Source organism: Fringilla coelebs (genome assembly GCF_963513975.1).
Source record: "Fringilla coelebs genome assembly, chromosome: 25".
Classification (NCBI taxonomy): Eukaryota; Metazoa; Chordata; class Aves; order Passeriformes; family Fringillidae; genus Fringilla; species Fringilla coelebs.
In genome coordinates, this window is record NC_140051.1 from 3,356,365 (window position 1) to 3,413,154 (window position 56,790).

The 56,790-nt window shown below is 45.5% G+C and overlaps 3 protein-coding genes across 3 annotated transcripts; 2 read left to right on the forward strand and 1 right to left on the reverse strand.

The window, feature by feature from the left end:
• Nucleotides 1-2,287: 2,287 nt before the first annotated feature.
• Nucleotides 2,288-22,005, forward strand: CRTAM (cytotoxic and regulatory T cell molecule; the record flags this gene model as incomplete). The annotated part of the gene is made up of 10 exons (XM_084221429.1): nucleotides 2,288-2,336; nucleotides 5,010-5,036; nucleotides 5,960-6,112; nucleotides 7,757-7,909; nucleotides 9,430-9,561; nucleotides 15,464-15,610; nucleotides 16,993-17,076; nucleotides 18,496-18,631; nucleotides 20,401-20,606; nucleotides 21,974-22,005. The coding sequence occupies 10 exons, from the start codon at nucleotides 2,288-2,290 to the stop codon at nucleotides 22,003-22,005; spliced, it is 1,119 nt and encodes a 372-aa protein (XP_084077555.1).
• Nucleotides 22,006-23,214: 1,209 nt separating this feature from the next.
• Nucleotides 23,215-38,293, forward strand: JHY (junctional cadherin complex regulator; the record flags this gene model as incomplete). Its single annotated transcript, XM_084221430.1, has 8 exons — nucleotides 23,215-23,549; nucleotides 25,963-26,446; nucleotides 30,725-30,835; nucleotides 32,750-33,297; nucleotides 33,964-34,219; nucleotides 36,496-36,576; nucleotides 37,242-37,364; nucleotides 38,102-38,293. 8 exons carry the CDS (start codon nucleotides 23,215-23,217, stop codon nucleotides 38,291-38,293), a joined length of 2,130 nt encoding a protein of 709 aa, XP_084077556.1.
• A 9,150-nt stretch (nucleotides 38,294-47,443) lies between these two features.
• On the reverse strand, nucleotides 47,444-49,471 carry BSX (brain specific homeobox; the record flags this gene model as incomplete). The annotated part of the gene is made up of 3 exons (XM_084221606.1): nucleotides 47,444-47,683; nucleotides 48,228-48,424; nucleotides 49,204-49,471. 3 exons carry the CDS (start codon nucleotides 49,469-49,471, stop codon nucleotides 47,444-47,446), a joined length of 705 nt encoding a protein of 234 aa, XP_084077732.1.
• Nucleotides 49,472-56,790: the final 7,319 nt, after the last annotated feature.

A 56,790-nucleotide genomic window follows, 5' to 3' on the forward strand; every position in this document is an offset into this window, starting at 1 on the left:
GACATCTGTATTTTTTTATTTTCGGGGTGGGGCAGGCAGGGGGAGGGTGGGTGGTTGTTTTTAATCTCAGTTTTGAGCGCTGCCAACTGTTCAAACCAGCACTGCGCTTTCATTTGCTTCTCACATTAAACAGAACTCTCGGAATTCAGACAGAAACATCTCGTAGGTGATTTAATAAAGATGCCGAGCGCCCTTCCTATCTCAGATTTCCTCCGGAGTTTTGAGCCGCATTTTTCTTTTTTTCCGGGGCTGAAATTCGCTCCCTTGACAGCAGATGGCACAAAATCCTCCCGACTCCGCTGCTCCCGGATGGGATTTTCCCTCTGAATTCAGATTTTCCACTCTCAGCTCTGGATGCGTGGAACTTTCAAACCAAATTTATTTTTCCAACACATCTTTCTTAATCTGGATTTTAATTTTTCTTTTTTTTTTTTTTTTTATTTTTCCACCCAGCTGCTTGAAATTCATGACCTGCAGCTCTGTTTTCCAATCAAATTGATTCGTGGTGATGATGAACACAAAAGCCACAGCTTTTATCAACCAAATAGGGATGCACCTGAAATTTCATGGAAATAGGTCCTAATAAATCAGGAATAAAACACACCCTGTGGTTATAATTAATTTGTCCACTTCACTCGAGCACACACAGGTTTTAAACCATCATTATCTTGTTAAATTCCGTTTATTTTGACTTTAATCGCTCACACCAAATCCTGGGCAGTTCCAAAATGAGGCCCAGAAGAGGATCTGCCAAAAATTCATTTTGGGAAATCACAAATCACGAGAAAAACTTGAATAAATGCGATGTCATCACACACCTGGGGGGACACCGGGCTGGAATCATCTCACCTGCAAGGGGAAACCCGAATTGTCCCCAGGGAGCTGCTGGTGTCCCCTTCCCTCCTCCACAAGCAGGGGCAGCAATTCCCTTTGCCCTGGGCTCCTCCTGCAGCACCTCCTGACCCAGCCAGCCAAAAACCTCCTGGGCAGCAGCACAGCGCCACAAAAGGGACTTTTTCTTTTAGTCCAGGATTTAAAATGGGTTTTTAAGCAGCCTTGCCACATCTACAAGTGTCATTTTTATAATCTGGGCAGTTAAAATGGGTTTTTAAGTAGCCTTGCCACTTCCACAAGTGTCATTTTTATAATCCAGGCATTTAAAATGGGTTTTTAAGTTGCCTTGCCATATCCAGAAGTGTCATTTTTTAATCCAGGATTTTAAATGGGTTTTAAGCTGCCTGGCCACATCCACAAGTGTCATTTTTATAGACTGGGCATCTTAAATGTGTTTTAAACTGCCTTGCCACTTCCACGAGTGTCATTTTTTAATCCAGGCATTTAAAATGGGTTTTCAAGCTGCCTTGCCACTTCCATGAGTGACATTTTATAATCCAGGCATCTAAAATGTGTTTTTAAGCAGCCTTGCTACTTCCACGAGTGTCATTTTTTAATCCAGGCATTTTAAAAGGGTTTTTAAGCAGCTTTGCCACTTCCACGAGTGTCATTTTTATAATCCAGGCATTCAAAATGGACAGATCAAAAAATTAAACTGGCTTTTTAAGCAGCCTTGCCACATTCCCAAGCACGTGCTGCCTTCCTGACCGCGGGGAATGAAATCCCGGAGCATCCCAGCCCCAGCAGCAGGGTGACCCCAACCCAAAGGGTGCCCCCAAACCCACAGGGTGACCCCAAACTCACAGGGCGACCCCAAACCCACAGGCTGACCCCAACCCAAAGGATGACCCCAAGCCTAAAGGGTGACCCCAAGCCCACAGGGTGACCCCAAACCCACAAGGTGACCCCAAACCCACAGTGTGACCCCAAATCCACATTTCCCCCACTTTTCCCCTTCTCCCTCCCAGCGCATCCCTCCCCGAGCTGAGCCGGGCTCCGGCTCGGGGACACGGCTGAAATTCCGAGTCCCCGGTGCCGCTGTCGCCCACCAGTTCCTGCCCAGGGACCGTGAGGTCACGGCGGGCTCGGCGCGGAGGAAACCGGGCTGGGGCAGGGGAAAGGAACGGGGCAGCGATGAAGTCACGGTGAAGGCGCTGAAAAGGGAGCGCGGACAGCGGCAGCCCCGCAGAGGGGAAGCTGAGCCTAACCAAGCTCAGCTCAGCCGAGCTCAGCTCAGCCCACCTCAGCTCAGCTCAGCTCAGCCAAGCCCAGCTCAACTCAGACAAGCTGAGCTCAACTCAGCCAAGCCCAGCTCAGCTTAGCCCAGCTCAGCTCAGCCAAGCTCAGCTCAGCCAAGCCCAGCCCAGCCCAGCCCAGCCCAGCTCAGCTCAGCATGAGCGTGCCCGGCGCGCTGCTCACCGTGCCGCTGCTCCTGCTGCAAGGTAAGCCCGGCTTTATCTCAGCCCAGCTCTCCTCCCCAGTCCTGCTGGGAAAACTGTTCCCAGAGCTCCAGCACAGGGCTGTCGGTGTCTGGGTGACAAGATTATGATGTCACCCTTTCCCCAGTTTTGTCACCCCATTCCCTGTCCTGGTGTCCTGGCTGATTGGATCTGCTTTTCTAGAGGAATCCCTTCGGGGGTGCTCTCCCAGATTTGCCCTGAACCAGGGCATCACCCCATTCCCAATTCTGCCACCCCATTTCGGGGTCAGTGAGCTCACTGAGTCCCAAAGCCAGGATCAGTGGGACCCAGTCACTCCTGGCAGCTTGGGGTGACAAAAACATTGAGGTAACCAAAGATTCTGCCTTCAATTTGGGGCAGGGGATCACTGCTTGCTTTGCTGGGGTCAGAAATCCAAATTTGCCCTTTTTGGTGCATTGTGTGAAGTCAGAGCAGCTTGGGGAGAACTTGTGAAGTCCTTTGGAAAAGAAAAGCACTTCAGATGCTCATCTCCTCACCCCTGCCCGAGGAGGGGACTGTTCAGAGCTGCTTTGTCTTTCAGACACAGGAGTGTGACAGGTCCATGTCTGAGTGTCACAGCCACCCCATCTCATGAGCTCGTTTTGGTGCTGAATCTGTGAGACTCTGACCCACAGAGCCACCCCAATGAATGAGTTTGGTACAGAAATATCTGTGAGGTTGTTACCCACAGAGCCACCCCAATTAATGACTTAGTTTGGGTGCAGTTATCTATGAGCCTGTAACTCACAGACCCATCCCATTTTTAATGAGTTTTGGTGGAGTTATCTGTGAGATTGTAACCCACAGCCACCTTATTTAATGATTTGGGTGCAGTTATCTGGGAGATTTTTACTCACAGAGCCACCCCAATTAATGAAGTCATTTTGGTGTCGTTATCTGGGAGATTGTAACCCACAATCATTTTATTTAATGATTTTGGTGCTGTTATCTGTGAGCCTGTAACCCACAGAGCCACCCCAATTAATGACTTCGTTTAGGTGCAGTTATCTATGAGCCTGTAACTCACAGACCCATCCCATTTTTAATTAGTTTGGTGCAGTTATCTGTGAGATTGTAACCCACAATCATTTTATTTAATGATTTTGGTGCAGTTATCTGTGAGATTGTAACCCACAATCATTTTATTTAATGATTTTGGTGCAGTTATCTATGAGACTGTAACCCACAGCCTCCTTATTTAATGGCTGTGGGTTGCAATCTCACGGATAGCTGCACCAGAACTCATTAGAAATGGGATGGGTCTGTGAGTTGCAGGCTCATAGATAACTGCACCTAAATTCAATCATTAATTGGGGTGGCTCTGTGGGTCAGAATCTCACAGATATTTCTGTACCAAACACAATAATTGGGGTGGCTCTGTGGGTTATAATCTCACAGATAACAGCACCAAAATCATGAAATAAAATGATTGTGGGTTACAATCTCACAATTAACTGCACCAAAATTATTAAATGGGATGATTGTAGGTTACAATCTCACAGATAACTGCACCAAAACAACTTCATTCATTGGGGTGGCTCTGTGAGTAAAAATCTAACAATTAACTCCACCAAAACTCATTAAATGGGGTGGCTGTGGGTACCAATCTCACAATTAACTGCACCAAAATTATGAATTGGGGTGGCTCTGTGGGGCACAATCTCACAGATAACTGCACCAAAATTATTAAATAAAATAATTGTGGGTTACAATCTCACAGATAACTGCACCAAAACTCATTAAAAATGGGATGGGTCTGTGAGTTACAGGCTCATAGATAACTGCACCTAAACTCACTCATTAATTGGGGTGGCTCTGTGGATTACAGGCTCACAGATAACGGCACCAAAATCATTAAATAAAATGATTGTGGGTTACAATCTCCCAGATAACTGCACCAAAATTATTAAATAAGGTGGCTGTGCGTTGCAATCTCCCAGATAACTGCACCAAAATATTAAATGGGATTACTGTGGGTTACAATCTCGCAGATAACTGCACTAAAATCATGAAATAAAATGATTGTGGGTCACAATCTCCCAGATAACTGCACCAAACTCCTGCAGGGGGGTGGCTGTGGGTCACAGTCTCACCCATAACTCTGCACCCCTGCTCTCAGCTCAAGCCTCAGTGCACGGAGCTCTCAGTCACTTCCTGGGGGCTCCACGAGCAGCAGCCAGGGCAGACCCACCCTGCTCGGTGCCTCTGCAATTCCAGCACCAAACACAAATTCCAGCACTGCCCTGGCTTGCCCAGGATCTGTCCCTTGGCGGCAGAGCCGTTCTTCCAGGCGGGATCCCCACGGGACAAAAGCCACCAGCCCCAAAAGGGGCTGCCTTGGGGACGTGTCCCCCAGCTCAGAGCAGAGCCCCTGTGCCGGGAAGTGCCTCCCTGTGAGTCATGCTGAGAATAAAACCATTCCCCGGTGGTCTCCCGTGGAAATTCCATTTCTGCCCGGGCTGGAACAGCCAGGACACCCCCAGCTCTTCTTGCGCAGCCTCGCCGCTGTCACCCCCAAAGGTGTGATGTCCCCACGCTGCTGGTGGTGACAGGAAACCAGCACGGGGACAGAAATACCCGAGGGGGCTGAGGAAAACCACACAGAGCCCCGGCTGCCTCTGAACAACTCTCACCTCCTGCCTCTGCTCCGCTCAGGGACGGCCACAATCCGCGTGGGGAGCTGTGAGAGGGAGACAGGGCTGGGTCTGGAGGGACAAAAATCAGCTCCAGCAAAATTCCAGGCATTTCTGAGCGATTTAAAATTGTTAAGAAAGGGAAAATCTCCCCCAAAGCCCAGAAAGATTCGTTTCCCCAAACTGCAGTGGGAACTGGCAGCTGATGGGTAGGTGGAAAATCAAATCAAAACAAAAGAGGAATGAAAACAAAACTCTCCTGCTGCCCATTTACTGCACTCCAAAGCAGCACCAGTGCCAGAATTCTCCAGGGCATTTTTGTCTGGAGAAGGCAATTCATACAAGTTGTCATCAAATATTTTCACCAAGTGTTTTATCTGCCTTACAATGGCTGGAGAGAAAAACCACATTTTACTGCCAGCCTGTGAAATGAGGAGAAGAGAGACTGAAATTTCATTTTAGTCACCTCTGCCAGGCCAGGTTTGGGTGGGTTTTTTTTCCAAAAGAAGTTTCATTTCTGAGTAAAAAAGCCTCATTTTTTAGAGGTGTTGGGAAATCATTCACTGCTCAGTCACACACTGACACAAAATCAGAGAATGCTCTGGGTTGGAAGGGACCTGAAATATTATTTAGTTATAATGATGGAATAAGTGAAAGTCGAATGTTTTTGTTTATATACAGCACAGGAAATGGGTCTGCCTCAGTTCTTTGTTGGCTAACAATGAAATACTTTCTGGTTTAAAACTGGTTTAATAATTAAATCAGGTCGTGCTGGCAGGTGGAGACCCCCCAAACCTTTGTCACACAGATGACAATGAAAATAATTTATTTATATCCCTGCAACCATATTGGCAATGGAGAAATATGAAAAAAAATTGCAAAAAAAAAGGAAAATTTACAAAATGATCAAAATATCCCTGCTTTGCTTCATGTCACAATTTCCAACTTGTTTTTCCCCCTGGTGCGTGGCAGGGGCGTTTCCAGGGGCTGCCAGTGACTCTGTGGCTTTGAAGGAAGGAGAAAATCTAAACCTGAACTGCACCTTCAGCACCCCCAGCGCCAGCAACTTCACCCTGCAGTGGCTGAACCCGCGGAATTTCACCATCTTCCTCAACGCCCAGCAGGGTGAGTGTGACACCAGGGGGTGGCACTGTCCTCAGGGCTGGGGACACCGGGCTGGCCCTGCTGCCACCCTGGGGGATGCCCAAAGGGCCAACAGGGGGGTGGGAGGTGGGTCCAGAGGGTCCTGGCCCTTCATAGTCACCAGAAACTGGAACTGGTGACTTTTGGGGCTACATAAAAACAGAGGGCAGGCAAAATTAAGAGAATAAAAAGCACTGGTTTTCTGTTTATTGAGGGGCTTTAGGGACATTTAGGGCAGACAAAACCCACCCAAAAATGGACAAAAGATCACAGCTTTTCACACTTTGATAAATTTGGTCCATTTGCATTTTGGGGGTGACTCTGCCAATTCCAGCTCCAGCTGATGAAGTCATTGACCCCAAGTTTGCTGCCCCCAACTCCCTTTTGTTTCCATCCCTGAGGCAGTGAGGTGTCCTTGATTGCCAGGCCTGGGGAGGAATTGTTGTGTCTGCCCAGAATGGGGAAGCAGCAGCTCCCACTGTGTGTGGAGTTTGGAGTTCTGCACTAAAGAACTGCAGGTTACAAATAGATGGAAAATAGAAAAGCTGAAATCCTGAGGCACCAACTCCTTTCCTTGGGGGGGTTGAGCTGCAGCCCCTCCCTGGGAGAAGAGAAGAGAAGAGAAGAGAAGAGAAGAGAAGAGAAGAGAAGAGAAGAGAAGAGAAGAGAAGAGAAGAGAAGAGAAGAGAAGAGAAGAGAAGAGAAGAGAAGAGAAGAGAAGAGAAGAGAAGAGAAGAGAAGAGAAGAGAAGAGAAGAGAAGAGAAGAGAAGAGAAGAGAAGAGAAGAGAAGAGAAGAGAAGAGAAGAGAAGAGAAGAGAAGAGAAGAGAAGAGAAGAGAAGAGAAGAGAAGAGAAGAGAAGAGAAGAGAAGAGAGGTGATGGATCATTTCCCCCAGCAGCAGAGCTCCCAGGGGCCAGCACAGAGCCCCCCTGGCTTTGGGGACAGGAGGGGACATTCCTGGCAGCCCTGACTCTCTCCCTCTCTCAGGAATTTGGTGCAGTGCATCAGGAGGAGATTTTGGGGAAGCTGCAATGATTTTGAAATGTGCTGGCCAAGCTGAAGTTCCCATTTCTGCTTCCCCCATCTCTCCATCCTTCTCTCTCCTCCTCTAGGTCCAAACTCAGGGTGAGGAGTCCTCGGCCTTCCCCCCCTGCAGCATTCAACATTCTTTGCCAAATCCTTTCAGTTTTAATTCTAACAACGCCTGGGATTCACCCAAATTGCTGGGATTTCCTTCCAGCTCACGGTTCTGTCAAAACCTCAGCTTAAAAAAAAAATTAGGATAAAAAGAGAAGTTTTGAGGTCTCTTTCCCCCTGATGTTTGTACAAACCCCCAGTTTCAGTTCAATTTAGGGGCAGAAAGTTGCATTTTCTGTGCTGCAATTGTGGGAAAAGTTCATGGACTTGTTGGGCTGACCCTGAGGGCTCCTGTAAATTGTGCAGCAGGAGGAAAGAATTAAAGATTAGAAAGCCAAGAGAGAGGAAGGAGAGGAGAGGTGCCCTAGGAGATGCTTTCATTTAAAAAACTGAAACTTTAAAATGGCAGAAGATAAAAACTCTCTTCATGCTGTGACTCCCTGTGCTGTACCAACCCCTGTGTGTGCTGGGTTTTCTGTTCCTGGCAGTTTTGAGAGACCAGAGGTACAAACTGCTCCGTTATTCCAAGGATCAATTATCCATCCAGCTCTCCAACCTGACTCAGCAGGATGAGGGAATTTACAGATGCTTGTACTACACCAGGGATGTCAAAACCAAGAGCCAGAAAGTTGAGATTTGGGGTAAGTTCCCTCCCCTGGGTTTGTTTTTTTTTCTAGAGGAGCAGAGCAGAGGCAGCTCCTCAAATCCACACCTGAATTTTTCCATCATTTTGCTTTTAGATGTGGCAGCAGCTCTCTGGCCACAGAGAGCAGGCACAGACTTGCCCAGAAAAATCCTGGGAAGATGTGGGAAACTTAGAGGAAAAAAATTCAAACAATTCTTACCTCTCTCTCTGTAACCATTGTTCATAGATATGGTCCTCTAAAATTCAAACAATTCAAAGAATTCAAACAATTCAAAGAATTCAAAGAATTCAAAGAATCCAAACAATTATCATGTCTCTTTCTGTAAGCATTATTTATAAATATTGTTCTCTGGAGTGTGTTTTTGATAGCCACCAATAGTGTGGGAGAGGTTTTCAATTTGAGACCAATCAGGGCTTAGATCCATCATTGTTTCTATAAGAACTATAGATTTCTAATAATAAAGTCTTAGGTTTTCCATTGTTTCTATAAGATCTGCAGATTTCTAATAATAAATTCATAGTTTTTCCATTGTTTCTATAAGAATTGTAGACTTCTAATAATAAAATCTTAGATTTTTGTTGTTTCTATAAAAACTGCAGATTTCTAATCATAAAATCTTAGATTTTCAATGTTTCTATAAAAACTGCAGATTTGTAATAATAAATTCATAGGTTTTTTATTGTTTCTATAAGATCTGTAGATTTCTAACCATAAAATCCTAGATTTTCATTGTTTCTATAAGATCTGTAGATTTCTAATAATAAAGTCTCAGGTTTTCCATTGTTTCTATAAGATCTGCAGATTTCTAACCATAAAATCTTAGATTATTCATTGTTTCTATAAAAATGCAGATTTCTAACAATAAAATCTTAGATTTTCCATTGTTTCCATAAAAACTGCAGATTTCTAACCATAAAATATTAGATTTTCATTGTTTCTATAAGATCTGTAGATTTCCAGTCATAAAATCTTAGATTTCCATTGTTTCTATAAGAATGCAGATTTCTAATGATAAAATCTTAGATTTTCATTGTTTCCTATAAGATCTGTAGATTTCTAATAATAAAGTCTCAGGTTTTCCATTGTTTCTATAAGATCTGCAGATTTCTAACCATAAAATCTTAGATTTTCCATTGTTTCCATAAAAACTGCAGATTTCTAATAATAAAACCCTTAGATTTTCCATTGTTTCTATAAGATCTGTAGATTTCTAATCATAAAGTCTCAGGTGTTCCATTGTTTCTATAAGAACTGTCATAATAAATGATTTCTAACAATTTAATCCTAATGAAAGATTTCATAATAATTCTTTCTAATAATAATATTTCTAATAATAAAATTATTTCTAATAATAAAGCATCTTTCATTCCTCCTGAACCATGGAGCCAATGCTCATTATTACCCAGCTGGGGGGCCTGCTACCACCCCCTCCAATAATGCTGATGAAAAGAAGAAATAATGATGAAAAGGAGTAAAAAATATCCCTAAACTGATCCTAAATCTCCCTGCTGCAGCTTCACCTTCCCCCCCAGAGCTGGAAATCTCCCAGGATGAAGGAAGAGGCATCAAACTCTCCTGCCACAGCCAGGGGGGCAGACCCCAGCCCCAGATTTCCTGGATGTTGGATAACGGGATTGAGCTCCCAGGTGAGAGCCCAGAGAATCTTTGAGCACTAAAATTGGGGTTTGTCAGGTTTGGGGGGGTTTAAAGGTGCTGGGGGGGAAATGTCAGCTGGTCTGAATTCATCCCTGGGGCAGGTCTGGGGAGCAGTCAGCGTGGAATTGCGCTGGGATAAAATAAAGACAAAATCCTGGAATGTCAGCACTGAGCTGTGCTGGGGTAAAATGAGCCCTGGAACCTCAGCTCTGAATTTAATGGGATAAAATAAAGCCAAAATGCTGGAATTTCAGCACTGGGATAAAATGAACCCAAAATCCTGGAATTTCAGCACTGGGATAAAATGAACACAGAATCTTGGAACCTCAGCACTGAATTCCACTGGGATAAAATAAACCCAAACCCCTGGAATTTCAGCATTAAATTCCACAGGGATAAAATCAATCCAAACCCCTGGAACCTCAGCACTGAATTCCACAGGGATAAAATAAACACAAACTCCTGGAATTTCAGCACAGGGATAAAATGAACCCAAAATTTGGAACCTCTGCACAAAATTCCACTGGGATAAAATCAACCCAAAATCCTGGAACCTCTGCACTGAATTCCACTGGGGTAAAATAAACCCAAACCCCTGGAACCTCAGCTCTAAATTTCAGGGGAATAAAATAAACCCAACCCCCTGGAATTTCAGCATTAAATTTCACTGGGATAAAAGAAACCCAAAATCCTGGAATTTCAGCACTGAACTCCACTTATTTGAGATAATTCCACTTTATTTGGGTTAAAAGAACCCCAAATCCTGGAGCCACAATTTTCAAAGCCCCAGCAGCCTTTCATTTTTTTTTAACCTGTTTGCTGCACAAATAACTGCCATTCTAGCAGTGCTATAAATAAGATTATTCTGCAAATCACTGCTCTATCAGCTCCAGTGCACATCTGTATCAAAATGTGAGAAGAACACTCAGGGATGCAAATGTTGTTTTATTTCACACATCAACAAGCTCTTACTTGTGTTTTGCATCATCAAGAAATGTATTTAAAGCTGAAGCTGTAACCTCCCCTGGCCCAGGATGGTTTATTTTTAAATAAGAGCTCAAGAAAACAGCAGAGAATTATTGTGTGTTCTGCCTTGAGTACAGATGGAAATTAGAGTTAATAATGAGAATAAATCAGGTTGGCAGATAAAACCTGGGGGGTTTTAATGTAAAAGAAAGTGTTCATGGCGGAAAAGGAGATTTTGAAATGCTGCCTGTGTTTGGGAAGAGCTGGGCTGGGTGTGAGGGCCTGGCAATACCAGCTGGGAAATCATAAAACCCCTCAATGTGTCTCTATTCTGATATTTGACCCCCCTGATTTTCTTATCTCTGTCTCTCACTGTGTTTCTCTAAACCCAGGGGTTCCCCAAGCCTGATAAAGGGAATTATTTGTGCCATCCCAGAGCACAGTTCAGGCACTAAACACCTCCTGCAAGCCAGAGCTGCATTTCCCCAACATTTGAACAAAAACCTCTGCTCACCTTGAGCTCCTCTGTGTTCACAGGGGTCCCAGGGTGAGGGAAAAAGTTGACTCCATGTTCAGAAGGCTGATTTGTTATTTTAGGATATATATTATATTAAAACTATACTAAAAGAAAGGATTTCATCAGCAGGCTGGCTGAGGATAGAAAAGGAATGAATAACAAAGGTTATCAGAAACCCCTCAATGTGTCTATATTCTGATGTTTTATCCCCCTGATTTTCTTATCTCTGTCTCTCACTGTGTTTTTCTAAACCCAGGGGGTTTCCCCAAGCCTGATAAAGGGAATTATTTGTGCCATCCCAGCGCACAGTTCAGGCACTAAACACCTCCTGCAAGGCAGAGCTGCATTTCTCCAACATTTGAACAAAAACCTCTGCTCACCTTGAGCTCCTCTGTGCTCACAGGGGTCCCAGGGTGAGGGAAGAGAGGAGAATTTTGACTCCATGTTTTAGAAAGCTGATTTATTATTTTAGGATATATATTATATTAAAACTATACTGAAAGAAAGGATTCCATCAGAAGGCAGCTGAGAATAGAAAAGGAATGAATAACAAAGGCTCAGACTGACTGAGACAGTCTGGACAGCCGGACTGGGATTGGCCATTAATTAGAAAAAACCACATGAGCCCAATCCCTTCAGAGCAGCCCCATTTCCACAAAGAGATGAGAGACACAAATTGAATTGTTTGAAATATAAAAATTCATTGCCCTAATCCAGTATTTCTCCATTTTCTGTGGTTTTCTCCATTTTTTGAAGGCTTGGAGTAACTCTCCTTCCTCCCCCTTTCCATTCCCAGCTTTAATCACTTCCTGCAAATATTTACACTAATCAGAAAATAGCTGATAAATCTTAATTACTGACAACACCAGGGCTCAGCAGGGGCCACCCAGCTGTCATTACTGAGCTGCTGCTGACAAAGATGATTCCTGAAATCCTTCTGGAGCTCTTACCTGGCCCTGCTGGGGATGGAAAAGAGGGCTGAGAAACGCTGATCTGGAAAGGTTCATTTGGAAATTGGGAATTTCTTTCATTTCAGGGGAACAGAGCATTATAAACAGAAATATTTGTGTCCTTCAGGCCAATATCTGAAACACCTTCCCCTCCACCTGTTCAAACACATCTGTGTTTATATTAAATACAATTTTATTTTTCTATATCCATATTTTTCCATATCAGGACTAACCTGGACTAATCAGTAAAACTGGAAATCCCATCAGACTCCCCCAAATTCCTTGTGGCAAGGCAAGGAACCCTCTCTGTAAATTCCAACAGCTGGAAAAGGGGAAGAGTCCCACCTGTGCTGTGGGACAGCACGATTTCAGGGTGAGAGAAATGCTTTATTTTATTATATTATATTTTATTTTATTTTATTCTCTTTTTTTCCCTCCCAACGGGCGTGCAGGTGACACCAGGCACCAGCTGGGAGCTGATGGGAAGGGATGGAGCACCAGGAGCACCCTGAGGATCCTCAGCTACAGCCCCAAAGCCACAGCCAGCTGCATCATCTGGCACCCTGCGCTCGGGCCACGCAGCCTGGTGGCATCTTTCCCCTTCCAGGACCTCCCCAGCCCAGGTACTGCAGCTCTGCCTCTCCAATTTCCCTGCCCTGAGCTGGTGAAAATGTTCCAGACACACACACAAGTGTGGGTCTGCTTGAAAATGAGGAAATTGGGGCAAAAAAAGGGTTTGGGGCTGTTCCTCGGGGCAGAGCTGAGCAGCAGGACCTGCCCCAAGCTCCCCCCAGCCAAGTGAGTCGTTTGATTCCTCATTTCAGAGCAGCAAAAACATCCTGAGGGCAGGAAAGCTGAGGGTGGGGCTGGAAGGGAGACCCTTGATCAGCCAGAAAACCCAATAAAAAATCCAGGGCATGGAGCAGGGCAGGAAACCCAATAAACAATGCAGAATGTGGGGCAGGGCAGGAAAAAACCCCAATAAACAATGCAGAGTGTGGGGCAGGATGGAAAATAAACCCAATAAACAATGCAGAGTGTGGGGCAGGATGGAAAAAAACCCAATAAACAATGCAGAGTGTGGGGCAGGATGGAAAAAAACCCAATAAACAATGCAGAGTGTGGGGCAGGATGGAAAAAACCTCAATAAACAATGCAGAGTGTGGGGCAGGGCAGAAAAAAACCCAATAAACAATGCAGAGTGTGGGGCAGGATGGAAAAAACTCAATAAACAATGCAGAGTGTGGGGCAGGGCAGAAAAAATCCCAATAAACAATGCAGAGTGTGGGGCAGGGCAGGAAAAAACCCCAATAAACAATGCAGAGTGTGGGGCAGGATGGAAAAAACCCCAATAAACAATGCAGAGTGTGGGGCAGGATGGAAAAAACCCCAATAAACAATGCAGAGTGTGGGGCAGGATGGAAAAAATCCCAATAAACAATGCAGAGTGTGGGGCAGGGCAGGAAAAAACCCCAATAAACAATGCAGAGTGTGGGGCAGGGCAGAAAAAAACCCCAATAAACAATGCAGAGTGTGGGGCAGGGTGGAAAATAAACCAAATAAACAATGCAGAGTGTGGGGCAGGGCAGAAAAAAACCCAATAAACAATGCAGAGTGTGGGGCAGGGCAGGAAAAAACCCCAATAAACAATGCAGGGTGTGGGGCAGGGCAGGGCAGTTTTTCAAGGATCTGCTCGGTGGCAAAGCCTCCTCTGATTTTTGTCCTTTTTTGGGGGGCTTTCTTCAGGCTGCAAACAAGCAACCAGACCAGAGGATGCAGAAGTTCCCAGCCCTTCAGAGAATCCAGAAGTTTCCAGTTCTTCAGAGAATCCAGCAGGCACCAGCTCTTCTGCATCCCCAGAGAATCCAGAACTTTCCAGCCCTTCTGCATCCTCAAAAGATCCAGAACTTTCCAGCCCTTCTGCATCTCCAGAGAATCCAACAGTTTCCAACCCTTCTGAATCTCCAAAAGATCCAGAAGTTTCCAGCCCTTCTGTATCTCCACAAGATCCAGAACTTTCCAGCCCTTCTGCATCCCCAGAGAATCCAGAAATTTGCAACTCCTCTGCCTCCCCAGAGAATCCAGAAGTTTCCAGCCCCTCTGCATCCCCAGGGATTCCAGAAGTTTCCAGCCCCTCTGCATCCCCAGGGAATTCAGCAGTTCCCAGCTCAGCCCCAGCCCAGCCAAACCTCACAGATGTCACCTTGCACGGTGAGTTTGGTCTCAGCCACCTGAGGTTTATCCAGGCTGAAATGGCAATTACAGAAATTGTGATTTTCTGAAATGGCAATTACAGAAAATGTGATTTCTGTAAATCTGGAATTTAGGAAATGGGGATTACAGAATATGTGATTTCTGTAAATCTGGAATTTTTGAAATGGCAATTACAGAAAATGGGATTTCTGTAAATCTGGAATTTCTGAAATGGCAGTTACAGAAATTGTGATTTCTGTAAATCTGGAATGTCTGAAATGGCAATTACAGAAAATGGGATTTCTGTAAATCTGGAATTTCTGAAATAGCAATTACAGAAAATGTGATTTCTGTAAATCTGAAATTTCGGAAATGGCAATTACAGAAATTGTGATCTCTGTAAATCTGGAATTTCTGAAATGACAATTACAGAAATTGTGATTTCTGTAAATCTGGAATTTCTGAAATAGCAATTACAGAAATTGTGATTTCTGTTAATCTGGAATTTAGGAAATGGCAATTACAGAAAATGTGATTTCTGTAAATCTGGAATTTCTGAAATGACGATTACAGAAACACTGTGGGGCACAGATCCCAGAGGAGTGTGGGGCACAGCACGCAGCATTTCCTGCTTGCTCCCTCCTTTTCCCAGCCAGAATCTTCCTCTCCTTGGAGGAAGGAGGGCAGGAGCAGGGTGGGATGCTCGGATGGGCTGCACTAGATGGCACTGTGCAACAACTCTTCACAGAACCACAGAATCACAAAATCACAAAATCACAGCATCACCAGGTTGGAGGAGACCCTAAAAATTCCAGAACTTCATCACTCTTTCTGTAAAAAACTTTTTCCTGTATTTCCCTTGGTGCAGCTCGAGGCTGTGTGCTCTGGTTGTGTCAGTGCTGCCTGGAGAAAGAGAGAAATTCAATCTCAGAGAATGGAATGGGGTAGCAGGGAGGAAATTCTGGGAAGCACAGCTGGAAAAATCAATAATAATAAAAAAGATCACTGGAAGATTTTGGAAAGGAAAAAGTAGATATAACTAAAGGAAAGGAAAAGGAAATATATAAATATATCAATAATATATTAAAAAGGAAATATATAAAAGGAGAAAATATCCCTAACTGCAAAAAGGTCTCTTTGCTCCAATCAGATTTCCCTGCAGAAAAGAAACTTGATTTTTCAGGGATGCATCACCAAGGTGAGATCATTCCTGTTTGAATTCCCAGAAATTCCCAGGACGTTTAACAGCACAAACCTCTGTTCCAGAGCAAAATCCTGAATCCAAAGGACTCCTGAGGAAGGAGAAGAATCTCCTGCTGCCCGTTCTGGTGGCTGCTCTGATCCTGGCGCTGCTCATCATCGTGCTGCTGTTCATGGTGAAGCTGAAGAAAGCTCACAGGGTGTGGAAGAGAGGTGAGGAACAGGAGCTGGGGGCTCAAGGCTGAGAAATCCCCACTTTGGGACAGTCTCAGGATTTTTGGGAGATGATGCTGTATGAGATGATGGTGTATGAGATGATGGTGATCTCTCTCAGGCTGAGAAATCCCTATTTTCTCACTCTTCTCTCAGGATTTTTGGGAGACGGTGGTGATCTCTCTCAGGCTGATGAGATCCCCAAAATCTGACTCTCAGGATTTTTGTGAGGTGATGGTGTATGAGATGATGGGGATCTCTCTCAGGCTGATAAAATCCTCATTTTGTCACTCTTCTCTCAGGATTTTTATGAGATGATGGTGATCTCTGTCAGGCTGATGAGATCCCCATTTTATGACTCTCTGGATTTTTATGAGATGATGGTGTATGAGTTGATGGTGATTTCTGTCAGGCTGAGAAATCCCCAAATTGTGACTCTTCTCTCAGGATTTTTATGAAATGATGGTATGTGAGATGATGGTGATCTCTCTCAGGCTGATAAAATCCTCATTTTCTAACTCTTCTTTCAGAATTTTTATGAGATGATGGTGATCTCTGTCAGGCTAATGAGATCCCCATTTTCTCACTCTTCTCTGTGGATTTTTAAGAGGTGATGGTGATCTCTGTCAGGCTGAGAAATCCCCAAATTGTGACTCTTCTCTCAGAATTTTTATGAGATGATGGTGATCTCTCTCAGGCTGATAAATTCCAGTTTTCTAACTCTTCTCTCAGCATTTTTGGGAGATGGTGGTGGTCTCTCTCAGGCTGAGAAATCTCCATTTTTTAACTCTTCTCTCAGAATTTTTATGAGATGATGGTGATCTCTGTCAGGCTGATGAGATCCCCAAATTCTGACTCTCAGGATTTTTGGGAGATGGTGGTGTATGAGATCATGGTGATCTTTCTCAGGCTGACAAATCCCTATTTTCTCACTCTTCTCTCAGGATTTTTGGGAGATGGTGGTGATCTCTCTCAGGCTGATGAGATCCCTATTTTGTGACTCTCAGGATTTTTATGAGATGATGGTGTATGAGATCATGGTGATCTCTTTCAGGCTGATAAAATCCCCATCTTGTGACTCCTCTCTCATAATTTTTGTGAGATGATGGTGATCTCTCTCAGGCTATGAAATCCCCATTCTCTCACTCTTCTCTCAGGATTTTTCCTCCTCTCAGTGCAGGAACTGCAATTTCCTGATGTTTGTGAGAAGGAATAATGGGAAAAAAAATCATCTCATTCTCGTAATTCAAATTTATGGGGTTTTAATGATTTCATTATTTTTACATTCATTTATACTTTTAAAATTATTTAGTTTTTAAATTTCATTTCTTTAAATGTAAATAATTTCATTATTCAAATGAATTTTTGTGTTTTTTCCACAGAAAATGATGTTTCAGAGCAGACACTGGAGAGTTATAAATCCAGATCTAATGAAGACAGCCCAGGCCATGAGAAGAATGGACAAGGTAAAAAGCTTTAATTAACATATCCTTGTAAATATGTTCTTGTTTTAAATAACAGCTAATTCTTGATTATTTCATTATAATAAATAATTATCATTATAATATTATAAATGTTATAATAATTATCATATTCAATTAATAGTATACTATTTAATTATAAGAAATAATTCTCATCAGAATATTATAAATGTTATAATAATTATCATATTCAATTAATATTATACTATTTAATTATAAGAACTAATTCTTGATTATTTAATTATAATTAATAATTATCTTTATAATATTATAATTGTTATAATAATTATCATATTCAATTAATATTATGCTACTTAATTCTAAGAAATAATTCTTGTTTATTTAATTATAATAAATAATTCTTGTATTAAATAATAAATAAAATAATGATAATAATGATAATAATGATAATGATAATAATAATAATAATTGCTGCTGACCGTGGCCAGAGCAGGTGGGAACCATTAATAATAAATACTAAATACTAAATATTCATTAAATATATTTATTAATACTAAAACTAAATAATACATTAAAATAATAAAAATAAATTATATAAATAATAAATAATAATAAATTAGTGTTGTGTTTTAGCTGGAAATCCCAAGTCCAACATGCAATATGTAACAGAAGGACACACAGAAACCCCAGAGAACAATCTGGAAACCCCAGAGAAGAATTTGGAAACCCCAGAGAACAATCTGGAAAGCCCAGAGAACAATCTGGAAACCCCAGAGAAGAGCCCAGGTGACAAAAGCACGGCAATAAATGAGATGTTCACCCGTGGAAGGGAGACAGATGTGTAACAGTGCAGGAACTGCAATTTCCTGATGTTGGTGTGAAGGATTTCAGGGGTCTTGATTTGAAGGAGCAGGAGGGACAGGGAGCTCCATCCCAAAGTCACCTGGGGTGGTTTTGTCACCCAGCAGGGCAGGGAGGTGGGGCTGCTGCTCCTGGACACCTGGCCTGACTCACCTGGGACCTTCAGAACATGTCACAAACCTCTGCCACCAACAGCTCAGCAGCTCAGGTGCTCCTGGGACCCCAAACCTGACTCACCTGGGACCATCAAAACACATCAGGAACCCCTGCCATGAACACTCAGCAGCTCAGGTGCTCCTGGGACCCCAAACCTGACTCACCTGGGACCTTCAGAGCACTTCAGGAACCTCTGCCACCAACAGCTGAGCATCCCCAGCAGCAATCAGTGCCCTGAGAAGTTATCCAGGCTCAAATTAGGATATTTGTGATTGATTTTGTCACCTCCTCTGTGACCTCAGGTGCTCCTGGAGACCTGGGCTGACTCACCTGGGACCTTCAGAGAATATCAGGAACCTCTGCCTCACATAGCTCAGCAGCTCAGGTGCTCCTGGACACCTGACCTGAGTCACCTGGGACCTTCAGAACATGTCATGAACCTCTTCCTCAAACAGCTCAGCATCTCAGGTGCTCCTGGGACCCCAAACCTGACTCACCTGGGACCTTCAGAGCACATCAGGAACCTCTGCCACCAACAGCTCAGCACCCCCAGCAGCAATCAGTGCCCTGGCAGGACATCCAAACCCAAATTAGGATATCAATGATTGATTTTGTCACCTCCTCCGTGACCACAGGTGCTCCTGGAGACCTGGCCTGAGTCACCTGGGACCTTCAGAACATGTCATGAACCTCTGCTTCAAACAGCTCAGCAGCTCAGGTGCTCCTGGGACCCCAAACCTGAGTCACCTGGGACCTTCAGAGCACTTCAGGAACCTCTGCCATGAACAGCTGAGCACCCCCAGCAGCAATCAGCGCCCTGAGAAGATATCCAGGCTCAAATTAAGATATTTATGATTGATTTTGTCACCTCCTCTGTGACCTCTGGTGCTCCTGGAGACCTGGGCTGAGTCACCTGGGACCTTCAGAGCACATCAGGAACCTCTGCCATGAACAGCTCAGCACCCCCAGCAGCAATCAGTGCCCTGGCAGGACATCCAAACCCAAATTAGGATATTTGTGATTGATTTTGTCACCTCCTCTGTGACCACAGGTGCTCCTGGAGACCCAGGCTGAGTCACCTGGGACCTTCAGAGCACATCAGGAACCTCTGCCTCAAACAGCTCAGCAGCTCAGGTGCTCCTGGACACCTGGCCTGACTCATCTGGGACCATCAAAACACATCAGGAACCTCTGCCATGAACAGCTCAGCACCCCCAGCAGCAATCAGCGCCCTGGCAGGACATCCAAACCCAAATCAGGATATTTGTGATTGATTTTGTCACCTCCTCCGTGACCACAGGTGCTACAAACCAGCTGGGACTTTTCTGTCCTCCCTGGGACTCCAAACCTGGACTTGAAGCTGGGTTTAACCAAGCTGGGAAGCGGCCTGATGGCTAAAGGGTTAAAAATTAAAAACCAACAGCAATCCAACCCAAATTCTGTGGTGATTTGATGGCTCTGTGAAGGGGATGCTCCCCACGGGCTGCCCAAATGCTGGAATGAGGGCAGCAGGAGAGCTGGGACCTCTCCAGGGCTCTGCAGGAGCCCTTCCTGCTCCAGGAGGGAAAGAGTGAATCCCTGCAATAAAGGAAATGTGAATATTATTAATTACAACCACTTCTGTCACCTGCAGAGTCACAGAATAGGGATTTCCATTTCAATGTGAATGAGAACGATTTTTGCACAATCCCAGAATAGTTGGGGTGGGAAGGGAGCCCTGGAGGTGCCCCCAGCCCAACCCCCCTGCCCAGGCAGGGTCACCTGGAGCAGGGACACGGGGACACAGCCAGGTGGGGCTGGGGTGGCCCCAAAACCTCCCTGGGCTGTGCAGGGCTCTGCACATCCATGGTGGGAAGTTCTGTCCCTCCAGTTCTTCCCTGGCTGTCCCACACTGAGAAACCCAGCACAGGACACTGCAAATCTCATGAAATAAAACTCACTCAAGACTCTTATTTCTCAAACTGGGGTTTGAATACCCAATGAGATAAAAGGCCCTGCATATTACAATTGAAATAATTCAGTTTTTCAATGGAAATAATTCCATGTTTCAATGGAAATAAATCCATTTTTCCCTGGAAAGAATTCCATTTCTCAGTGGAAATAATTTCATTTTTCAGTGGAAATAATTCCACGTTTCAATGAAAATAATTCCATTTTCCAGTGGAAATAATTCCATATTTCAGCAGAAATAATTCCATTTTTCTGTGGAAAAAAATCCCTTTTCCCAATGGAAACCATTCCATTTTACAGTGGAAATAATTCCATGTTTCAGCAGAAATAATTCCGTTTTCCAATGGAAATAATTCCGTTTTCCAATGGAAATAATTCCAGGTTTCAGCGGGAAGCGGCTGCTCCCGGGCGCTACCACAGCGCCCGCGGGAGGGGGGGAACCGCGCTCCCCCCGCGCCCGGTGGGTGCGGCCGGCGTCCTCGGGGTTGCCGTGGCAACGGGAACAGCGCGGCACGGCCCGGAATGGGCCCGGGCCCGGAACGGCGGGGACAGGGACCGGGACACGGGACAGGGACACGGGAGCGGCGGTGAGAGGGACACGGACAGGGACAGGGACACGGGACACGGGACACGGGACAGGGACACGGGACAGGGACACGGGAGCGGCGGTGAGAGGGACACGGACAGGGACACGGGACACGGGACACGGGACAGGGGACACGGGACAGGGACCGGGACAGGGACACGGGAGCGGCGGTGAGAGGGACACGGACAGGGACACGGGACACGGGACAGGGACCGGGACACGGGACAGGGACACGGGAGCGGCGGTGAGAGGGACACGGACAGGGACACGGGACACGGGACAGGGACCGGGACACGGGACAGGGACACGGGAGCGGCGGTGAGAGGGACACGGACAGGGACCGGGACACGGGACAGGGACCGGGACACGGGACAGGGACACGGGAGCGGCGGTGAGAGACACAGGGACAGGGACCGGGACACGGGACAGGGACACGGGACACGGGACAGGGACCAGGACACGGGACAGGGACACAGACAGGGACACGGGAGCGGCGGTGAGAGGGACACGGACAGGGACACGGGACAGGGACACGGGAACAGCGCTGAGAGGGACACGGGACACGGGAACGGCAGTGAGAGGGACAGGGACACAGACACGGGACAGGGACACGGGAGAGGGGATGGAGGACAAGGACACAGGACACGGAACAGGGACATGAGACAGGGACAGGAACACGGGACAGGGGACAGGGGACACAGGAATGGTGGTGAGAGGGGACAGGGACACGGGACAGGGACACGGGAGAGGGGATGGAGGACAGGGACCCGGGAGAGGGTGAGAGGGACACGGGACAGGGCACCAGGGGATGGGGACTGGGAGAGGGGACAGTGGGGAGGGGACAGGGAGGCAGGATCAGGGACAGCAGAGCAGTAAGGGGACATGGACGGGGGGACCGAGGATGACAGGATCAGGGCCAGAGGACCTGGGAGAGAGAACAGGGACGGGACAAGGACAGGGGGCGGGGGACAGGGGACAGCGAACTGGGACAGGGGACGTGAGAGAGGAGATGGGGATGGGGGACCAGGACAGGAGATCAGGGACAGGGACAGGGAATGTGGGACTGGGCGTGGGTGAGGACACTGGGGACAGGGGACAAAGGATGGGTGAGGGACATGGCAAAAGGGACAGAGGAGAGGGGACTGGCTGAGAGGAGGCAGGGACAGGAGAGGCCTTGGGGACACAGTGGCTTTGCTCTGGGGACTGAGGTCCTGCTCCAGGCCAGCAGATTCCCCATTCCCTGCCCTGGTCACTGGTGGGAGCAGGGGACACAGGGGACACAGGGGACAGTCCTGCTGTCAGGGCTGCCTGCAGGGTGATCTCAGGTGTGAGCAGCAGGGTCAAACACCCAAAATTCTTTATCCCCAGGTGCTGAGGTGACACTGCCTGAGCACCTCTGACCGTGCTGGTGCCGGGTGGGCTGGCACTGGGGCACGGCTCAGCACAGGAACCTCAGCACACAAATCCCAGCACAGAAACCCCAGCACAGGAACCCCAGCACAGGAACCCCTGTACACAAATCCCAGCACAGGAACCCCAGCACAGGAACCCCAGCACAGAAACCTCAGCACACAAATCCCAGCACAGGAACCCCAGCACAGGAACCCCGACACAGGAACCCCAGCACACAAATCCCAGCACAGGAACCTCAGCACAGGAACCTCAGCACAGAAACCCCAGCACAGGAACCCCAGCACAGGAACCCCAGCACAGGAACCCCAGCACACAACTCCCAGCACAGGAACCCCAGCACAGGAATCTCAGCACAGAAATCCCAGCACACACATCCCAGCACACAAATCCCAGCACACAAATCCCAGCACACAAATCCCAGCACACAAATCCCAGCACACAAATCCCAGCACTGGACACTCCTTTTCCTCCCTCCCACCTCACCTGGGCAATATCTGGCAGTGCAAACGACTTCTGAACACTTCAGCTGAGTGTAAAGGAACTCTCATCCTCATTTAGGCAGATCTCCATTTCTCCCTGTGCTCTCTCACACCTTCTGCTGATTTCACATGGCCAGAGGGTCTAAAGCTGCAGGGAGAGAACAAACAAAATTCATTTTAACTCTCAGAGTTAACAGATAACAGATGCTTCACCTCAGTTTATAGGTTTTTTTGTCACAAGCTGGTTTTGCATTATTTATTACCACCAACAGTTGAGATTTCATAGCAGTAAATTCTCTGAGATCTTGACAATGTTGCTTAAAGGAAAAATCAGTGGGAATAAAGGAAAATCAGATGAGAATAGAGAACTGTTTGAACAGAAGGTCAAATTCTGACCCTAAGCCAATGGTAGCACTCAAATGCAGCTTTTAAATATTATTAAGATGTTTTATGTGTTCCCCAAACAAAATAAAAGAAATATATAAAGAATAAAGGAAAATCAGATGAGAATAGAGAACTGTCTGACCAACAGAAGGTCAAATTCTGACCCTAAGCCAATGGTAGCACTCAAATGCAGCTTTTAAATGTTATTAAGATGTTTTATGTGTTCTCCAAACAAAATGCAGCTTTTAAATATTATTGAAATGTTTTATGTGCTCTCCAAATGCAGGGCTGGCGTGATCCCTCCGTGCAGAGCAGGGGATGAATCCTGCAAACATGAAATACATTCCAGTCTCTTCCCCACCCACTCACGCCACCACCAACATCCACGTCCCTCCAAAAACCCTGGTGCCACCCGTTTTCCAAGCTGCCAGCTGGGAAAGGGAGAGGAGCTCTGCCTGCAGCCCTGAGGATTCCCAGGATTCTGACTCAGAGGGCCTGGAAAAGCAGAGCATCCTGCAGAACCAGGAGCTGACAGGGCAGGAGGCCGGTGGCATCCTGGAGGATGACAGCTTGGATAGGGACAGCTTGGAGGAGATGAGTTCTGAAGAGGAAGGAGCTGAGAACGACACAAAAAAGAAAGGGAAACCAAAGATTTGTGGCAGTGGAAGGTAAGGCAAAAACTTGAGTGGAGTAGAATAATTCTGACACTTTTAACCTGATGTTCCTCAAGGCCACGTTTAAACATCCTTCAGAAAGCATTAACTGGGTACATAAAATAAAATTGAATATCCTGTCATATGCATGGAAGGTTTAACCCTGGATAAATTGGGAATAATTCTTGAGTTTAAAGGGATTACATTAAACCCGAAGTAATAACAACGTGCAGTTTCAATTTAATAGTCTACTTAAAATAAAATGACAAACAAATGAAGGCTAAATGATTAATAGCATGCTTTTATTCACCTCCTGAACAAGCAAAATGGCCAGTTATTGAATATTTTATTGTGAGTGCAAATGATGTTAATTGTACTAGAAACATGCTCTAATTTTTAGTAATTTTTTTGGACTGAATACTGTGCTGAATGTGAGGCTCTTCATTAAATGGAAATTTGATTTTATTTTGTTTGAACTCAGCCCAGTAAGTACTCCAGTGCAGTCCATTAAGCAGAGCAAATATCACAGCACATACATATGAAACCCCCTCTCTACATCCATTACCAACCTCGGAATTTGAAGAGGAAATGCTGCAGCTGTTGTCTGCTCACCACACTTTTGTTGAGGAGCACAGAGTCCATCCAACCTCCCCACGGAGCTGGGGGCAGGAATAAAAGGTGCCCTTTTTGTCTGGGGATGATTAGGGATGAAGGAGCTCTTCACACTCATTTTGTCCCCGCGCAGTGACCTGGGCTGAGCCCCACCATCGGGTCCTGTGCACACATTTCAGCACAAAGGGACTCTTTAAGCATTATCCTCTGCCATTTCAATCATTGCAATTAGCTCACATATTTCTGTACTCACTTCAGAGCAGCCTCACCTCGTGCTGTTTACCTGCAGCCAGCTGGGAATAATGATGTTTTCCCTGGTGGAAATCAGCTCCAGGAGCCCATGGCAGCCATGCTCACCTGGACAGCAAAGACAAACAGATTATTTTGTTATTTGGAGCCACTTAAAATACAGGCAGAGACATGTAGCTCATCGAGAAAAGATGAATAAATGGTTTATTTTTTTTTAATAACATTAACAAGGCCACAAGTTGGGGAATCCAGCAAGGAGATGAAGAATCAGCCAGGTTTCAGTGGCTGTAAATGTTCTCTGGCAGAGCCACCAGGGCTGTGCTGCAGGTCCAGGGAAGAAAAAATGATTTATTTCTTATTTAATGTCATTAACAAGGCCACAACTTAGGGAATCCAGCAGATTTCTGTAAGAGGAGCTGAAGAATCAGCCAGGTTTCAGTGGCTGTAAATGTCCTCTGGCAGAGCAACCAGGGCTGTGCTGCAGGTCCAGGGAAGAAAGAATTGTCTTAAAAATAAATGAAAATACAGGCAGAGGCATGTAGCTCATTGAGAAAGGATGAATAAATAGTTTATTTCTTTTTAATATCATTAACAAGGCCACAGGCTGGGAAATCCAGCAGATTTCTTTAATTGGAGCTGAAGAATCAGCCAGGTTTCAGTGGCTGTGAATGTTCTCTGGCAGAGCCACCAGGGCTGTGCTGCAGGTCCAGGGAAGAAAGAATTTTTGTGTTAAAAGCTTTTTTTTCTCCCCCATTCCTTCCACCTGCACATCTCCTGGAAGCCTGCTTGGATGGATTTGACTCCTGCAGTTGCTTTTCCTCCCATTGGATCAGATCTTAAATCAGAAATTGGATCAATTGGGGATTTTTTAAGGCAGAGCCATCTGGCTTTGCTTTATGACAAATGTAACTCAGAGCAATAATTTGGCCACTTGTTAAAAAAATTGTCAACCACACAGACTTTCCATTTGTGTTTTTCTACTCTTATCTAATCACAGCCTGTTTTTTAATAAAAAGTGATTTAAAATCTTTTCTAGAAGGAGTTTTTTAACCAAAGCATCAGGATGTTTCACAGAAATGAAGAGAGAAAATAGGAACACAGAGCTGGAGGCTGTTCTTGTTTGGACAGTCTCATAAGGACCCTTGAAAACTGATTTTACCAGGAATTTCACTTTTATTTCACTCAGCAGAGCCTTTGAAGAAGGAACAACACAAATTGCCTTTTGTGGACTGTATCATTTTTAAGGAGACAACACAACAATGCAATTTATCATTTCACCTTTTGGCTGATTCTATTAGATTTAAAAATTTCCATGCCAGATTTAGGATAATGATTGTATTCCACTGTGACCTGAGTGTTAGACCCATTTATCATTCACTGATGATGGAAATTAAAAAGGAAGAGGAAGTCCTGCCTAAATTTTCTACCAAAAAATCTTTGATAAAACTCTTCTGCTCCTGGTCCTGTACTGAATGCACTGAAATGATTCATTTGCCACACTGAAATAATGCAGAATTTGTACCATTTATGCAGAAATAATTTGTTGTTTGGTTTTTTTTTTAATTAGGAAAAAACTGCCTGTGGACAAATATTCCAGCCTGAGGTACAATCCTCATTGGAAGAATACAAAAATGGGAGCAGATTTTTTTGAGGCTGAGAAGGCATCCCCAGTTTTTGGAGGAAGCAGTGGGGATTTTTCAGTGGATGCATTTTATCTCCATTCTGATGGCTCTCCAGAAAATTATCAACAGGAGGCAAAGAGCCAGGATTCACCCCCAGAGTTTGATGCAGAATTATTCAGCTTTTATGGAGCAAACGTGGCCAGCAACAAACCTGATGGGCCACGAGCCAAAAGGGAGGAACCTGCAGATGGATTTCGTTCCAAAAATAATCCTGGCCGTGCTTTTCCTCCTCAGAATCAACAGGATCCACCCCAAAGAGCAAAAAAAAACTTTGTGAAAAAAAATAAACGGACTTTGGGGTTACAGTCAGAGAGGATTAATTCCTATCTTGAGCTGCACAATAAAAAGCAGCAAGTTCTTCAAGGGCAGGTGGGTAAATTTATAAATTCCCTCATTTTTATAGATTAGGTCTGGCTGGTGTTGAACTCTCAGCTTTGCAGAGGGGAGAAGCAGATTTGAAATCCAACATGCAAGGGAGTGCCAGCTTTGCCTTTCCTTTCTTGTTCACCCTTTGTGGGATAATCACAAATCTCCAGCTGCTCCCAAGCCCAGTGGTGGCCACGTTCCAGCTGCCTGCTCCTGGCCAGGGAAGTGTCACAAATCTGGTTTTTTATCTTGATGTTAGCAAAATTCTGTCTCCTTTGCTGGCACTGCTCCTTATCAGTGGCTCTTTTTATGCTGCCTCTCATTTTTTCTGCTTGGCCAACATGAGTTTGATAATGTCACCATGTTTATGTTGGCATTACCAACAGAAGTGTGATAATGATTCTCTCTGCTGTGCCTTAGCCCAGGTTTTTCTCAGTGGAGCAAATGCAAAGTTGGTCAGAAGGATCCTCAAGGCCTTTCCAGTGCTGTGGCAGGGACACCTCCCACTGTCCCAGGTGCTCCAAACCCCAAAGTCCAGCCTGGCCTTGGGCACTGCCAGGGATCCAGGGGCAGCCCCAGCTGTGCCAGCCCTGCCCACCCTGCCAGGGAACAATTCCCCATTCCCAATATCCACCCATCCCTGCCCTCTGGCACTGGGAGCCATTCCCTGTGTCCTGTCCCTCCATCCTTGTCCCCAGTCCCTCTCCTGGAGCCCCTTTGGGCCCTGGCAGAGCTCTGAGCTCTCCCTTCTCCTCTCCTGCTAGGGAACAATTCCTGCCCAATATCCCATCTAAATGGGATTATTTCCCATCTAAATGGGATCATTTCCCATCTAAATGGGATCTTTTCCCATCTAAATTTCACTTTTTTTCAGTGGCAGCCATTCCCTGTGTCCTGTCCCTCCATCCTTGTCCCCAGTCCCTCTGCAGCTCTCCTGGAGCCCCTTTGGGCCCTGCCAGGGGCTTTGAGCTCTGCCTGGAGCTTCTCCTCTCCAGGTGAGCACCCCCAGGTGTCCCAGCCTGGCTCCAGCCCTGGAACAGCTCCGTGCTTCCCCCTGGACTGTGTTTGGCTCCAGCTCCACGAGATTTCCATGGGCTGCTGCCCCAAGCCTGGCAGGATCCCAGAGAAATCTGATGCTGGACATCAGCACTTGTGCCTGGAAGTTCTGACCATGCTCATTCTGGAAGTTCTGACTTCCTTTTTTAGAGAATTTAATCATTGAATTTATAATTTTAGAATTTTATATTTGATAAATTTAGAATTTATACATTTAGAATTTATCAAATTATCTATAAAAAACACTGAATTTGGATGTTTGAAGCTGTCACCTTGTGGCTTTTAAAGTAATTATTACTGACAAGTTCTGACTGTGCTCATTCTGGAAGTTCTGACCATGCACAGTCTCGGCCAACTTGTGGCAAGGTTGAGAGGAAATTAATTCCAGTTCCTAATGAACCATTAGAAATTAGTTCATTGCTTTTCCTTGCTGCTTATTATGCATAATGGGAAGGGGGGTGGGTCACTAAATCACCCCACACAGAAAATTCTTACCTTGGGGAGCTCCAGGGACGTTGTGCTCCGAGTGACACCTCTGCCAAGGCTAATGAAGAGTTGACACAACATCAGAGGGAATTTTCTGACTTCATTCCAGTGGCAGGAATGATGGACAGGATTTTTTTTTTCCTACTAGAGCTATTAAGAGCACTTGTTTTTTTTCACTTCTAATTTGGATGATGGTAAAAATAATGAGTGTGGATGGATGCTAATTAGAGCTATGTTGATATGATTATGTTTGCTGTTCAGGGAATTCTGGAAATCTTTCCTGGCTAAATGTTGGAGCCAGGGATCAGGATTTCATTGTGCAGACACTTTAAAAATATGGAATAGGCAAAGGAATGAGTTAAGTCAGGGTTGTGAGATAAGATTATCTTGCTGAAGTGGCCTTGGGGACAGCAGAGAGGTGACACAGCAGGCAGAGGGGGTGTAGGAAAGTGTGTTCCTGAACTTACTGGGAAGTTGTGGACTTCCCATCCCTGGAAGTGTTCCAGGACAGGGCTTGGAGCAGCCTGGGCTGGTGGGAGGTGTCCCTGCCCATGGCACAGGGTGGGCTTTAAGGTCCCTTCCCCGCCATAATTCTGTGATTCCACGAGTGGCATCACCACCTGCTGGCAGCCACCCCTGGATCTGCTACGGGGCAGGCAGAAGTTACTGATTAATTTACTGTTAATTGGCAGATCAATTACTGATTCCTAACCAACCAGTCTTGTTGGAAGGGGTGAAAAAGTCCTGAGGGGATCCTCGTGGTGGTGCAGGAGCCAGCTTTGGTCACCCCACCTGGAGAACTCGATCCAAAAGTGCAACACCACCGAGGATGTGAAGGAGCAGATGAGCCCCACACCACCAACCCAGCTGTGCTGCCCTACACTGATTATTCTGAGCTTTGCAGGGCCTGGAAGCTGAATTTACTGATCTGCTCACTGCTGGGGTTGTGGTGATGAAATTTGAGGTTTGCTTTGAGGGCAGGACTTTGTGCACAAAATCCTTCCAGCCTCGTGGTGCCAGATTTACATTTAGAGATTTCCCAAACCCGTGCTGCTCTGTACATTTACTAATTCCTATAACATTTTATACCACATCAAGTTCTTTGCAGCGCTGCCTGATTCCTAAAGAAGCCCATGATGAGTTTCTTTGAGAGAGAGAGAGCGAGGCAGAAGGAGAAGCAGTGGCCCAATCTAGCTCAGCTGTGCTCAATCCGAGTTGCTTTCCTACCTCCAAGCCCCTTACTTCAAAGCCAGGAACATAATGTACAATTTTTTAATGGCTCTAGAGCAAGGCACTCAGACTCTCTGTGCGCTGAGCCTTCCCTCGGTGTAAACACCTAATCAAGATTGCCTGTGCTTCAACAATAGCAGCCAAATGCAATTCGAGAACCACAAGGCTTTGAAGTCCTCCCTGCAAAGGCTGGTTTGGCAGTCTGGGATAATGACATGCCATGATTGCTGCCTTTGTTGTATCTTTTCAGTGGAGAAGCAATTACGGGCCTCAATTTAACAGAATAGGCATTACACAGCTTATGATTCTCAAAATGCAATTTCATTTGATCATTTTCTCAATTTGATTGGTATTAATAGAATGGTTCACAAAAAAAAAAAAAAAAAAAGAAAAAAAGGGAAAAAAATGCTGGCAGAGGTTGTGTCCTGTTCCTCTTTCAAAGAGATAATGTAGAAGTATGTTTTACCTGCCCAGCACTGAGTCAGTTGGTTCCACCAAAAACATCTTATTCACTGCAAAGCTCTGGCTGTCCACAGCTCAGGAAAACCTCCGTGGTATTTTTTAATTTTCTTGTGAATTTTTTCCAGGGATTTATGTTGAATTTAGAGCCATGAGATCACTCATAAATTCAGCAATAAACCCTGCTCACCTTTTCTTTCTGCCCCAATCTCTTACCCCAAACTGAGAGGCTCAGCTTCCCACATTTTTTTTTCCCACTGATGATTTTCAGTTGATAATTCTCTTGCTCATAAATATTTTCCCACTGCCTCTTCTCCTGTGGAACCACTCCAATTCCTGTCACAGTGACAGTGCCCAACACACTTCCACTAAAATACTCAACAGGATGGTTTGGGACAAAAAATAGAAACTAAAAAAATGGATTTCCTGCAGTTTTATAGATTAAAAAAAGTTTATTTCAAGAAAAAAATTAATTCTTGCTATATTTACAAGGGGATCACTCATCTTTGTGCATCTTTGTGCAGTGATAACTGCACAGACTCAAAAAATTTGCTCCAAACAAATTTGCAGCCGTGGTTGTGTGGAGCTCTCCTTGTCTGTGAGCTTGTTTTGCCAGGCTCTGTGAATTCCAGACTTCATTCCTGCAGCTCCCCCTGTGCTTTTCAGCCCCATTATTGTGTTTTTCCAGCTTTTCCTCTCTGGCAGGGCTGGGGTGTGTGATTGCCTGGCCAGGGATGGTTTCTGCCTGGTTTTCTGTTATTAGGTGCATTTCCTCCATGGAAATGGAGGAGCTCAGACATTTGAGAGTTTCTGTGCTGCACAATTTTCCTTTCTTTTATTCCTCTTCAAGTAGAAGGAATCATCCCTCCCTTTAATTGAGTTTTGCTTCTTTTTTTTTCCTTTAACCATTTCCTTGTCATCCGTTCTATGATGCCAAAATTCAGCATTTTCATTTTCATTTTAACAGGCCACAAATTATTTCTCATTATTTCCCCAAGATTTTGAGATCTTCACCTGATTGCTGTGCCCATGAACATTTCTGCTTTTTAGGTCACAGATCCTCCACCAGTTGATGAAGAACCATTCCAGAATGTCCCAGCATCCCAGACTGGGAAAATGAAGCCTGAAGACAAATGGTACCCAAAAGGAGAGCAGCTCAAGGTTCCTTTTTGAGAGAATTTAATCATTAATCATTTATTATTTTAAATTTTAAAATTTAGAATTTATACATTTAGAATTTTTCAGTTGAAATATCTATAAAATATCTATAAAAGTCTATTTATATAATAGCTAAAAATTTATGTAGTATAAGCATGCTTATGTAATTTATAATTATTTTTATCATTTATATAAGATTTTTTATAATTTATAATTCAGTTATTTTTATGATTTCTATACTATAATAATAGTATAATTTATAGTAATTCTATATATGATATGATATATAATATAATATAATATAATATAATATAATATAATATAATATAATATAATAGTTTGTAATTTATTTTTTTTATAATTTATATAATGTTTTTATAATTTATCATTTATAGTTATTATAGTTTATAATTTATATTTATTATGGTTTGTCATTTCTATAATATAATATTTTTATAATTTATAATAATTCTATCATTTATATAATATACAATTGTTTATGTAATTTATAATTATTTTATAATTTCTATAATAGAACATTATTTCTATTTTTATCATTTATAAATTTTATCATTTATATAATATAAGGTTATTTCTATAACTGGCATCAGGCTGTTCTACCATGGCCCAGTCTAACAGTGTGTGCAAAGCCATTTCCCCCAAAATTTGGCACATAAAGATCAAGAACTGATTTGATTTTTGGAGCATTTCTCCAGGTGGTTGCCAGAGAGCTCTGGGTTATCCACAGGGTGAGATCTGAGCATTTTAGGGCTCCATTTTTGCACCTCCTGCAGATAAAATCCACATTTAGCATGCTTGGTTTGCACCTGCAAGGACCTGATTTTATAATCCAGGGCTGCAGGATTTGTCTCAAGCAAAGTTTTGATGCAGAATTATTCACTGAGCAGCACCTGGATAAAATCTCTGCTGCTGCTCTGCACTGAGGGCTCCTTTAAATTCCAATTTTGGGTTAAATCCACCATGAGCAGGGTTAGATCCAGGCAGCAGAGTGGGAGTTTGATGTGAGTGATGGAACTTCTGAATATCTGAAATATCCCCTGGGAAATTCATTGAGCAGCACCTGGATAACATCTCTGCTCCTGTTCTGCCCTGAGGGTTCTTTTAAATTCCAATTTTTGGGTTAAATCCACCACGAGCAGGGTTAGATTCAGCTCAGAGGGGTTCGTATGTGAGTGATGGAACCTCTGAATATCTGAAATATCCCCTGGGGAATTCACTGAGCAGCACCTGGATAACATCTCTGCTCCTGTTCTGTACTGAGGGTTCTTTTAAATTCCAATTTTGGGTTGAATCCACCACGAGCAGGGTCAGATCCAGCACAGAGGGATTTGGATGTGAGTGATGGAACCTCTGAATATCTCAACTATCCCCTGGGAAACTCATTGAGCAGCACCAGAATAACATCTCTGCTCCTGTTCTGCACTGAGGGCTCCTTTAAATTCCAATTTTGGGTTAAATCCACCATGAGCAGGGTTAGATTCAGCACAGAGGGGTTTGGATGTGAGTGATGGAACCTCTGAATATCTCAAATATCCCCTGGGGAATTCACTGAGCAGCACCAGAATAACATCTCTGCTCCTATTCTGGAGTGATGGTTCCTTTAAATTCCAATTTTTGGGTTAAATCCACCACAAGCAGGGTTAGATTCAGCTCAGAGGGGTTCATATGTGAGTGATGGAACCTCTGAATATCTCAAATATCCCCTGGGAAATTCACTGAGCAGCACCAGAATAACATCTCTGCTCCTGCTCTGCACTTTAAATTCCAATTTTGGGTTAAATCCACCACGAGCAGGGTCAGATCCAGCACAGAGGGGTTTGGATGTGAGTGGTGGAACCTCTGAATATCTGAAATATCCCCTGGGGGATTCACGCGGCTGTGGGTGCCTCGTTGCAGGAGCAGCACAGGTCCTTGCAGAGACAAGAAGCAGAACCCAAGCAGCCTCAGCCCAGGAGTGATGGCCAAGAGCCCCCAGCAGGAGCAGGAGAAGCAAATCCCTGGATCCAGAGGCACCAGCACACCCCAGGATTCCAGGCTGCCCCCCCTGCCCTGGGGCAGGATCCCAGCTCAGCCCTGAACTCAAATTCTTCTCTTGGCCCAGCAGAAAAACCCCAAAGTGTCCTCAATAATTTCCTAAATTCAAACCTTACCATGCCTGCCTATTTTCTCCCGATATTTAAGAATTTTTACCCACCAGAGGTTTTAAATCCTGAATATCCCAGTCAGGAGGACAAGAAATACCAGCAGGACTCTCCAGCTGGAATCCCAGCCAATGCCATCCCTGGGCAGCATTTTTCCAGCAGCAGTGACCAGGCACATCCAGAACTGGAGAATATTTCATTTGATTGGAATGCAATTTTTCAAGAAAGAGTGAAGGATCAAGCACCAATTCCAGATTTCAAAAATCACATTCACGAGGATTGCAGGTATCAGAATAGTTTGTGGTGAGGACTTAAGTGATAAAATATTATTATCATAACCCTGTGATGCCCAGAAAATAAACAAAAAAAGGCTTTAAACTCCAAAATATAAAGTTATTTTGCTACAAACCTGCCATTATAATTTACTACTCATTGAAGATTCATTATAGGGGTTGATTTTTAAATATGGCATTGGAAAAGGACAGCTCTGTCCACCAGGGATGGAAATTTCCACAGCTGAAAGTTTCCTTTTAGGAGGCTGGGTGGGAAAGTTTAAAATATAGATAGGAAAGGGCATTGTGGATAAATTTAGGGTTTGTAGCAAAATTGGCTTTGCAGGGTGGATATCCAGTTCTGTCCCTAAAGGAGAGAGCAGGAAAAACTCAATTGGGAAGAATTTTACCTCTCTTGATTTTAAAAACAATGAAAGTTTTATTTTGCATAAACAAATCATTCTATCAGTCCTCAGCAGGCCTTTCATTTGCTTTCATTTCATCAGGCTGAAATTTCCCCATTTTTGGGGTTTTTTCCCATTTATTTCCCATACATTTGGGTGCAAGCAAAGTCATTTATTGTGAAATCCTCACCTTCCATCTCCCTGCTCCCTTATTCCATGTTCAGGTTGTTTGCTGTCTGTAAATTCCGATTTTTACTCTTTCCCCCTCATTTTTTTCCATGTTTTGCTCACAGCTCACCAACATCTGCTTGTAGAATCCCCCATTTCATAGAAAAGAAGGAGCATTGGCCAAGAATTTCTGATTTTGAAGATGATTTTGCTGGCACGTGGCTGTGGGGTTTGTTCCCACCTGCCCTGCCCCAGGAGCACAGGGGCTCCCAGGGAGATTCAGGAAAAGCTGGAGGAGATCCAAGGAAAATGAGAAGAAGCAGCTCAGAAGGATCCCTCCTGCAAAGGGAAAAGCAAAACCCGCCCAAAATCAGCAGGAAGGTGAGGAAATAGATGTGAGTTGGGTGGTTTAACATTTCTGTTCCACCTCTAACATTTCTTCTTAATAATCCAAAGTTTAAAAAAAGAAAAAAGAATATAAATAGGGACTGAGAAATGTTATAAAAGCACAGCAGAGCAGTAAAAATCATGGAACAATGGTGGAAATGACACTGAAATCATTTTGGAGCAAAAGGATCCACTTGGATCAGAGAGTTCACTGAAATAATTTTAAGTTCATTTGGTTCACTCAAATCATTTTAGTTCATTGGGTTCACTCAAATCATTTTAGGGCAAAGGGATCCACTGGGATCAGAGAGTTCACTGAAATAATTTTAGTTAATTTGGTTGACTGAAATAATTTTGGAGCAAAAGGATCCACTGGGATCAGAGTTCACTGAAATAATTTTAGTTCATTGGGTTCACTGAAATCATTTTAGAGCAAAGGGATCCACTTGGGTCAGAGAGTTCACTGAAATAATTTTAGTTCATTGGGTTCCCTCAAATAATTTTAGACCAAAGGGATGCACTGGATCAGAGAGTTCACTGAAATCATTTTGGTTCATTTGGTTCACTGAAATCATTTTAGAGCAAAAGGATCCCCTGGGATCAGAGTTCACTGAAATAATTTTAGTTCATTGGGTTCACTGAAATCATTTTAGAGCAAAGGGATCCACTGGATGAGTCTGGTTTAGCTCCAGGCACACACAGAGCAGTGTTTGTCCTGTCATTTATCCACAGATAAAATTGTTTTAATTGAAGAGGCTCGGGCTGTCTGTGAGGAGCAGCAGGCAGCCTCAGATCCGAGCCATCCATTATCCTGCTCCTGCTCCTTCCTTGTGCAGCTCAAATCTGCTGCTTTCCGAGGGATTCCACCCCAAATCTGGAGGATTTGCAAAGCTGACAGCGCAAACATCATCCCAAACCTCCTGATGGTCCTTATTAAAACTTGGATTTCTGTCTCTTCTGCATGTCCTGGTGTCACCACCTCGGGGCACAGCAGACAAATTAAATGTTTGAGGAGTTTGCTCAGGTCTCAGGGCAGACAAACTAAGCTGGAATAATGATTTCATGCACTTTGGGTGTTGCTGCCTGAGTGCCTCTAAGAAGAATTAGGATTATGATGGGAGCTGAAGGGCACAGCTCCTTCTCTCTCTGTTCTAACCATTGTTTCTTGTCCCGTGCTTGCAGCAGGATTCTCACGCTCCACATGTGAGGAATGCACAGAGAACCAGACTGGTTGTGCTCCCAGCAAAATCCAGCTTTTCCTAATAAAAAAAAAGCACTCACTGCAGCCAGTGAGGATCCCTGATTTTGTGGGATACAGCGAAATTAACTCCTCACTGTACCCTAAATTAAAAATTAATGAGTTGTAGCATGTAAGAGCAGGGATAGCTAACACAAAGAAACCTCAAATAGGAAATTCAGTGCATTAAATTAATTATTCTGCAGCTGAGTTTAACTCAAAGCTGTGTTTTGAAGAAATGCCCATTTTATTTGCATTAAATTAATTATTCTGCAGCTGAGTTTAACTCGAAGCTGTGTTTTGAAGAAATGCCCATTTTATTTGCATATAGAGATTTGGTGTTCCTGCCTTACTCTGTGGTTAAAATTACCACAGAGCTGATCGTAATGAGCTTCACTCACAAGTTTTTAAAAGATAATTCCATTCTAAAAATGGAATTTTAAAACATAATTCCATTCTAAAAATGTGCTCTTGAAAGAGAATAAAAATATGATGGAGGCATTGGAGTCTTTGTGTGACGTCCTGAAGTGTTGGGTGGCATCACCCACCACTCCTGCACTTGTAAAGCCTCTGCTGTGCAGCAAAACGTGGATTTTCAGCTGTTTGTGGGCAGCTTTCAGAACAGGAAAAGGTCATTCTCACTAACATCATTTGCCTGATTTTTGCCACCAAACTCAGGTGATTTTATCTGCTTCTCTCACAAAAAATTTCTTTGGAGTCTCATTCTAACCACAGTCAAATGAGTGGCTTTAGGCTGTTTCACAATAAACTCACCAAAGGTCATTTTTACTGAGCAAATATCACTTTGTGATTGGGGTAATTGGCAATTTCCCACCTGGATCCAAAGGAAATTCTGTGGCATTTGATTTTTCCCATTAACTCAATCCTGTTGGTCACTTATTTAAAATGAGACGTGCCAGGGATGGAGCTGAGGTTGCAAATGAAATCCTGAGGTTTCCACTGCAAGATTTCCTTGAATTATTCTCTCTGTGAAATCATCTCAAGGAAAATCTGTTTGCTGTTTGGTTTTCAGCTGGATAGCTCCAAATTCTACCTCAATCTGAGTATGAAGCTTGGAGGCCTTGGACCTGACTATGAAACAATCAAAGAAAAAGTGAGTAAACCAAGAGTGAATTTAGGCAGGGGAGAGTGGCAGAAAAATCACAATTTATGATTATCTGTGACTTTATATCCTTGGCTAGCTGGAGATCCTACAGGAAAATTCAAATAAAAGCAAAGACAGCTGTGCTGGGGATCATTTTAACCCTCTAATGTGTAAAAAACCAGAAATAGGAATTAATCAGGGCTAATTGGACATCAGGAAATGACACACTCAAGGCTGAGTTGTCATTCAGTGTAAAGATCCACCAAATGTAAAGAACCACCAAATGTAAAGATCCACCAAATGTAAAGATCCACCAAATGTAAAGATCCACCAAATGTTCCAAGTGGAAGCTGAAGTTGTGTAAACACAAGAAAATATCTGGCTGCACTCTGGTGAAATGGAGACAGATTGTTCAGGACAGAATAAAGATGGACCTGTCACATTTCTGCTGAGCTCCATCCTCTATTCAGTCCAGGGAAAAGCTCTTAAAAGAGAAAAGCAACTAAAAAAAGCCCGTGCCATTTATCAGGGCTTCCTGTTGTGTGCTGAGGAGGGATCAATGGCAGAGGCAGCTGAACAGCAGCAGAGGTGGAAATGGAATCTTGGTGGGAAATGCTTCCATTGATGGATCCCCCCAGCCTCTGAATTCCAGGCCCCTTCTCTGCTTTTCTCAGAAAGAAAAGTTAAAGCTGCAGAAGGAATACTCCAGGCAAATTAAGGAATATAACATGAAGAACATCACCGTGGTTCAGAGGTTGCCTGTGAAGCCCCAGGTGTCTTCAGTGTCCAGGCAGAAGGTGAGAGCTGAGTCCCTGCCAGGGAGTTCCTGAGGGAGACAAGTGAGCTCTGCAGGCTCCAGGAGAAAGTTGAATTCAATAATATCAGAATAATATCCACAGTTTTATTCCCAAAAACAAACCACTAAGAGACAAAACCTCATTGTCTGGGTGGCAAAAAGGGGTTTGGATTCTTTTAGGGGACTTCAACGGGAGCGTGAGATGATGCACTGGAGATGTGAGGTGTTCCCAAATCCCTGCAACACCAACAGGCACCAAACCCAGCCCAGGTTAAAGCAGGGCTCTGCCAGCTCCAGCATTTCTGTAAAACTCTTTCCATTCCCTCTCCAATTCCATGTTGCAGGCATCATTCTGCTTCTTAATTTTGGTAATTAAGTGAATTATGCAGGAGAACCTGAGCTTGTCCTGTTCACCTGCAAAACTCCCTGCTTGAGGGCAAGACCTCAATGAGACTGGAAAAAAAATGTTAAAATGTTTATAAATGTCATAGATTTGTGTTGCTCTTTCCTTTTTTCAAATAAAAACACTTCCTCAGTGTCTAAGGTGGCTTCAGTGGTGCCAGGGAGCAAATCTTGGGCTGGGTTCTGTTGCAGTCACCACTGAAGGATCTGGGGTTGAATTCTGTCAGAAACAAGCTCAGGAATTCAGAGATATCCTCCTCAACCCACCTAAATGGTTTTTTGGAAATCTTGGCCAGGTTTTCTCTTGCTCAGTTCTCCCAATTTTCCTCCTTTTAGGCTCTGGAATATGCCAAGAAGATTCCCAGACCAAAGGTTTTCATAGCGAGGCAATCAGAGCAGGAGGGGAAGGAGGCTCTGCCCCAGGCTGGACCCAGGTTACCCAAAATCCCATCCCTGGAATCTCTGTGGAGCAGGCACCAGAAGGAGAAGGAAGCTGTGGCTGCTTTTGAAGCCCTTCACATCTTGTAGGTATTTGGGAAATCTCAAGGATCGAGGCAGAAATGCCTGAATTGTTTTATTTTCAGCTGTGACCATCACATTTTCATTTCCTAGTCCGCTGAAATTTAAACTGCCTTAAGTTGAATTCTTTTTAAATGTTAGAATTGGTTCTAATTGTTCTACTTGTACCTATTTTGTTAATAAATTGACCTTTTGCATTTATAGCATTTTAAATGTAGTTCTCTGTTATTTTTCTTTGAAATCAATCATCTGACAGTTGCATCTTCCAGCTCTTGGCTTCTCACAGCTGGGTCTTTTTTAAACATATAAACAGACAGGCATATCTACAAAACATTTAAAATAAACTTCTGTTTCATCTGATGATCTTAACACCAGCAATATTTCTCTTTCTGAAGTGCAGAAGAAACTTTTGGCCAGAAATAAAAGCAAAAATAATCCATTGCTGCTAAAAAAGAGAACAAAAATATGCCCCAAATGCAGCAGTTGGTGATGACACAGTGCTAATTATTGAATTGTTACTCTGTTGTCACTTAGTGAAGAGTTTCCACAAAAAGATCAAAAATTTTGAAGCTTCATCTGGGACAAGGAAATTCCAGACAAGTCCTGGTTGATCATGCAGACAATCTGGGATTAGCCAGGAGCAGTTGGAGAATATATTGGGTAACTGAGGATAATTGAGAGCTGCATGTTTGAGAGGAAACAGCTTTTAACAGATTAAGGCTGTAAAAATAACAACAAACAGATGGGTTTCTTAGGTTGCTTCCATTTCTTTAACTTAGCAATTTATGAATTAAGTCACCATATGAAATGTGATTAGAGCACACAGCGAGGGAATTTGGGCTAAAACCTCCTGGAAAAGAGGCTGGATAAAGGAAAAAAAAAACAACCAAGCACCCTGTGATGATGTGGAGTGGCTTTATCCCAATTATTTGGTCTCTTTTTAGTGGGGGATCCCAATTTAATATGGGGGGAAAGTTATTCCAATTCTGCCCTTCCTCATGGCCTTGCTTCAAACCCTCCTGATGAGCAGGAACCTGTTGAATCAGCCCCTTGCACTCACAGCTGGAATTTCAGGACATTTTGGGAATATTGAGACAAATCAAATCACTTTGTGGTGATGTGGAATTGCTTTATCCCATTTATTTGGTCATTTTTTTGTTGGCCTCCCAATTTAATTTTGGGAGAAGTGATCCTGATTCTGCCCTTCCTCACGGAGAAGGGACCTGGCCTTGCCTCAAACCCTCCTGAGGGGCAGGAACTTGGACTCACAGCTGGAATTTCAGGACAGTTTGGGCATATTGAGACAAACCCAACCACCCTGTGATGATGAGGAATTGATTTATCCAATTTATCAGGTGTCTGTTTTATGGGAGATTCCGAATTTAATTTTGGGCAGAGCAGTCCCAGTTCTGCCCTTCCTCATGGAGAAGGGACCTGACCTTGCCTCAAACCCTCCTGATGAGCAGGAACCTGTTGAATCAGCCCCTTGAACTCACAGCTGGAATTTCAGGACATTTTGGGGAATATTGAGACAAACCCAACCACCCTGTGATGATGTGGAATTGCTTTATCCCATTGATTTGGTCTTTTTATTGTGGGGGCTCCAAATTTAATTTTGGGAGAAGTGATCCTGATTCTGCATTTCCTCATGGAGAAGGGACCTGGCCTTGCCTCAAACCCTCCTGAGGGGCAGGAACTTGGACTCACAGCTGGAATTTCAGGACATTTTGGGCATATTGAGACAAACCCAACCACCCTGTGATGATGTGGAATTGATTTATCCCATTGATTTGGTCTCTTTTCTATGGGGGCACCCAACTTATTCTGCCCTTCCTCATGGAGAAGGGTCCTGCCCTTGCTTCAAACCCTCCTGATGAGCAGGAACCTCTCCCCCACTGCTGAATTGGACTCACAGCTGGAATTTCAGGACATTTTGGGAATATTAAGAAATATTAAGAATATTTTGGGCAGCCTTGTTGGAAGAAGCATTGTCCAATATGGGACCACGGGTCAGGCTGCAGGGGAAATGTTTTCCATGACATTTTTGCATCCAATTCCAGCTTCTGAACAGAACCTTCCTCTTCCTCAGCCTCTCTCCCCTCTCCTTTGGGCACTGCCAGGCTGGAAAATGCTTCCATGCTCTTCTTTCCTACTTTTATTTTTAAACCCAACTGTAACACTTTGAAGCATTTTTGCTCAGGCCACCTCAACTTGTTGTTCCTGCTTAAAAGTGATAATCCCCCCGTAATCCAAACCTCAAGTGCCTGTTTTAATGAAACCTTCAGATGAATATCAAAGAGCTATTTACTCGAATCTAATATTTTAATTAGATTATATTCTCAATTTAACCCATTAAACCCCCTTTGATGAGCTCCATGTTCAGTGTTTAGCCCCAGATGCTGGAGGTAATGAATATTGGACCTTTGATTTAATGAGAATTTCTGCCTTTCCAGCCTGACTCCCTTTGTATCCCCCCTTTTTTTTATTTTTTTTTTCTGCTTTTCTGGCCTATAGAATTCATTTAATTGAAGAAGTCTCTTATCACCACACATTAAGGAACCTAAATTAGCATCCCTTTTCTGATGAGAAAATGCAAGCAGACATTTTCTCTTTGATCTGAGGGCTGAGTTGAAGTAGGCAACAGCCCCCTGAAAATGAGCTGATGGCTGCATTATTTGGCTGCCATGCAGATGTGTCCATGTGGTGCAAAATGCTTAATGTCTTAATTGATCTCCTTCCTCCCTGGCTGGCATCCTCCTCCCAGAAATTAGGGCAGAAATCTGTTCATTTGGGTTGTTTTTTTAAATAAAATAATGAATTTTTAAGAAATATTTAAATATTGAACTTGTGTGAAAGTTGGGGATGGTGTTGCATCTGGAGGAGCACATTTGAAAAATCTTTTTTATTATTATTTTAACGCTGCTCATGATCATCTCACAAACCATTTAGAAGTTCTGGTGTTTTGGGTGTTTTAAATCCCACAAAATGACATTTTTACATGGAAAAAAAATCTTTCAACCTGCAATACAAATTCAGGTTTTCCCTGCAATTCACAGATATGATGGCACAAAAAAAGAGACCAATGAGCATCCAGGCCATAAAATTTGACCTTTGCTTAAAGGCAAAGGCCAAAATTTAATGTATTTCCCATTAGGAAGGCAAAATATTTAAATAAAAACACCCTTAAATGTTGAATTAATTCTGAATTCATTATTGAGGGAGGAGTCTGTGTGCAGCACCCAATGGAAATTCCCAACATTTTCTTGGCAACACCTTTCCAGTGCCATCATTTCTCAATATTTGAGGTTCTGGAAGTGTTGCAGCTGAGATCACCTTCGGTGGGCAAAGCCTTGGGGTCAGTTCCACCTAAAAAATATCTGTAATAAAATCCCCATTGCATTTCTTCCAAAAATAACCAAAGTTGGCTTCCCAGCACCCCAAATAAGGCATGAGCAGGCTGCTGGCACCCTAAAAATCAATTTATTAATCAGTTAAATACATTAAGCAAGTTAAAACCTCTCAGCCATCATTCCAGCTCTACAAACTGGATGAGGAATGGAACCAGATGAGGTTTTGCCCCAGTCCTCATTCCCTGAATGCTCCAGACAGCCACCCAGGGCTCTGCTGTCACCATCCAAGCACCTGGCTGTGCTGTTTCCTCCCAGGGAGCCAGGCTTTTCCCTGCTTGCCCAAACCAAAAAAAAAAAATCCAACTTTTTTCCTAAATTTTTTGATTCATATTAAACCAATTAGGTGATTGAAATGGAAGGTTTGCCTCTGATTTAGACTGGGCTTTGCTTTTCCCTCACATCATTCCTATATCTAACACCAAAAAAGATTTCCAGGTGAGAAAAAGCAGGAAATGGGGAGAAAGGAGCAGCCCTGGTGTGAGGAGGTGGTTTCAGGAATGGGTTCAGAGGTTTCAGGAATGGTTTCAGTGGATTCAGGAATGGTTTCAGAGATTTCAGGGATGGTTTCAGTGCTGTCAGTGGTTTCTGGAATGGTTTCAGTGCATTCAGTAGGTTCAGGAATGGTGTCTGTGATTTCAGTTGTTTCTGGAATGGTTTCAGTGGTTTCTGGAATGGTTTCAGTGGTTTCTGGAGTGGTTTTGGTGGATTCAGGAATGGTTTCAGGGGATTCAGGAATGGTTTCAATGGATTCAGGAATGGTTTCAGTGGTTTCTGGAATGGTTTCAGTGGTGTCAGGGGTTTCTGGGGTTTCTGGAATGGTTTCAGTGGTTTCTGGAGTGGTTTTGGTGGATTCAGGAATGGTTTCAGTGTTTTCTGGGGTGGTTTCAGTGGGTTCAGGAATGGTTTCGGTGGTTTCTGGAATGGTTTCAGTGGTTTCAGCAGTTTCTGGAGTGGTTTCAGTGGTTTCTGGAATGGTTTCAGTGGTGTCAGGGGTTTCTGGAATGGTTTCTGGAATGGTTTCAGTGGTTTCTGGAACGGTTTCAGTGGATTCAGGAATGGTTTTGGTGGATTCAGGAATGGTTTCAATGGATTTAGGAATGGTTTCAGTGGTTTCTAGAGTGGTTTCAGTGGTTTCAGTGGTTTTTGGAGTGGTTTCAGTGGTTTCTAGAATGGTTTCAGTGGATTCAGGAATGGTTTCAGTGGTTTCTGGAATGGTTTCAGTGGTTTTTGGAGTGGTTTCAGTGGTTTCTGGAATGGTTTCAGTGGTTTCAGGAATGGTTTCAGTGGTTTCTGGAATGGTTTCAGTGGTTTCAGGAATGGTTTCAGTGGTTTCTGGAATGGTTTCAGTGGTTTCTGGAATGGTTTCAGTGGTTTCAGTGGTTTCAGTGGTTTCTGGAGAGGTCTCAGTGTTTGCCTGCAGTGGTTTCAGGAATGGCTGAGAAGTGAGCAGCTCACCTTCTCTCCTGCCACCCCAAACCCGGGTGATAAAACCTCCAAACCAATTTCTTCCTCAGAGGAATGCTCCCTCCCAGGGAGAAAAGTCTCCTGTGGGGCAGGATCACACATTTCACCCTCCTGCCTTCCCAGCTGCACCACCCCTGCAGGGCAGCCAAGCTCTGGAAACAAAATAAACCCAAGGAACAAGAAATCTACAAAATAAAAACAAAAAAGAAATAAACAAAAAAGAAATAAAACATCTAGTAACAAATCCAATAAATGAGAAATATAGGAACGAGGTAAACCCAAGAAACAAGACATTCAGGAACAAGATCAATCCAAGAAACAAGAAATCTAGAAATAAATCCAACAAGAAATTTAGAAACAAGATAAAGCCAAGAAACAAGAAATTTAGAGACAAATCCAAGAAACGAGAAATCTGGAAACAAGATTCATACAAGAAACAAGAAATCGAGAAACAAACCCCAGAAACAAGAAATCTAGAAACAAGATAAATCTAAAAACCAAGAAATCTAGAAACAAAACCTAGAAACAGGAAATCTAGAAACAAGATAAATCTAAAACCCAAGAAATCTAGAAACAAATCCAAGAAACAAGAAATCTAGAAACAAGAAAAATCTAAAAACCAAGAAATCTAGAAACAAAACCTAGAAACAGGAAATCTGGAAACCAGATAAATCTAAAAACCAAGAAATCTCGAAACAAAACCTAGAAACAAGATAAACCCAAGACCAAAATCAGCCCCTTTTTAAGCCAGGACCATCCAAGCAGGAGTTTGCAGTTGGTTGAGGTGATGCTGTTTGTTGTTGGGACTGGGAGAGAGGAAAAGCTCCCTCAGCACATCAGTGATAAAAAATGCCCTGGATCCAGCAGGCAGCAGAGAGAAATGAGGAGAGGAATCATAAAAAGAATTTTCCATCATGCCCAGGTCACTGCTGGGCTTGGCCATGGGTTATTCACACCTTCGTCCATGTGTGTGTAACAGCAAGAAATTCAAATTATGTGCTCTATAAATGCCCTTAAAATCTATATCTGTGCTGCTTTTATGGAGCTCTGGCTATAAAATGAAGAAATTGGGGTTGGAACTGCTTTCCAAACCCATAAAAGTTCAAAATGTTTAAGGCAGCATGCAGGAAAATGCTCAAAATCAAAACAGAGAGCAAAGGTCCATGGCAGGGTTTTATAGATTGGGGTTTGATTTTCTATAATGAAAACAACAACAACAAAAAAACCATTAACCACTCGTGTCTTAAATTAATCACCAGAACACAATTTCAGTTCAGAGCAACTCACTGAAGAATTTGGATGAAAATCAATCTTCTTAAAAAATAGGAAATCCACCGATATTTCCTGTTTCCAAAAATTATTTCCTGCGAGTCACTTCCACTCCAGCATTCCCCCAGTGAACACATTCATTTTATTTATTTTTTAAAGAGAGATTTACTCTGAATCTCTCCCCTACTCCTCAAGGTTCTGGGGGAGAGCAGGGAAAAGTTTGGCTGTGTGAAATAAGTCAGGATCCAAGAATAAAACCTCATTTCATTTATTCCAAGTGAAAAAATCTCTGAATAAAACCTCCTTTCATTTATATCAAGTGAAAAAAAATGTGAATGAAATCTCATTTCATTTATACAAGGTGAAAAATCTCTGAATGAAATCTCATTTCACTTACTTCAAGTGAAAAAATCTCTGAGCAAAATCTCATTTCATTCATTCCAAGTGAAAAAAATCTCTGAGCAAAATCTCATTTCATTTCTTTCAAGTGAAAAAAATCTCTGCTAGAAACAAAAATATGACTGCCCAGATTCCCAAATCTTCCTGTTCCCTGCAGGGCTCTGGTGTCCCTGGGAATGGGAATATTCCCACTCTGCCTGTGTGGGATCGGTTTTTAATTTGATTTTTTGGCTTGAATTGTCAGCCTAAAAGTGCCTAAAACCGGCCAGAGGTGAAGAAAGTTGTGGGGTTTTTGTTTTATTGATCGGCAGGAATACTTTGGGAAGGGAGATCTTGGAGCGGCAGGGGAGCAAAAGCGGAGATTTGAGAGGTTTTGAGTCGTGTTTTGACTTTTTTCTCATAGATCCGAGACCCCAGAGCAGAGCCAGGCCAGCCCCGAGCCATCCCCGACCCTGGAACTGCAGCGGCAGGCGTGGTAAAAAAAAAATAAATAAATAAAATCCCATAAATATCATGTGGATCCTATAAATATCATATAGATCACATAAATAGAATGTAGATCCCATAAATATCATGTAGATCCCATAAATATCATATAGATCCCATAAATATCATATAGATCCCATAAATATAATGTAGATCCCATAAATATCATGTGGATCCTGTAAATATCATATAGATCCCATAAATATCATATAGATCCCATAAATATCATGTGGATTCCATAAATATCATGTGGATCCCGTAAATATCATGTAGATCCCATAAATATCATATAGATCACATAAATATAATGTAGATCCCATAAATATCATGTGGATTCCATAAATATCATGTGGATCCTGTAAATATCATATAGATCCCATAAATATCATATAGATCCCATAAATATCATGTGGATTCCATAAATATCATGTGGATCACATAAATATAATGTAGATCCCATAAATATCATATAGATCCCATAAATATCATATGGATCCCATAAATATCATATAGATCCCATAAATATCCTGTGGATCTGATCTTAATTTTAATAATTCCCAAAGAAACGCGTGCAGGGCAGGGGGGGAGGCTGACAATAATCACAGAGCAAAATACACAGAAAAAGTGAAATTTCCAGGTTTTTAAATTGTCATCTCTTCCCTGCCCACGGGGTTTGGGAGAAGGGAGAGTCGGGATCGGCATTTCCAGCCGGCTCTGCTTCAAAAATTCCAAATTTTAGGGAGATTGGCGGCATTTTGTTGGTGGAAATAATTGTCCTGAAAGGATTTATTAAAAACAAGCAGCTTTTCTTGGATAAGTGGATGGGTGTTGGGGGTTTTCCTCTAAACACAGTGCGTGATCTTTATTTTTCATGGAAAAAAATAGAAAGGCAGACTCACAAAAAAAGAAAAATTAAAAAAAAAAGGAAGCAAACACGCATTTCAATCATCTATATTTTATATATTAAACTGGAAAATTAAACGACATGTCCCGTCATCCAAAATGCCCTGAAAGTGCTAAGAACACCAGACAGCCGAATGAAATTCCCGAGGAAAAACAAAATAAATAAGGAAATAAATGAAATAACCGAAGGGGACGCGGCCACGCCGCCGTGGTGCTGCTGCAGCGGGGGATGCTGAGCCAGCGCTGCCCCCGCTCCAGAATTTTCCCGGCAAAATTCCCAATCCCAACATCTCCTCCTCGGAGATGCTGAACATCCCCGGCGCATTTCCCAGCCGGCAGCTCAGCCCAAAATCAAACCTAAATGATAAAAAAATCAGAATTTACCTGGAAATGAACCTCATTTCCCTGGCGGGAAGGGAAAGGCAAAGCGGGGCTGCTCCAGCTGAGCAGGAGGCGAGAGGGGGACGGGAGCAGAACGCGGGACCCGCTCCGGGGCGGTTTCAGGGAATTCTCCGGCATCCACACCGGGGAGCCGGGCAGGAATCACGCTGCCGACATTTCTCCGAGCTGTAGAAAATCCCTTTTTCCTGGCTGGGAGCGCCGTTTGCTCCGTGCAGCCGAGTTCTTGGTGATGCTCCCCCTTCGCTTCCCCACAGCAGAATGAAATAAACCGGTTTGTTTTTTTTTTTCACCTTACCTGTTTCTTCGGAGGGTTTTTCTTATGATTCTTTTTATTTATTCACGTCTTGGAAACTCTGCCCGACCTCCCGCGCTGGGGATGGAGACGGCGAGCGTGGGAAGAGCGGCGAGGATTTAAGGATTCGGGGAATAAAGGGTGAAATTTGCCCTGCCTGCCGCTCCCAGGAACCACAACACGCTGCCACGAGTATACATTTATTTTACACCCGCGGAAAAGTTCGGGGAACGAGGAAAAAAACTCCGACGCTTCGGAGGGAAGGGGGAATCCTAAAACAACCTCGGCTCGTTTCACTCCCCCCGCCCCAGATTTCCGAGCAAAGCCCAACCTTGGGGTGATGCCGGGGGGCACCGGCGGCACCGCGGGGTCCCGGCCCCCTCGGGGACATCGCCACCTTCGCCCCGGGGAGGGGAGGGGGCTCCCCCCGCATCCACCCCCCCTTCCCGAGCCGTGCCCCCCTTCCCGAGCCCTTCGGGGGCGACCTGCGGGGCCGGGGCCGAGCCAAGGAGAGGCGGGAGAGCCCCGGCTGTCCTAGAGGCGGTGGGGGCAGATGTCCCCCTCCTCCAGGATGTCCACCTCGTCCTCGGGGTCCTGCAGCAGGAAGGGGCCGGGGGGGCCCTTGCGGGGCTCGGCTCCGGCCGGTTCGGGCAGCTCGGGCTCGGGGGAGCTCTGCTCCCGGCTCTCCTCGCCGCCCGCCTGCTTCGGGTCGTCCTGCGTCTTCCGCAGCTGCTTTTTGTGCTTCATGCGGCGGTTCTGGAACCAGGTTTTCACCTGGGGAGAGGAGGGAAAGTGGGGGAAAGATTGGGGGGGAAAAGGGGTGGGAAAGTGGTAAAAATTAAAGAGAGAAGGATGCTGGGGGCGATGGATGTGGGGATGCTGGGAGTGATCCGGGGGTGCTGAGTGGGTCAAGCGCGGGGATTCAGGGGGGATGTGATGTGGAGGATGCTGGAGGGGATGCAGGGATGCTGGAAGTGATCCGGAGATGCTGAAAGGATGGAATGTGCGGATGCTCCTCGGGACGTGGGGGATGTTCCTCGGGATTTGGGGATGCTCCTCGGGACGTGGGGAATGCTCCTCGGGATATGGGGGATGCTCCTTGGGATATGGGGGATGCTCCTCGGGATGTGAGGATGCTCCTCGGGACGTGGGGGATGCTCCTCGGGATATGGGGGATGCTCCTTGGGATATGGGGGATGCTCCTCGGGATTTGAGGATGCTCTTCGGGATTTGAGGATGGTCCTCGGGATTTGGGGGATGCTGAACGCATGGGATGAGGCTGGGGACAGGTGCCAGAGCCAGTCCCCGCTCGCCGTACCTGAGTCTCGGAGAGGCTGAGGGCCGTGGCCAGCTCCACCCGCTCGGGCGTGGAGAGGTACCGCTGGATCTCAAACCTCTTCTCCAGGCCGGAGAGCTGCGAGTCGGAGAACACGGTGCGGGCTTTGCGGCGGCGGCAGTGCTTCCCGGGCAGCTCGGCGTGAGCGTGGTGCTGGAAAAGCGCCGGCACCGGCATTCCTGGGGGGACACACGGCGGAGACCCGGCTGCGGTCGGCCAGGGGGCCGGGACCGGGCCGAGCCCCCGGGAATGTCGGACCGTTCCTGCGGCGGCTCGGGGTGGGCCCTCCCTCTGCCTCTTTGAATTTTTTGTGATTTTTTTCGTTTGTTTCGTTTTTGAGGTGGATTGATTGGTTTGGGGGCTTTGCTGGGATGAAAACGGGGGGCTTTCCAAGGGCCCACCCCGGGAAGGTGAAGGGAGCCCGGGCAGCGCTGCCCCCGGAGGGGCACCTGAACCCTCCCGGCGAGGAAAGCACAACGAAATGGGCACGGAAAAAACCGGGGGAACCCTGGAAAAGACTGGGAAGGGGGAAGCGATCCTTGACGGCCCCGCTGGCACACGGTTTGGGAAACCTGGGAGGTTTTCTCCTCGCAGAGCAAGGAACGGGCCCGGGCAGAGCCGCAGGGTGCGGGAGGGGAACGGCGCAGCCCCAGCGGGGCCGCTGGAGCTGGAAAAGCGGAGCCCGCTTGGACAACGACAGGGAAAAGCGAGGTTTTATAAAATAAAAGCGTTTTCTAAAAAAATTAAAACTAAAGGCAAAGAGAGGGAAAGCCTCAAGGTTTCGGGCATCCGCTAACGCTGCCTCGGGACGAGCGGCTCCTGCCCTGGGGGATGCAGCCAGGGTGGTGGCGAGGGATGTAAAAGATGCCTGGGCCGCCCCGGAGCGGCTCTTTCACCCGTGTCCCCACCCGAGTCCCCGGCTGGGCGCCCCGAAGCCGGCAGGTGCTGCCGCACTTACCCGAGGCGGTGAGGAAATAGGGGTGGTGGTGGTGATGCTCCGGCTTGTGCAGGGCGGGGTGCGGGTGAGGCGCCAGCAGGGTCGGGGTGGGCATCAGGGGGTACCCATAGTCCAAGAGGGGCACGCGGGAGGCCAGCGAGCCGGGGAAGTGCTCGGGGGGCACCTCCCGCAGGGGTTTGGGCTTGTGCAGCAGGATGTCCTCGATGAAGAAGGAGGTGGGCCGGCCCGTCGAGACGGGGAGCACGGGCGAGGTGAAGTTGAGGTTCATGGAGGCTCGGGCCCCCTCGGGCAGCGGGCAAGGGACGGAGCCGCTCCGAGCTGCGGGAGCAGAGAGAGGGGGCGGCCGGCTGCACCCCCGGGCCGGCAGGGAAGAAATGAAAATGATGATGGAAATAAAGAAATAAAGAATTTTTTTTTTTAATCCTCAGTCAAAATAAACAGCGATAATAATTTTTTAAAAATGAATCCCCCAGGCAGAAATAAGCTGGCGGAGCCGGGGGAGGCGAGGCGGGCGCGTCGGGGATGCGCGGGGCGCTGCGCGCCTTTGAGGCGCGCTGGGAAGGGGGATGCGCGCTGAGCCAATGGCGAGCGGGGGGGGCCGGGCCTGCCGGGCCACCCAAAGCACCCCGGGGGCGAGGAGGGGGCGAGGAGGGGCGAGGAGGGGGCGAGGAGCCGGCAGGAGCCCCGCAGCCTCCCCAGCAGCGCTCCGCAGCAGCGCGCTCAGCCCCGCTCCGAACGCGGCGCTTGGGGCGTTTCCCCAAACACGGGAGGAAAACTCCTTTATGGGTTTTTTTTTTTCCCCCTTTTAAAAATAAATAAGTAAAGAACAAAACTTGGGGGAAAATAAAGCAGCGGTTCTTTCCCACGCTCCGCTCCCAACCTGTCCCCGCGCACGCAGCTCCTCCCGTCCCTCTCAGCTCTCATCCCACCACGGTTTTGTGGTTTTGTTCCCATCCCTTCCCCTCTCTCTGTTGCGCCAACACTTTTTTTTTTTTTTTTTTGGGTCTTTCCTCTGTTTGTCTTTTTTTTTTTTTTTTTTTTTGCCTTTCCTCACCCCTCTAATCTGCACCATTCATTTCCCCGGAGTCAATTTGCTCAAATGAGGGTGATACACCACATCATAGCCGAGATAATTTCGGTTCGCATCTCGGAAAATTGCTCTAATTATTGATGTTAAACTCAGGGAAATTAAAAGAAGGCGCTTCTCCTTCATCTCCTGATTTTAAGCTCTAATTTGTTGAAATCGAGTTGTCATCACAATTCCAATCACTCCCCTTAATAGTAAAAGTGTTCTAATAGAGGCAGAATTCGCACAACCCATGCTATTAGATAATTAAGAAAGATGTTAGAAAGACAAGTGCTAATCCTTGGGCACACGGACAGCGTTTCCATCTGATCCAGCAGGTAGAACAAATTAATTACCCGAATCAATTAGTCCTAAAAGTACAGTTCTCCGGCAAGTGCAAGCCATGCCTTCCATATGGATGAGCTGGTAAATGGTAAATAGATGAGGAAAAAGCTGGGAAAGAATAGAAACGGCGAGCGCGGGGCTTTAATGAGAGAGCGACTCGCGAGTTCTCCAGCGGTGCCAGCGCCGGGCACAGCCCCGGGCCCGGGGACAGCGGGGGATCCCTCAGCAGCTGCCAAAATTGGGGAGGGGGCGGCCGGGGAGCCCCCCGTGCCAGCAGGGAACCCCGCGGGAGCGTTTTGTGCCCGCTGGAGCCACACCCACACTTTGTTTGGTGCGGGCAGCGCTCGCACACCTCAGCAGCGTGTGGTTATGCATATTACATTTCTAGCCTTTATTTTATGCGTTATATTTGTATTTATATCACGTGTTATACTCTTATATGTGGTTTTTATTTTTTTATATATTTATATATATATTTATACATAGATCCTTTCCTGCAGAGTACGGATCAGCTCCCCTGATGCAGGAACTGGGAGAAAAACTCAGCTCCTCTCCCCTCCCTCCTTTTCCCCAGGAAAAAAAAAAAAAAATTTTAAAAAACCTCTTCTCCTCTCCTCTCCTCTCCTCTCCTCTCCTCTCCTCTCCTCTCCTCTCCTCTCCTCTCCTCTCCTCTCCTCTCCTCTCCTCTCCTCTCCTCTCCTCTCCTCTCCTCTCCTCTCCTCTCCTCTCCTCTCCTCTCCTCTCCTCTCCTCTCCTCTCCTCTCCTCTCCTCTCCTCTCCTCTCCTCTCCTCTCCTCTCCTCTCCTCTCCTCTCCTCTCCTCTCCTCTCCTCTCCTCTCCTCTCCTCTCCTCTCCTCTCCTCTCCTCTCCTCTCCTCTCCTCTCCTCTCCTCTCCTCTCCTCTCCTCTCCTCTCCTCTCCCTCTTTTTCCCCAAGAAACAATAGATAAAAAAATAAATAGGCAAATAAATAAATAGATAAACAAACAAATTACTAGATAAAAAATAAATAGATAAACGCAATAATCCTGTTGCAGCGGCCCCTCCTGAAATGACCATTAGGAGTTTTTGGCTGAAGGGTTTTTAAATCCAACTTTCTGTGCTGGAGCAATTGAGCCGATGAGTTCAGGGTGATGAAACGGGGCTAATGCCCCCCTGCTAATGAGGAGCGCCTAAGCCGCTTGAGGGGCCATTTCATCAGCTGAGATTGCTTCACCCGGCTCCTGGCGGGTAAATTTGGGTGTTTAAAGCAGAGCTGAGAGATTGGAGCTGTGTCACCGCGGCCAGGCTGGGTCACAGCTCCGCAAGGACGTTGGCAGGGCTGATTTCGGAGTTTGGGGCGCAGGTGAATGAGGCAGAGCAGGGAAGGGGCCGAGTCTCGGTGTTTTTGCGGCAAAACTCGTCCCCGAAGTGTGCGGTGGCGTTTCAGGCACGGCAGCATCTCCCTGCTGCTGCTTTGGGGCAAGAGGCAGAGGGGACAAAGCCCATCCGTGGGGAAGGGACCCGATGGCAGCCGCAGGGAGGGAGATCTGCCCCGCAGCGCTCACATCCAGGGATTTTTTAAAATTAACATTTCACAGCTCTTTGTGACAGAAACGGGCTGCCAGGTGTGGCTGGTCCTCTTTGCCCCTGAAGTCTTTTCCCTGTTTTTTCCCCATTTGTCCCTGTTTGTCCCAGGGGTGGTGGGACCCAGCAGAGTGGATTTCATCCAGGGATCACCAAGGAGCAGCCCCTGGATCCTGGATTAGCCCTTTGCCAGGCTGGACAGACACACGGACACAGCAGAGGCTTTTCCTACACACCTCATCCCATCTGCTGCCAAACTCCGGGAGAGCCGACCCGAGGAGGAGTCCCCGGCAGGAACTGCCCCAACCCGCGGGGCTGGGGCACATCGGGAGGGAAAAACAGAGGGAGCAAGAGCAGGGTCGGGATCAGGATTGGGATCAGGGGCAGGATCAGAATTGGGATTGGGATCGGGATCAGGATCAGGGGCAGGATCAGGAGCAGGATCAAAACTGGGATTGAGATCAGGGGCAGGATCAGGAGCAGGATCAGAATTGGGATTGGGATTGGGAGCAGGATCAGAATTGGGATTGGGATCGGGAGCGGGAGCAGGATCAGAATTGGGATTGGGATCAGGATCAGAATTGGGATCAGGATCAGGGGCAGGAGCAGGATCAGAACTGGGATCAGGGGCAGGATCAGAACTGGGATTGGGATCAGGGGCAGGAGCAGGGGCAGGGGCAGGATCAGGATCAGGATTGGGATCAGGATCTGAATCAGAATTAGGATCAGGACCAGGATTAGGATCAGGATCAGGATTGGGATTGAGACCAGGATCATGATCAGGACCTGGATCTGGATTGAAATCGGGATCAGGATCAGGATTGGGATCAGGATCAGGATCAGACTGGGATCAGGATCAGGATCGGGATCAGGATCAAGACTAGGATCAGGATCAGGATTGTGAGCCGGATCGGGATCAGGGTCTGACTGGGATCAGGATCAGGATTGGGATTGGGATCAGGATCGGGATTGGGATCAGGATAAGGCAGGGAGAAGCTGCAGCTTGGGCTGTTTCACCCACTGGGGTGTTTCCCTTGGGGTGTTTCCCTCCCCATTTGGAACAGAGGGGAGGATCAGAATTGTCCCTTTCTCCACCCCTCTGAACACCTTGGGGACTCCGTAAATCCCAGCCTGGCACCCCAAACAGCTCAGACCTCCTGACTTTTATTTAACCACAGCCACGCTGCTGTGGAGCTCGTCTCTTGCTCCTTCAATAAAATAAAACTGATTTTTACAGGCTCCAAGAGGTTTATAAACTTGCTGGAAGCGATGCAGTTCCTGATTTAATAACACACGTGCTTTGCTTAGATAAACACCAACCATCATCACTGCCACACTTAAGATCATTTGAAGGCATCACAGGCAGAATTTCACCCAGGAAAAACAGAAATGTATTTGACTTAAAACCTCGGGGGTCATTTCAAAGGTCAGCCCGGCTGCATTGACGCTGGCAGCTTTATTTCAGTGTGCTGCATTAGGGATAAATTTGGTGTGGTTTAAAAATACAGGCACTTACCTTGCCGTGCCTCTTGAAGAGGTAAGGCAGCTCGGGAGCCCGGCCTTTTCATGCCTTTCAAGACCAATCCACTCCAAAAGGAAGGGTTAAATTAAAAACAGACAGCCTTGATAGGCTCCAAATGGGAGCCTGGCTGCGGCAGAGAGGGCTGAAGAGCCCGGGCTGAGTAGCCACACATGCAACACCGAGAGAGGGCTTTTGAACACAAAGCTTGGCTTAATGGAGAATGTTCCTTGCTCGATGCTTCAGGCTCAGCCACTTCCCACCCCCGAGTGCCTCTGCTGCTGGGGAGAGGCAAAAACACTCCTGGCCTGCCCCAGCCCCTCTGCCCATCCCCACCCTGGCTGCCTTGCCCAAATCTGCCTTTTCTGCACAAGCTCAGGCTCAGCTGGAGCCCCGTGGGAAATGCAGGAATGGGGTGGGTGTTGGTGATGAAGGATTTTATTTTATTTGATTTGATTTTATCAATCCAGCTCAGCTGAGATAAAGTGGGAGCCCCTGGAGCACCGGGCTGGGGCTGCTCTGGGGATTTTCTGCCATTTCAGCGTTGGCACAGAGGAACAGGAGCTGAACCCCTTCCAGCTTGGGATATTTGGTGATTCTGGGAATATTTCTGCTGGAAAGCCTCTCCAGGAGAGCTCAGAGGATGGGTTTGATGTCCCAGGGCTGAGAGAGGGGAAATGAAGTTTCAGAGAGGAGTTTGCAGCCTAACCAGGGTTGGTGGCAGGGGAGATCCATCCAGGGCTCACAATTCATCCCTTGGCTCCTGCTGCCTCAAACCCCTGGCACTGCCCAGCCTGGCTCTGCCCTTCATCTGTGCTGAGGAGAAGAAGAGCCAGAGTGGGAACTGGAGGGGAAATCAGCCTGGTGATTCATCCCCAGACAATAAACACTCAGGTGAAAAGCCAACTCTGTGTAATTCTGAGAAAATCACTGAACCTCCCCAGAAAATCATTCCAGGCTGAAGTGCCAGGAGGAAGCTCAGGGGCACGGAAGTGCTGCTGATGGGAGGAGGTGCTGAGACAGAAAGGCACCTTTGAGGCTTTATCCCACCAAGAACTGCAGGAATCTTGGGGATACAAAGAGACAAAAACTGAAAGTGTAAAAGACCAGAGCTTCCTTTCACAGCTCCCAGATCAGCTGTCCATGGGTGGGCTCCGCAGTTCCATTCCCAAATCCAGAATTTTATCTCTGTACTGAAATTTGCCTCATTTTCTGGTAACCCTGAGCATTTCCTCAAGGCAGAGAATAAAAGCAGAGACATTGACAGGTCTGATCCAAACTCTTCCCTTAAAAGTGACATTTATTAATTGAGACCTTTTTCATTCCCTAATCGCTGTTTTCAGCCTCAGCAGGGTGATCTGGACAGTTCCAAAACCCAGCAAAATCAATCTTTCTTTCTTTCTTTCTTTCTTTCTTTCTTTCTTTCTTTCTTTCTTTCTTTCTTTCTTTCTTTCTTTCTTTCTTTCTTTCTTTCTTTCTTTCTTTCTTTTCTTTCTTTCTTTCTTTCTTTCTTTCTTTCTTCTTCTTTCTTTCTTTCTTTCTTTCTTCTCTTTCTTTCTCTTCTCTCTCTCTTTCTTTCTTTCTTCTCTCTCTCTTCTTTCTCTCTCTCTCTCTTTCTCTCTTTCTCTTCCTTTCTCTTTCTTTCTCTCTTTCTCTCTTTCTTTTCCTCTTTCTCTCTTTCTTTTCCTCTTTCTCGCTTTCTCTCTTCCTTTTTTCTTTCTTTCTTTCTCTTTCTCTCTTCCTTCCTTCCTTCCTTCCTTCCTTCCTTCCTTCCTTCCTTCCTTCCTTCTCCTTCCTTCCTTCCTTCCTTCCTTCCTTCCTTCCTTCCTTCCTTCCTTCCTTCCTTCCTTCCTTCCTTCCTTCCTTCCTTCCTTCCTTCCTTCCTTCCTTCCTTCCTTCCTTCCTTCCTTCCTTCCTTCCTTCCTTCCTTCCTTCCTTCCTTCCTTCCTTCCTTCCTTCCTTCCTTCCTTCCTTCCTTCCTTCCTTCCTTCCTTCCTTCCTTCCTCCTTCCTTCCTTCCTTCCTTCCTTCCCTTTCTTTATTTTCTCTTTTATCCTTTCCCTCTTTCTCTCTCTCTCTCTCTTTCCTTCTCTCATTTCCTCTCTCTTCAGAAACAATCAGGAATCAGGAGGGAGGCTCAGAACTTTTGCTTTCAATAATTCTCCTCCTCCTTTGGTTCCCTCTCAATTCCTCCTGCCCTCCCCTTGGGCGCTGCTGCCTCCCTCGGGGCAGAGCTGATTATTCCACCCAGGACCATCTGTACTTTGGGATCGGGGCTAATCCTCTGCTCCGGAAAAAATCCATTCCTGCTGCTGTGGAGGCTCTTTGTTGCTGCCTCCAGCCCATTAGCGCTCCGTGCTTTGCTTTCATTCCAGCTGTGGGACACTCAGCTGCACAGCTGCCCCTTTGGTTCCCCCAGTTTGGCACCAATGCCTCAGGACCTCCCTGCTCTCCCTGATTTTTTGGTGTCTGAGCCGTGTCCATCCTTGTCCCAAACCTCTGGGGTGGGATAATCCTGCTTTTCCCTTTCTTCTCCATCCAACCCTGATTTCATTCCCATTGTTTTCCTCCTGTTCTCTGTGGATTCCCTCTGATTATTTGCCACACTCTGCTGCTCCATGGAAAGCCTCTCGTGCCTTTCCCACTCAGAGAAACCCCTGGAATAAAGAAACAATCCCAATCTGAGTAAGAGAGGAGTTCACTTCTATAAAACCCACCAGAAAAAAACCCCCAAAAATCCCCCAAAAAAACCCCCCAAATCCCCCAGTTAATTCATGCAGGTAACAATTTAAGCTCAAGTACTCAGTGGGTCTGGGTCTGTTTGAAAATCAGATTTTCCTCCTCATTTCTGCTTTGCCATTAAAGTGGGATAAAAAGCTGGGAAAGGAATTCCCTGTCATCCTGTAGGGACAAACCTCAGCCAGCAGAGCACAAAAAACCTGAATGGTTTTTGTGCAAATGAAACCACCAATACTTTGAGGCCTTTTGCCTTCCAATTTTTGCTTTCCAGCTTGAAAATGTCTCATTGTGAAGCCTCAAAAGTAAAAATCTGCACTCCAAGGTCAGAGGGAGCTGTGGGGAGCATCCAGGCTCC